The sequence below is a fragment of the Lactuca virosa genome, chromosome 6 (genome assembly GCF_052849685.1).
Source record: "Lactuca virosa cultivar CGN04683 chromosome 6, Lactuca_virosa_CGN04683_v6, whole genome shotgun sequence".
NCBI lineage: Eukaryota > Viridiplantae > Streptophyta > Magnoliopsida > Asterales > Asteraceae > Lactuca > Lactuca virosa.
This window is the reverse complement of record NC_136431.1, coordinates 201,102,941-201,175,029: the sequence shown is the minus strand read 5'-3', so window position 1 is coordinate 201,175,029 and position 72,089 is coordinate 201,102,941. Positions and strand designations below refer to the sequence as shown.

General features: G+C 37.1%; 2 protein-coding genes and 1 pseudogene across 5 annotated transcripts; 1 reads left to right on the top strand and 2 right to left on the bottom strand.

Annotated features, from left to right (window-relative positions):
* Nucleotides 1-20,043: 20,043 nt before the first annotated feature.
* Nucleotides 20,044-26,822, bottom strand: LOC145120701 (uncharacterized). Of its 4 annotated transcripts, none has more exons than XM_079056500.1 (21): nt 26,644-26,822; nt 26,423-26,489; nt 26,235-26,298; nt 25,234-25,491; nt 25,054-25,161; nt 24,800-24,949; nt 24,692-24,710; nt 24,389-24,550; nt 24,209-24,316; nt 23,953-24,103; nt 23,845-23,863; nt 22,843-23,023; nt 22,184-22,384; nt 21,985-22,081; nt 21,779-21,909; nt 21,616-21,700; nt 21,351-21,453; nt 21,063-21,232; nt 20,840-20,960; nt 20,523-20,749; nt 20,044-20,370 (listed from the first exon to the last, which is right to left on the bottom strand). In XM_079056500.1, exons 14-20 carry the CDS (start codon nt 22,008-22,010, stop codon nt 20,624-20,626), a joined length of 762 nt encoding a protein of 253 aa, XP_078912626.1. In that variant the 5' UTR covers nt 22,011-22,081; nt 22,184-22,384; nt 22,843-23,023; nt 23,845-23,863; nt 23,953-24,103; nt 24,209-24,316; nt 24,389-24,550; nt 24,692-24,710; nt 24,800-24,949; nt 25,054-25,161; nt 25,234-25,491; nt 26,235-26,298; nt 26,423-26,489; nt 26,644-26,822; the 3' UTR covers nt 20,044-20,370; nt 20,523-20,623. The 4 variants fall into 4 exon arrangements, with proteins under 4 accessions (XP_078912626.1, XP_078912628.1, XP_078912627.1 ...); XM_079056502.1 differs by having other exon boundaries at nt 22,184-22,222; XM_079056501.1 differs by having other exon boundaries at nt 25,054-25,145.
* A 15,443-nt stretch (nt 26,823-42,265) lies between these two features.
* Nucleotides 42,266-44,533, top strand: LOC145120956 (PLAC8 family protein). The gene is made up of 7 exons (XM_079056742.1): nt 42,266-42,483; nt 42,588-42,609; nt 43,310-43,448; nt 43,526-43,621; nt 43,814-43,938; nt 44,030-44,048; nt 44,129-44,533. Exons 1-7 carry the CDS (start codon nt 42,381-42,383, stop codon nt 44,354-44,356), a joined length of 732 nt encoding a protein of 243 aa, XP_078912868.1. The 5' UTR covers nt 42,266-42,380; the 3' UTR covers nt 44,357-44,533.
* Nucleotides 44,534-59,752: 15,219 nt separating this feature from the next.
* On the bottom strand, nt 59,753-60,559 carry LOC145120624 (brassinosteroid-responsive RING protein 1 pseudogene; annotated as a pseudogene).
* Between the last annotated feature and the right edge of the window lie 11,530 nt (nt 60,560-72,089).

Sequence of the window (72,089 nt, the reverse complement as noted above, 5' to 3'; positions counted from 1 at the left end):
TCAATGGTTAGCTATTAATTATGACAATTCCAGTTGGTTACCAAATATTATATTATTAGCAATTCAAGTCCAGATATACTAATGTTGAGTTAATTCATGTAGAGCTATGCATGATCACACATAATTTAACACATAATCAATTATTAATTGTTATTGGAGCTATGTAAGATTGATTAGGCAAACACAATATTATAGTCACAATATATGTTCTCTAGCACAGCCAAAACTAATACTTTAATCACTTAACTAAGATTGGTTGGATCCTAGCTCTAGCAATTCAATAGTCACTAAACTACTAGGTGTCAAGTTCATGCAATTCAATATTCACTAAACTACACATAACATGAGTTTAAGCAATCTAAGTGTTAAATTCTAACATGCTAGGTATAAACAATCAAACACAAGCAATTAACCAACTAGAAAAATCCATATTATCATAATTAAACCATGAGTTACAACTTCATCTAGCTAACAGAAGCAACTAGATTCAGCTACTCATAATAACAACCAAACACATAATTCTCATAATTAAAAACATACTAATGTACCAAAGTTGAATAGAGTATGATATCCTTCTTCTTCTTTGGGTGTTATTACCAGGTTTCTGCCTTCTTTTCTTCTGAAAAACGACTTATGGAATCTCTCTTCTATCCAGCCAACCTCTCAAATCCGTAATCATCAAGGGTATTTATATTTTTTCAAATTCACTTTCCTCACGTCGTGAGAAAGGCCTCTCACGTCGTGAGCTCAATATTAATCTGTATCGAACACGAATTCTTGCTTCCGGATGCTTATCTTCTAGAATCTTCATGCTCACGTCGTGAGACACTAATACCCACGTCGTGAGAGCGACTTTTGCTGAATTCTTCATCTTTTAAGCTTTTAACCTCTAAATTTCCGATCTTGTCGCTTTTAGTCCTTATTCTTCAAAATGTCTTCTTTTGGCTACAAAACATAATTTAATCTTATAAGTATCATTTATCTATGAAAATAATCAAAATATGTATAAAAATGTATTCAAATATTGCCTAAAAAATATGTATAAATATGGCAATATCAAAGGTGCAAACTTTATGGTTTTGGTGGTCTCATGCATGCATTAAGTCAACTGTTACACTCTTTTGAGCCATAGATCCCCATTAAGCCATGCATGCACATAAAGTTGGTAAATTTATGTGATTAACTAACCACCTTAAGGAAGTCAAATTTAAACCCGGGTCGTGGTCTTAATCGATTAAGAGCTAAGATTGGAAAGTTGTCCAAGTTGGTGAGTACGTGGGAAGTACAAGCCTGTAGGCTGCGCGTATAAGCCTTTTAGCAGTACGTTGAGCGTACCAACTGAGTACGCCCCGCGTACTCAACAGATTGGGTTTCGTTGTGTTGGGCTAAGGATGGCTTGGTTGTCTTGGGTCATGTTGGGCCATCAGAATTCCATGGTTGGGCTATTGAGATTTTGTTGGACTCTCCTGGGAGAAGGCCCGTGAAAGGAATTGGGCCCAATTTGGAAAATTTGGTCATATTTGGGCCTTGGGTGTTTAATTAGAATTTGGGCCTTTGGATTGTTGGATTGGGCCTTGGCCTTGGGCGAAGTAATGGAAAGGGTAAAAAGGTCTTTTACCCTAGTTTGGACACTTAGCGTGGGTCAGGATCTGATTATTGATTGGATGATTATTTTGTGATTGATAGCGCGGGGATTTTAGCGGGCCAGCAGCCATATATTTTTTCTATGAGATTCGGAAGTGCGAGGTGAGTTTCCTCACTGTGTTTAGTGGGTCGAAGGCACCAATGTCGGCCCATGATTATGCTATGTTAGGTTGCTAGATGTCTGTGTGACTCTTGCATGTGTTATGTACTTGGATGCTTACCGGGCGGGGCCCGATGCCACACTAACTCACAATATGAGATGGAATGAAGATTAGGGTTCACAAAGACGATAATAGGGTTTGGAGGCTGATAAAAGATCATCCTTAAAGACTTAAGGAGTTTATATAGGGTGCAAACCCTAAAATTTAGGGTTTTTCATCCAGCTGCCAACTCGTCGAGTTTTCCTCACCAACTCGTCGAGTTGGTCCAAAAAGATGTGCGACCCAAAACCTTCCAACACGTCGAGTTGAGGCCATCAACTCGCAGAGTTCCAAGGGAAACTTGCCTTTTAAAGAATAAATCTCATACTTGGAAATCGGGATGTTACATTGAAGTCCATGATAAGAAGATTCAAGTTGATTCTCATGAAGATTTTTTTTTTTGCTCGATTGGAGTTCAAACTGATGATATTTTGTGTTCTTGTGATTCGTTTGAAGGGATGATTCCTTATCGAAAGCCGTTAATCCAAGAAATTCACAAATATCAAACTCCAAAAGATATGATCCAAACTTGTCAATTTGAAGTTGTAGGAAGTGGTTTTGTTCATGAATTCAAATCTTCAAGTTCCAAGAATATGAAAAGGAAAAAGAAGAAGAAGATTAAATGGAAGAACAAGAGGGTTTATTCACAAAAATCATCAAATGTTGTTGTGAATCCGAAATCCATGAAGCAAATTTTGGTTCCAAAGCAACAATCTCCAAGTGTTGCATTGAATTTGAAGTCAAAACCCAAAAGTGTTGACGGTTCTTATGAAGATGTTCTTAGATCGTTGAAGAACATGAAGAACCAGTTGTACAACACGCATCGTGGGTGGTATAATGTTCAAATTGGAGATTTTCTCGTTCCAACAAAAGAACCAAGATCTTCTAAATTTAATTCGTTCATTGCAAATGGAACTCGGATCGTCAAAAAGGTATCTCAAATTCTCAAATGGATTCAAAAAATTCCATGATTTCGATTCGTATTTTGTATTTTTCATTTTTGATCGATTTGTCTCATTGGATCTAATCCGTTTCAACCCCATTGATTGATCTAATTATTTTTTTAGATCAATCCAAATGAATTGTTTTCGAAGCCCAAAACATTTCCAATCCAATATGGTTTATTTTCTTATATTCAGCCCAACATCAAATTTCTTTACTGTTCACTCAAGCCCAAATGTTCTTCAAAATTCTTAGTCTATCGATTCGTATATCTTCAATTCTAGATATCAGTCAATTTTATTCATATGACTTGATTTGAAGCAAAAATCAATTGAATTCACCTTTGTGTTTGATATTACATTCATTCTCGATGATTGTATTCACATCGTTTTCTATTTCATTGTTTTGTTTGATAATCATCAAGTTCGTGTTCTGGATCTCGATTTGTGAATTGATTTCTCGATTTCAATAACATTCGATTATTGATTGATTGTTGAAAAACAAACAACACTCATGAACCAATCTTGCAACTGATCTTGACTTCACAAATTGATATGGTTGATTATATGATTCGTGGTCTAAAAAGTCAAAGATTGTGGTTTTGAATGTTGATAACGAAACATATGGATATCTATTTTTCGACATTGATGCTATAGTTGAATTCGAAGTCTAAGTTAGTAGTTGATGTTGTGATTTCGAAACTGTTGGATTTCATGATATCGAAATTCAAAGTGTCGATTTTGAAAAATTGAGAACTAATATCGAATGGTAAAAGGTCAAGTCAATATAGGATAAATGATAGCTATGGGTCAACAACATGTATGAATGATTTCACAAGCTTCGCTATTTGGCTAATTGTTTTGGAAGTCAAATTCACTTCACTATTAGATGACTGGATTTAAAGGCTTCGCTATGTGATTTCGATTTGGATTGAACACTAAAAGTGAAAGCAGTGTAGTTGAAGAATTCAATTTTGAGAAATGAGGTCGATGGCAATTTGTTAAAAGCGAAGTCATGGGTCGATTAATTTTGAAGCGACGGGATCGATGTCGAGAGGGTCCTTTGTTGAGCATCGATGTCAAGGAACGAAGGCTTGGAGGCATCAAGTCCTTTACCGCGATTTGTTATCGATGCCAAACACGGTTCGTTAGGGTGTTCCTCATACGCATCTGTGAAACAAATTGGGAAGATATCGATGTCAAGTATTGATCTTAAGTCGAATGCCTTGGGGACAAAGGGACTTATTGGAATCGAATGTTTTGATGTTGATTTTGGTTCGTTAACGAAGGGCTGATATATATATATGTTGGGTAGACTAGTAGAATGAAATCAGTATGTTGAAATCGAATGGTTGAAAACGGGAATCAAATTGGGTGATTTTGATTTTGAAGACTTGAGAATCAATAGTCGACATTGGTTGATTAAAATCAAAGTGTGATGATTTTAAGTTTGATATCGAAGGGGTTTACAGTCGATAGTTTGATGTTGATGCATTTTGATTAAAAGCGAAGTGGATGTATGAGTTCGTTATTGGTGTTTTGGGTTGGAGTCACGAATCGAACAACCTAAAAATGAAGGCAGTGGATTTGCTGTAGGAAAAATTAGGGTTTGTGGTGGAGATCTGGATACCGACTTGGATCGTGATATCACTTTCCGAACTGATATTTCTACCCTGTGCCTAGGTTACAAGAAATTCAGCCTAGGATAATCCAAGTGGACACTTACGATTCTAGGCACAAAAATCGTAAGCCAAAATGCTAGAGGATTCTGTGAAAGTGTGATGAAAAACGAGAGCTTAAGATCGTCACCCTCTTCTGAAAAGAAGAGTCGTTTATATAATAAACGATATTAGGGTTTCATTAGGTTGGGCCGTCATTAGTTGCTTTAGAAGCAAGTAATATTAATCCCGATTTAATGAGGATTTAGGGTTACCAAAACTAACGAGTTTCGTTAGTTTTACCATAAACACCCTCAAGAAATTGAATTTTCCACTATGGTCCCATATGTAAAATTCGGTGAGGTTTTGGGGCGCTGCCCCTCGACCCCGCCCGCTGACCTGGCAGCGGGACCCCAGTCAGGGGCTCTGCCCCTTGGACCCCGCTAGAGGCACTGCCCCTAAACCCCGCCAAAGGGGCGCTGCCCCTCTGGAAACCCCGGACCTGGGGGCGCTGCCCCCGGACCCCCGACTAGTCACCAACAGCTTCGTTGTCGTGGTGAGACTAAAATCACCAACAGCTTCGTTGTCGTGGTCCATTCATGCTTCGTTAACAAAGAATTTAGATGAAAAGCGAATAGCGAATACCTTATGTCAATGGCAGGTTATGAAAGCGAAGGGTGTTTCAATTTTGACTTTTCTTAGTCAAAACATCCCATTTGTTCTCTGTGTAACGGAGTGAAGAAGAAACGGACAAGTTTCGAATCTCACCCCTGATCTTTTAACAAAATGGCAATTTTCACCCAGATTCGAAATGGAGCAAAAAGTTTGTGAAGAACGCAGAAGTTCTCCTTTAGCCCCTGCAATTTTGAAATGTTGGCAGAAATTGCCCACCTTCGGAATTGGGCTAATAATTCTGAGAAATGAAGATTTTACAAGTTCAGTCCATACAGTTTATGCGAATTAACACTTTATACCCAGTTTCGCACTTGGGGGAGTGTTTCACACTTTAGACCGTTTTTGGCGCAACGGGTCCCTGCAGAATTCTGAAAGTGGCAGTTTTTACCCGATTTTTAGAAATTCTTGCAACTCTCACCCAAAAGTCGAAAATTTTCACAAATTGGAAAATTTTCAAGACTTTTTCGTGATTATTTTTCCTTGCAAGTTTTTCGAGGTTTCATTTTCGGCACACATCAAGGGGGAGTTTTGTGAAGATTATTCCTCGGACGCTTCTCACCCTTAATGGGTTTTATAATCATTTTTTTGATTATAAAAAGGGGGAGAATGAAGAGTGGGTATTCGAAGCTTCTCAGGTATTTATTTGCGGATTTGAAGACCGGTATTACTTCGAGGGGGAGTTGGTCTTGATCGCGCGAGGTCGTTGGATATTGAAGATGGGACATCCAATCCTAAATTTGAGGAGGATAAGGTTAGGGTGCAAAGTCACGCTTGGATGTAGTTTGTGCTTACCCTCTTGTATTGTGTAATGAGTTGTCTTTCCTATAAATAGGAAGTGAGTGACACTCATTTATGTAATGATCATTTTGGAGTGTTAGTTTTAGAGAGAGAAATATCAAGAACCATTTGTACTCTTTCTATCAAAAACTAATGAGAGCTTAAACCAAATTTATTTACTCCATGTGTTCATGATTTGTATGAAGATTCACTAGATCTTTCATATTCCACATTTGTCATCATAATCAACACCACTACAGTTGCATTATAAACCTGTTTACTCGCAAGCTGTTATGAGGGGTTGCTTATCAAGGTTGGGAATCAATTATGAACTCTCACATCAAAAGTTCTTCGTTAGCATATCAGGTGTTTTGCTAGATGGGGGTACATCGGAGTTGTTAAGGATTGGAGGTAAAATATGGAATTCTTGGAATTCTCATCCTTGTTCATAGGAGCAGTGGTTAGAATGGTGTGTCAGGGAGTCACGGGTTAATTAAAGGCTTTTGGTGCATCTCATGGGTTTGGGATTAATGGAAATTCGTGATTGATATGTTTGGGTTCTTTTCCCGCTTGGTTGGCAGTGATCATACTCTCAGGCAAGGGACAGATTCAATGAAAGGATATATGTCAGTCCTGGATTATGGGTTTTCGGTCTTGGGAAGCATATTGATAGAGTCAATTTGGTGTTGTAGTATTGAGATTCCACAAGTTCTGTGGATGTCTCTCTCTCTCTCTCTCTCTCTCTCTCTCTCTCTCGACATTCGGTCTTAGACAAGAAGTTGTGGAAATGCTAACATTACTTGTGTCTCTCTGCAGTGGTTATCTAACTAAGACTCGTGTTTGGATCCGCCTTGTGTACAGATGAAGGGTCATCAATAATGATTGGACAGAAGTCCTGATTCCCCAGTGGAATCCGCAAGATAAGTCAAGGTCGGAAGGGTGCCGTATGGTTCGGATTGTGAGAGATATCGTATCACTTGCATTCCGAGATGGTGGTGCTTGCTTAAGAATCAGTTGAGGGAGTGAATGTTCGAATTTTTGAGAGGGTGGTGATGGTTTCTCCAGTAATGAAAGTTAGCAAGTCAAGAATGGTATGGGTAGACAATCGCCTGAATGATTTGACCTTTAGTTCAGATCGGGTCCTGGGGGAGGATCATCTGAGTGACCCGAGGTAGAGATGTGGAAACACTACCCTGGGCTAGTTACTGCAGCAGACTTCGAGGACAAATTCTAATTCAAGTGAGGGAGAATTGTAACATCTGGTTTTGAAGCACTTCCATTGTTAATCCTTATATTGAGATGTATTGCATTTTTGGTCCCTAAGTTATGAAAGAATGGAAAAAGAAGCCCTGGTGGCATTTTTGTAATTTTGTCCCTAAGTCATGCGTACATGGTGTACGCTGAGCGTACTAGGGCGCGCCGTAGTACACGGGGCATACATCAGTGAACGTTGGGCGTACTTACCATATATGGAAACCCTAATTTTTAGGGTGTGGCTCGTATTTAAGCACTCTCATGGCCTCGTTTCATCCACCCTATCTGCCTCCATCCCTCTCATGTGACCTTACAACCCTAGTTTCACCTTGAGGAGCCTTATCAAGCATAGAATATGTATTTTGGTGCCTTAGAAGAGGAAGGAAGGAAGGAAGCCAAGCTCATCATGAAGGAGGGAAACACTTGGATCTAGGATTTCTACATCATTTGCAACAATCCGAAGGTATAAAGCTTGCAACTTTATCCCTCTAGCATATAGATTTAGTTTTGGATATCTTTATGGAGCTTTTTGGTCCCAAAAGGTTAAATCTTGAACATGGCATGTTCTTGACCTTTGATTTGGCCTTTCAGGCCCTAGGAGGGGTCTTAAGTCATAAAAATGGGTTCTAAATGGTTAGTTTTGCTTCATGCATCATTTAGAAGGTCTTAATGGAATAAGACCTTGAGTTAAGCACTTATTGGTCATGCTAAGTCATAAAGTTGGAGACTTTATGACTCCTAAGGGTATATTAGCCATGGATCTGAATTATGGACGTAAGAGCTTAAGCCATTAAGCTCTTAACGGATTTTGGACTTCCGAGGAGTACGCCCCGCGTACTCGGAGTACGCCCCGTGTACTCGAAGTACGCCCTGCGTACGAGGTCAACCACCCCGATGGTGGTCAACCTACGAGGCTTCGTGTACGCCCAACGTACCTCCAGAATATGCCCTGTGTATGCACCCTGAGTCGATTCGGTCGAGTTGACTCGGTTGGGTTGACTCAATTGACTGAGTGGGTTCGACCAGTTGACTTTGACTTTGACCAAGTTTGACTTAAGGGTATTTTGGGATTTTGATGAATATCGGTCATTCGGTTGGAGTAGGTGTTGGTTTGAGAACTGAGATTCAGATTCGGGACCTCATCAGCTTTTGTCCAGTTTGCAAGGTGAGTTTTCCTCATTGTACTTTCAGGTCGAAGGCACCAAGGCCGACCCATTGGATTTTTATCCTGGTTTATCGTATGTTGGTATGCTGTAGTGATCTGTTAGATCTGTATCCTGGTATATAGGATGATGTTATGCTTAGTGATCGGTAGATTCTGTATGTTATCTGTTTTCTGGATATATGTTTATCTGTTGTATATATCGTCGTGGTGTGGGTGGGTTGAGACTGTACTGCTTTGTGCTGTCAGTCAACAAACCCAATAATGTTTAAATCGATATGCTATTTGTTGGATAAGGTGTCTAAGTCCATAAATTATTTGGTATATACTTGACCCGACCCGGCATGGTCCATTTGGGTTGCACTTCACCCGAACTATTTATATGGATAACATTATGAGAAGAGTATATTTGCGGCCTACTAATATATTATAAGTTATAATATATTAATATGAAATTGTATTATTTAATTAGTATTGATCTTAAATTAATTATGAATTAATTTAGTGATCATAAGGTGACTAATTAAATAATGGGCTATTGTACTTATATAGTGTGGGCTAACACTCATTAGGAAATGGGCTAAGCTTAAATGGGAGTCCATGGATGATCCATGGAGCTTTTAACCCATGGATCCTTGGAATAGGAAAAGACATGGGTTATTAGGGTTTGCATGGTTCATAACCCTAATCATCTACACTATATAAAGAGGCTTATGGTGCTTGAAAAGACACTATGTGTGTGTGCATAAGAATGGTCGAATTTCTAGAGTGATTGGATACTCTCTCATAAGTTTTCCAAGTTTGTGGTGATTTGTGATTTCCATTTGAGGCATTCACATTATTGGTGCTTGGCTCTCAAACTCTCAAGGAATCAACTCACTAACAAAGGTATGTAATTCTTCTAGTATCTTTTATGTTTAAAAGTACCCCATGTATGCTAGATAGGTTATGAACCTTGGAAAATTATTTTGCATGTATTTTAGACAAACATAGATCCAAGGTTTCTAGGGTTGCATGAACACCTTAGGAGTGTTAGTTTGCTCAAAACCCAACAGTGGTATCAGAGCCTAGGCTTGTTTGTTTGATACTTGTTGCAAACTTGTTGAAAAACTCAAGTTTTCTGCATTCTGCAGCATGAACTCGCCGAGTCCATGGGGGGACTCGCCGAGTCCATGAGTAAATTCATCCTACTCGTCGAGTAGGTTCGTGCACTCGACGAGTAGAAGCCTCAGAATGCAGATTTTCGAGTTTTGCTGCTGGAAATGGACTAGAAACATTACCCTAAACTGTTTTGGTGTTATAAAACCTGTTTTAGATGGTGTAATGTTTATGCTAATCCATTTACAATGGCTTATATCAAAATTGCATGATAATATGTGTTCATATGTTCTTGGAATTTTTGATATGATGTTCATGTTCTTATGAATTATTGTTAGATCATAGGAATTATTTGCTAAATTGTTTATTGATAATTCTTGATCATTTATGTGTTTTAATGGAGTCCATAATTTGTCCTCAAGTTATGGATTTCCAAAGGTCACTTTCATTTATGCACACTTAAAACACATAAGTTACATGAAAATGAAGAGTCTTCATTTTATGAACCTTTAATTCATAGGTTATGAAATGAAAAGTTTTGAATAGTTTCAAAACTTGTCCTCAAGTTTTGGAATTTGTAAAGTTACACACACTTTAATATACTTTAATTCCAAACCCTTAGAGTTTTAAAAGTTAAAATTCCACCCTTATACTATTTATAACATTAATGGTTAATTATTATATATATGTATAAGATTAAGTCGTTTTACCGTTAGTAGGCCTCATTCACGAAGCCGGTCTATAAGGGGGGTATAAGGTTGTTGCCTATAAAATGGCAACTTAATGGGTGTCCATTCTCACCCACTGCTTCCTTGATCGGTGGAGGGTCGTTAGCCGAACGGGTAGGACAATGACTTTAATTCTCATTAAAAGTATGATGAATATTATAAAGTAACTAAACCTTTAATAAATTCCCAATCTTAGTTACTTTAGGAAAATGTGAATATGGTGCTAACCCATGAAATTCACACTTTGTACCTTACCAAGTCGTTGGTGGAGCGTGTGTGGTTAACCGGCACACTAACTTGGACTAGTAAGGATCACGAAGGGTGACTTAATGTTTATCATAGATCGGTGGAGCGTGTGTGGTTAACCGGCACATTGATTGGGTGATAATATTAAGGGTACCAAGTGAATTTGCATGGTTATTCACACCTTGTTTTGTGATCCTCGGCATCCCAGTCACAAAACTTGAAGGGCACAATCGAGATTGAAACATGTCGTTGAAAAGTTCAATGAATCTCAAAAGAATCTAGGAATTTCAAAACCAATTAAACCTAATAATTCATTTCGTTTTCATGGTGGAAATTGGTGAATCGTCATTCACCTACCTTCAAATATGTTATAGCTTAGATTACGGCATCCCTCTTCTAAGTTATAATATATTGTGTTGGATTCTAGCCTTAATATTACATTTGGGTGTATTATTAAGGATTTGATATATCTAATCTAAACTTGTTTTCTTCTTTTTAGATGTCTTCCAACAACAATGCTTCGGGCTCTAACCCTACTGGCTCCTATTCCCTCATGAACCTGTGTGGGAGGGTCATCTTTGATGGTTCCAACTTCATGGATTGGATCCGGAACATCAGGATGGTCACTCGTTACGAGGACAAGGAATATGTCCTCGATAAGGAGCTAAAGGAGCTTGATGAGTCCACTGCTACTCCTTAGGAGGTCGTTGAGTATCAGGCACATGAAAGAGATGCCACCAAGGTGGCATGCATCATGATGGCCACCATGACAGCTGAACTCCAAAAGTCCTATGAGGACTATTACCCTTTTGATATGCATCAGGATCTGATGGAAAGGTACCATCAGAGTGCTCGTCAAGAGCGGTATGAAATAATCTCCTCCATGATCACTACTTGTATGAAGGATAGCGGACCAATCACGAGCCACATGCAGAAAATGCAAATGTATGTGGACCGTCTAATGAAACTGAATGTGAACTTCCCTGAGGAGTTGGCAATTGATATCATTTTGCACTCCTTGCCCTCGTGTTATGATCAATTTCGTATGACATACCACATGAACAAGGAGGAAGTCACACTCAGTAAGCTTCAAGGACTTCTGAAGACTGCCGAAAGTGGTCTTAAGAGTAAGTCGGTTACTACTCCTACTCCTACTACTACCCCTATTTTGGCTATCGGGCAAGGCAAAGGGAAGAAGAGGAAGCACCCTTCGAAGGGTACCAAGGGAAAGTCCCTTGAAGGCTCCTCATCTGGAACCAAAGGTGGTTCTATCACTCCTTCTGCCATCCCTAAGGATGCTGAATGCTTCTACTGTCAAAATAAGGGGCACTGGAAGCGAAATTACCCAAAGTACTTGCAGGATGTCAAGGATGGGAAAGTGAAACCATCCCATGCAGGTATTTACACTATATTGTCTAATAACTCACCATATTCTCATTCTTGGGTTCTTGATACAGGTTGTGGTATTCACGTCTGTTGTGACTTGTAGGGCCTAAGAAGAAGTGAGGATGTGGAGCACGGAAAGATAAACTTAATCATGGGGAACAAGAAGGTTGCACCTGTTGCCAAGATTGGAGTTTATACTTTGTTGCTAGATAGTGGGTTAAAGTTAGATTTGAATAAATGTGTGTACTCGTCTGAAATGGCGAGGAATATTATTTCCTTTCATGCTTTGTACAAACAAGGTTTTACCTTTTCTTTTGATAATGAAGTTGGTAGTATTAATGTTTTCTTTAATAATGTTCTTTATTTTAAAGTATTACCTTGTGATGGTGTGTATGAAGCTATATCGGTTGTAGATAATTTAGGAAATAATGTATTATGTATTGATTCTTCTACTAGCTTGGATAAAGCATCTTTGTGGCATTGTCGTCTTGGACATGTAAGCAAGAAACGCATAGGCCAGCTCCAAAAGGATGGAGTCTTGGAGTCGTTCGAATTCATGTCGGATGATAGTTGTGAGTATTGTCTACTTGGAAAAATGACAAAATCACCCTTCACTGGTACTTGTGCAAGGGGTGAGGGTTTGTTGGACCTTATACATACTGATGTATGTGGACCATTCAAAACCACCACAAGGGATGCTAATCGCTATTATGTGACTTTTATTGATGATTTTAGTAGATATGGTTATGTCTACTTAATCAAACATAATTCAGAAACTTTTGAAAGGTTTAAAGAGTTTAAACTGGAAGTAGAAAATCAATTGGGCAGGAACATTAAGATGCTTTGATCCAATCGAGTTGGTGAGTATCTTAGTACTGAGTTCCTCGACTATCTTAAGGAGTGTGGGATTGTCTCACAATTGACACCTCCCAGGACACCACAGCTGAATGGTGTAGCTGAGAGGCGTAATCGAACTTTGTTGGACATGGTTCGCTCTATGATGAGTCGAGATTCGCTACCAATCTCTTTTTGGGGGTATGCCTTAGAGACTGCCGCCCACATCCTTAATCTAGTCCCTACAAAGAAGGTTGCCAAAACACCTCATGAAATGTGGACTGGGAAAGTTCCCAATTTGGACCATATCAAGATTTGGGGTTGCGAGGCTTTCGTGAGGCGCGAGACTCATGACAAGCTCGAACCTCGAAGTGAAAGGTGTATTTTCATCGGCTACCCACAAAAATCCTTTGGTTACCTCTTCTACAGACCCAGTGAGAATGTGGTCTTTGTGGCAAGGAGAGGGGTCTTTCGAGAGAGAGAATTTATAAACCAAGGAGACAGTGGGAGGCAAATTGACCTTGAAGAAATTCAAGACTCAATTGGTGAAGGAACCTCAGACACTAGCAATCAACTTGAGGAAGAAATTCCTATTGATCCAGCTGACGAATCTATACTTCCGATGCGTTCCACAAGGGTTAGGAACACAGCTGAGTTTTATTATGGATTTCATATTACTACGGTGATACATTTATCAGTGACAGTACACTGGTAAATCTGGATGAACCTAACAGTGTTAAGGAAGCCATGGCAGGCCCAGAGTCTGCTAAATGGAAGGAGGCTATGGACAGCGAGATACAGTCCATGTATGACAATCAAGTTTGGAACTTGGTTGACAATGTACCAGGCCGTAAGACAGTCGGGTGCAAATGGATCTTCAAGAAGAAGATCGACATGGATGGGAAGGTGCACACTTATAAGGCTCGACTGGTTGCGAAGGGTTTTACTCAGACTCAGGGTATTGATTATGATGAAACCTTTTCACCAGTAGCAAAGATTAAGTCTATTAGGGTTATGCTAGCCATTGCTGCATTTCATGATTATGAAATATGGCAAATGGATGTCAAAACCGCTTTCCTTAACGGAAAGTTGGCCGAGGATGTTTACATGAATCAGCCAGAAGGTTTTGTCAGTGTAGAGTACCCCAATAGAGTGTGCAAGCTTGAGAAATCCATTTATGGATTGAAACAAGCATCTCAAAGTTGGAATCTTTGTTTCGATGAGAAGGTCAAAGAGTTTGGTTTCTCAAGAAGTGAAGATGAGTCCTACGTGTATGTCAGAGCTAGTGGGAGTATAGTTAGCCTTTTGGTACTGTATGTGGATGACATACTACTCATAGGAAATGACATCCCAACCTTACAGGAGGTTAAGTCCTGGCTTGGGAAGTGCTTTGCTATGAAGGACCTTGGAGAAGCTGCCTATATCCTAGGGATAAGGATATTAAGAGAAAGGAGTAAAAGACTAATTGGACTTAGTCAGAGTATCTACTTGGATAAGGTGTTGAAAAGGTTCAACATGCAGAATTCCAAGAAAGGAGAATTACCGATCCAAAGCAATGCCAAACTGAGCAAGGCTCAGAGCCCGAGTACAAAAGATGAGATAGCTGAGATGAGTCGGTTACCTTATGCTTCCGCTGTTGGCTCGATCATGTATGCTATGACTTGTACCCGTCCTGATGTGGCCTTCGCTTTGAGCATGGTCAGCAGATATCAGGGGAACCCTGGCAAGGCCCATTGGACTGCGGTAAAGAATATTCTCAAGTACCTGCGGAGGACTAAGGATTGGATCCTTACCCTTGGTGGGAGTGATGACTTGAGAGTAGTAGGGTATAGTGATGCTAGCTTTCAGACTGATAGGGATAACTTCCGCTCTCAGTCGGGCTGGGTCTTTACCTTAAATGGAGGGGCAATCACTTGGAAGAGTTCCAAACAGGAGACTGCAGCTGATTCGACTTGTGAATCAGAGTACATAGCAGCGAGTGAACCGGCAAAGGAGGCGATCTGGCTGAGGAACTTCATCGGAGACCTTGGAGTTGTACCAGCTATTAAGGAGCCTATGGAGATTTTCTGTGACAGCAATAGTGCGGTTGCCTTAGCGAAGGAACCAAGAGATCATGGCAGATCCCGACACATTGACAGAAAATATCACTTCATAAGACACAAGATAGAAGAGGGACTCCTCGTGGCAAAGAGGGTATCGTCAGATGAGAACCCTGCGGATCCCCTTACGAAGGGACTGACGAGGGTGAAGCATTTGCAGCATGCGAGACGCATCGGGATGAGGGACGATATTAGTTTTACATATTAGATAATTATTACTGAAACTTGTAAAATGTAATCGACGTTTGATGATGAATAAAAGTTGTGATTTATTCATGAGTAAGGTGTTGTTATCATTGTCAATTATTTACTATTGTTTCAGCTTTGCATGTTTTGACTTCCAGAATAATAAATTTATTCAAACTCTCCACAGTCGGTCATATGTAGGAAGTAGGTATGAATCAAGACTGTCATGAATTGGGATTGTAGATGACTAAAGGTGTTTAGCCATAGCAATGGTTGCTACAACATTCATGAGTACTCATAAGTTATGAGTATTGGAATAAACCCACGCTCACTTGTATCACTTCATGGAATTTATCTCGAGTGATCGTGAGACGGTAATATCATATAAGTCTTCAAACCTAGAGATATGAGTTGTTACCTATGAGTTGGTTGTGCATTGATTGCACGTAAACGCATCAGTAACTTGATGTTATAAAACGTGCCTTTGTGTGCAATTCAATAAGTAGTAGAACAAGCATATGAGTCGAAGTTTATCTGTTCCTTCTAGAAATAGAAGCGATATCTGGGCCCCTCGATGATTTTGTTTTGACCTATGTACCGGGCCCGGTCAGAACTAAATTGATGTGTTCGATTAAGTTCTTTGTCAAACAAATCGGGAAACAAACTACTGGACAATAAGTAAGACATTGTTCCATGTATTTGTCCGGCTGATATCATGAGAGCAGAGGATTATGTGATCACTTATCTAAAATGGCGCTTCATAGTTCAACAGAGTTTTTGAGACCTACGATTGCCGGTTGGTTCCTGAAGCTATATAGGCAAATACAGTTATCAGACTTATCCAAGTGGGAGACTGTTGGATAAGGTGTCTAAGTCCATAACTTATTTGGTATATACTTGACCCGACCCGGCATGGTCCATTTGGGTTGCACTTCACCCGAACTATTTATATGGATAACATTATGAGAAGAGTATATTTGCGGCCTACTAATATATTATAAGTTATAATATATTAATATGAAATTGTATTATTTAATTAGTATTGATCTTAAATTAATTATGAATTAATTTAGTGATCATAAGGTGACTAATTAAATAATGGGCTATTGTACTTATATAGTGTGGGCTAACACTCATTAGGAAATGGGCTAAGCTTAAATGGGAGTCCATGGATGAACCATGGAGCTTTTAACCCATGGATCCTTGGAATAGGAAAAGACATGGGTTATTAGGGTTTGCATGGTTCATAACCCTAATCATCTACACTATATAAAGAGGCTTATGGTGCTTGAAAAGACACTATGTGTGTGTGCATAAGAATGGTCGAATTTCTAGAGTGATTGGATACTCTCTCATAAGTTTTCCAAGTTTGTGGTGATTTGTGATTTCCATTTGAGGCATTCACATTATTGGTGCTTGGCTCTCAAACTCTCAAGGAATCAACTCACTAACAAAGGTATGTAATTCTTCTAGTATCTTTTATGTTTAAAAGTACCCCATGTATGCTAGATAGGTTATGAACCTTGGAAAATTATTTTGCATGTATTTTAGACAAACATAGATCCAAGGTTTCTAGGGTTGCATGAACACCTTAGGAGTGTTAGTTTGCTCAAAACCCAACACTATTATGGTTTACTGGGTCATATGTTTATCGGTTATGTATATGTTGACATGTTGTGTGTGGTTGGGTTGAGGCAGACCATAGTAGACTGAAGGCCAAGAGACCCAGGGCATCTCGGATAGAATGCAGGCCTAAGAGGCGTACCAGTCAGCCAAAGGCCCGGAGAACGTTCCAGATAGGCTGAAGGTCCGGTGAGGTGTTCCAGTTATGCTAAAGGTTCTGTGAGCGTTCCAGATAGTCTGTAGGACCGGTGAGGCGTTCCAGTCATGATGAAGGCTCTCTGAGCATCCCAAATAGTTTGTAGGCCGGTGCGGCGTTCCAGACAGGCTGAAGGCTTTGTATGCATGTTGTTTGTTATTATGTCTATGTGGTGGTATTTTGGGGGAACTCACTAAGCTTCGTGCTTACAGTGTTGGTTTATGGTTTCAGGTATTTCGGTGGACTGTGGCAAGGTGAAGGTGTGACCGTACACATCCTTGGTTTTACAACTCATTGGATCTTGGAAGACTCTGATTTTAAATAATGTTTTGGAAATAATAGTTTGTAAACACTTTTATTAATAAATAGGTCGCTTTTGAAATGTTTAAATTTGTTGATATTTTTGGGATGTTTCACTTCTGCTTGCCAAATTTTCTAGTTTATGAAACTAATTTTGAAATAAAACCCAACAACCGCACACAAGACATGAAATAGCAAACAAGTTAGTCGCGTCCTGCGGTTTCAATGACTATTTTTTACTAGTGGCTATTTTTTGCAAAGTTATTAAGGAAAAGGACTTGATTTATAATTTTCTGATAAAAACACCATTTTAGTGTTTACTCTAAAAGGTAAAATCAAATTTTGGAACAAAACTGTAAACTTTAACAAACCAAAGGACCATTTTTATAGTTTACAGTAAAAATCTAGAAAAGATATCGATAGTTATTTATCTAAATATATACTAATACTAGATTATAACCCGCGTTAAACGCGGGGAAAGTATTAAAAAAATTACCAAAACATTTACTGCAAATAAAATAATAAGACAAAGATTAAGGAAATTACCTTTAAACTTAAAACAAATTGACAATAGGCTTGGTCAACATAGTTTGTTATTTAAACTTAAAACAACTTCACAATAATAGACTTAGATCAATTTAGTCCATAATCGGTTGTAAGTCAACATTGTATTAGAAGATATCTAAAACTATTCAATTTATGTTTTTGTGTGTGAAAAATATGCTTGAACACATAACAATGACCAAATACTTGAATTTTATCTGAATTATTATAATTTTGTATTGTACATAGAAAATAAAACATGAGTTTATGATTAAAAGAATAAATAAAAAAGTAATAAATCATAGAGTAATATAAAATATTTAAATAGTTCATTACAAAAAACAACTATGTTCGAATGCAAATTAAAATATATATAATCACTAATATCTACTTGGCATAGTCAGTGTATCAAAATCAGAACGGATTGAAAAAACTTGTTGAGAAGGATGTGCCGGAACCACATACTCAATCGTATTTCCTTTAAAGAAATATAGGGTATTGTTTCTATAATCCCACCATTCGTGTGCACCTTCATTGTAAGTACTAACATTTACTTTAACCCGCCGATTGTGACCAAAGGGCTTCTAGTCTAGCGGTACCGGGTGTTGCCCTCCCTTCTAGAGGTTGAGGGTTCAAGTCTCATTGGAGACATAGGTGGTATTAGGAGTAGTTTAGGAGTAGTGTAGATTTGCCGTTCTAAAAAAAACCCACCGATTGTGAATGAAAACCCAAATAGCCCACAAACGATCTCCACTTACAGAGAAATATCCCAATTTTCTGTGAAACTTGATCAATCTTGATGCATACGGTTTGAAGTCATTAATAGTAGAAGGTGCAAATATGATTATATGTTTTTCTGAATAAATATCAAATCACAATATGGTATCATTAGATAATAAGAAGTAAACGACACCACCACTTGTAACTGCCTCATCAGAATCAGGATAAACAGATGATGGTAACTGGATATTTTGAAACTCCCTCCATTGCCATGTAGTAGATGAAAACAATTCTATGTTCTAGTAATCGCAGTCCACTTTTTCCTTAAGATGTGGATGTAAGTATAATATTATTGTGGTTATATGATTTAAGATGTGGATGTAAATATAATATTAAAGAACTTAATAATAATTTACCTTGACCGGTGATTTTTGAAGGTAATTCGGTAAACTTTCGAGCAACTCGACAATTAGTGGGTATGAAGAAATTATTTTCTGAAAATGAAAATTTGTATGACAAAGAAGTGAAATATATAAATAAAATATACAAATTTAATACACATAAGCAAATAAAAAAAACAAAAAATGCAATACAAAAGAGACATAACATATAACAAAATGTACCTTTGTGGGAATTTCTTTGTATTGTTTGATGTGATGGTGTTTTTAGAGCATTTGATGAAGAGGGTGAATGAACTAAAGAGGAGAAGTATATATAAAACATTAAATTAAATAATATATTAAAGGAAAAAAAATTAGTTATACAAAATAAATATTATAGACATATATGTATTAAAAATTAAATGATAAAAGTTTATATATTGGGAAGTTAAAATTGATGTTATATGATTTAAGAAGTAGATGTAAATATAATATAAAAGAAATTAAGAATACTTTACCTTGACTTAGGTAATTCGGTAAGGTTTCGAGTAAGGTTTCGAGCAACTCGACAATTAGGTAATTCGGTAAGGTTTCGAGTAACTCGACAATTAGGTGGTAAAATTGATGTTATATGATTTAAGAAGTGGATTGAACATTCGGCTGTATGATGTTATGAGACGGGGTAGCCTTAGGTAATTCGGTAAGGTTTCGAGTAACTCGACAATTAGGTGGTATGAAAAAATTATTTTCTGAAATGAAAATTCGTATCATAAACGGGGGAGAAATATTAAAAAATATTAATAGTACAATAGATAAGCAAATATAAAAACAAAAGTGTATATATATATAAATAAATAAATATATATATATATATATATATATATATATATATATATATATATATACACACACACTGATGATTTCCTAACACTTTAAATTAAAGAATTGAATATTAGAAGGGTTTAAATTAGGTAAAAAGTAAAGTATGCATATAATTATGGTAGCAATAAATACAATATAGAAAAATATATTTTGAATACTTATACTATGATTTTATTCTATTACCATATGAAAACAATGTATATTTATGTAAATAAAATTTAAATTCCATTTAGACAAATAAAGTAGGTGAATTAGCATATATAAAAAAAATTATTAATTTTCGTGTGTGTGTGTGTGTGTGTGTGTGTGTGTGTGTGTGTGTGTATATATATATATATATATATATATATATATGATATGCTTCATTTAGAATAATAAGGTACATATAATAAATTTATAAAATCAAATGATGAACGAAAGAAAAAGAAACAAAATATGCATTAAATCAAAACAGTTCAATAACTTGAAATTGTCATAAATAACACGAATATCATCGTGTTCACACCAAATAACAACCCAATAAAATTTTAAAAACAACCAAAAGATCCATAAACAGACAATTAAAAGTGCGACACACAAAAGATTAAAAAGGAAATGTCTCTAAACATATTGAAGATGAAATGTAAAATGTTGCTGGGTGGCTTTATAATTAGTCCAACTTTTTCAACTTTGGGATCTTCAAGGTAGAAGGAACAACACCAGTTTTTGAAGAAGACCACTCCAAAGAGTCAGTGTTGGCATCAATCTCAATAGGGCGCTTCCCCGTACTGGATGATGGTGTTAAAGTTTCAAGGTCAACAACATCAAGATTGTCATCATGCACAGAATCAATATTTTCCTGTAGAAAACACAAAATAATAAAAATCCGATAAGAGTAAAATATAAAAAAACATAACATATTTGCACAAATTCATGAAAAATGAAAGAAAAATATATTGAAAAGAGGGCATAGGGTTTGACTTTGGAAATATATATGAGACAATTTCCCACCTTATTTGGCTTGTTAATAGGAGTACCATTATCATTTATAATACGGTGTTCCTGATTTGGTGACCGTTTAAAAACCTCAGCAAGAACCCTTTCATCATCAGTCAACTTCTGCACAGTGTAAGCACGATAGTTTTTCTACAGATTGAACATGGATATCTGAACTTGAAGACAAACTTCTTATTTAGAAGGATTTTGAACTCATCAGGTATCTGTTGGCGTCCTTGATCCTAATTTACATTACAACGAAATAGTTGAAAAGTTAAAGAAGAAAAATCATATATGTCAATTATTTAAATAATGGAGATATATTATCAAACCTTAGCTATTTTTTCCATCAACCATTGGTTTCCACGATGAATAAGATCTTTTACATGACGCTCAAACAATATGAACGAAGAAGACCCACTTTCATCTTGCACACGAACTACTATCCTAATCCTAATAATTATAACACAATACTTATATTTAGCTTGACATACACAATGAAATATATGAAAAAAGTAAAATACATGCATAGTCGAAGAGCTAATAATTACTTACTTTCCATATACATCCGAGACTAATCCACAACCATCACAGTGAAAAGGGCCAGCATCAACATCATCATCATTTTTAGTAACTTTTTTAGAACAATCACGACAATAAAATGAATACCATCCTTCATCCATATCAAAACCGATGATAGTAGCGATGATGGTTAAACCAACTTCCTGTTTCATACATTGTTTGAAAGGAATCATATTAAAATCTTATTTCATATGAATTGTACATAGAAAATCAAAACAATAATAGAATACATAAACTCTTATATAAAAAGGTTAACTAAACCTCGTTCAAATCAGGAATCTCATCAATGTTTTTTATTTGAAAACGGAGGTAGTAATCCTCTGGATTAGCCACAACAGTATCTGAGTTGAGCTGCGATGTACGGCTAGAAGACTCAACATTCATATCCAAAGCATTAAGAAAAGTAATGATTTAGTAAGCTAAATGTCTTAAGTATGGTAAATAACTAATTTAAGGTAATAATTACAGTTGTTATCATATAAAAACATAAAACATTACATGATCCATAATTATTAGAAAAACATACTTTGATTTGAACTCTAAAATGTGAGGCATATCATCATTTATATGCAATCTAGACCCAAACAAACAATTACTAACTTGAGGTTGACCTGGAAATAAAAAGTAAAATAATATTGTCAGTAATTACTTTGAAGTTGAAATGATAATTTGTTGAAAAAAATCCTTACCACCCGAAATTTTGAGTTTGGCCAAACGTAGCAGGATGATAACCGGAGCAGTTTCATTATGATGTTGTGAAATGTAAGTATTCAGCTTCAGTGCAAAACTGTCCCACAAAGCGACTGCAATTTTCGTACCACTAAAAATGCATGGTGGTTATTAATGAAAGATAAATATAAAAGTGGGAATGTGTAATAATAATACGAATATGTACCTTAAATCTTGAGCAACCAGATTCATTAACCTTTTTTCTCATCCATACTCAACAATGACTCGCATGGGATCAGTTGACACAACTTCACCAAGAAAATCTATGTGACAAAATGTAATAAATTAGTAATAACAATCCAAATATGTATTACATTAAAAACTGAAGTATAGAAATAAGTTAAACTAATAACATAACAACATACCAAATTCAACACGAGTGTTAAAGTTCCTGGCTAGCAAATCTGGGAAAGAGATAAAATGATAAGGATCTACCATATCAACAAAATCAGTGGATACACGAACTTTTGTGGTTTTGTAGAAATTGATTTTATGTTTACGAGGAACAAGCATGTATTCGCCTTCATTGCTAGCCATAGCAAAGTTACTGATCTCCCTGACAGCTCCTTCATCGAATAGGGATTCAAATACAGGAATAAGATTTTTTTTAATTGTTGCGTGTATTCTAATTCCTTGTAGGTGACAATGAAAGATAAAAAAGTGTAAACAAAAAAAGTAATAAAAATACATCAAAATAATATTGTTTATTAAAATTTAATAAAGTGGAAATAATATTTAAAGAAAAAGTATCAAAAAATTTAATAACATAGAAATAAAACAGAAAAACTGAAATCGATTAGTGTTCATATTTTTATGCCACATATAAAAAGCAATTAGAATACATTTTTTATGAAAAAAATACATAAAATTTGAAGTAATAACATAAAAAGTTGACAATCTAAATTATAAAGTTTGTAGAAACATGACACAATTAATACATTTTTCATGAAAAAAAATACACAAAATTTGAAGTAATAGCATAATAATTTGACAATCTAAAAAATAAAGTTTGTAGAAACATTACATGCTGGTCAATTAAAATCATGTCTAGGCTCCCGACCATATTAGGATTGTTTTTATAGGTCTGGTTCCAAATCAAGACGACTTTAACACGTATGTTCCAAGACTCTTTCGATGCATCCATTTCAGCAACCTTATCAAACACAACCTGGTCTGCATTGTTAGTTGTCATGGAATACTACTATCTGCAATGAAAGGAGATAATTAGTTAGAGAGAAAATTGATTTGGAATGAAAAATGATAGACACTATATAAGAAGAAACGATAGAAACATAACCAGTAACCATGCATAAATGTTTTGGTTGAAGAAAGGTTAATGGTATCACCTGATTTTCCGTTTTCTGCTTTGTAGTAGCGAATTCTAAAGCAAAACGGAGGATTGGATTGAGAAGCAAGAGATGTAAAGGATTAAGAAACTACAAAAGGTTTATGTAAATATATATATATATATATATATATATATATATATATATATATATATATATACACACACACACGCAAAGAGCAATTATATGGTAAGTTTTAATTGGATTAAAAATCTTATTTAGAAATAGAACATATCAATTTTCAAATATTAATTTTTTTGTATAATATATAGACGCATATTAGACTTATATGGTAAGTTTTAATTGGATCAAAATCTTATTTATAAATAGAACATATCAATATTCAATTTTTTTTATATATTATCTTATTTTTCCTTAAAATATGTTAGATTTATGGTATGATATCGAAAATAAGATCAATATAACATGTCAAATATAATTACAAAAATAGATAAAATCATACCTAATTTAAGATGATAATTACCATATACAAAACTGTAAATTTGAAAAGTTTGTAGAATATAAATTTGAAGAGTATACATGTATTATTATAGGAAATTATATTGTATGAATGTATATCTGTATAATAAAAAAAGACTTAATAAACAAAGAATATTAAATATTTTTTTAAAAATGATTTTTTTTTTCAAAATTCGTAGCAAATTACAAAATTTGATTACCTGCATGCACGCGCAAACCCTGAAAAAAGGTGAAATATAATAAATATATTAGAATATTTAACTTTTTGTAATGTTAAATAATTAAATGTATAAAGAAAAATAGCTTACGTGCAATAGACCAAATCAACATTTTCTTGATAGCATTTGTAAAACTTGTTAGTTCTGAACTATGTTGAAGGTGATTCCACAGCATCCATCACAATAAACCACTTACTACCCTTGATATTTCGTGTGAATTCTCTAAACTTTTATGTAGTCCCTACACAATTAAAAAACAAAATATGAGATATACACTATGAAAAGAGTAATACGAGAATTTTAAAATTTAAGAGTAAAAATATGAACACCCTTGTTGTGTTTGTACCACTTCATGTTGTTGAACAGATAAAGCCAACATTTGTTTCTGATCGGCTATAGAGTTCTGAATATCAAATGTGACATTTTTAGCCTCCATGACTGCATTCTTAAAGATCTGCTTAAAATAATGTTTCACATCATTGACCTGTTACTATTAAAACTTAAATTCAATTTAATGATTTCTTACATTTTTGATTGCCAATGTTTGATCTGATATTTTGGACTTTATATGAACCAAATCAGAAGAAGCTTCTGTTTGCAGTGTGTCAACAAGCTCCTTTAATATTATCTGGCCTGAAGTGTATGTCTCTGTTATGTTCTTGATCCTTGATTCCAAAACCTCAGTTTTCTGGTTAATAAATAAATGCAGTAAAACAGAAATTGTAAAATGCAAAAATGATTTGAAGAAAAGATAAACGAATATTAAATATTTTTTTAAAAATGAAATTTTTTTTTTCAAAACTCGTAGCAAATTACAAAATTTGATTACCTGCATGCACGCACAAACCCTGAAAAAAGGTGAAATATAATAAATATATTAGAATATTTATTTTTTTGTGTTGTTAAATAATTAAATGTATAAAGAAAAATAGCTTACGTGCAATAGACCAAATCAACAATTTCTTGATAGCATTTGTAAAACTGTTAGTTCTGAAATATGTTGAAGGTGATTTCACAGCATCAATCACAAGAAACAAATTACTGCCCTTGATATTTTGTGTGAGTTGTCTAAACTTTTATGTAGTCCCTACACAATTAAAAAACAAAATATCCGATATAAACTATGAAAAGAGTATTAAGAGAATTTTAAAATTTATGAGTAAAATATAAACACCCTTGTTGTGTTTGTACCACTTCATGTTGTTGAACAGATAAAGCCAACATCTGCTTCTGATCGGCTATAGAGTTCTGAATATCACATGTGACATTTTTAGCCTCCATGACTGCATTCTTAAAGATCTGCTTAAAATAATGTTTCACATCATTGACTTGTTACTATTAAAACTTAAATTCAATTTAATGATTTCTTACATTTTCGATTGCCAATGTTTGATCTGCAGATCTTTTAGACTGTGATCAAACTTTCTGCAGATCTTTTAGACTGAACTCAAAGTTAGAGATTTGATAGGGGCCTGATTTATCTAAGTGAGGAGAAGATCTTCTGGTTTCAAAGCATATGTGTTAATAAGTGAGAATTTGATGTCCAGTAATGCCCTTCTCTCCTATTCTATGCAACCCCCTTCAGTTGGTGTGAACATCGGAATAGCAACCATCATCAACAACCACCAACTACACAATGGCCAACACTTCATTTTAACACTAATGGTTTCTTAGATTCTCAAATAATGAATCATTTTTTTACAGAAGCAAATAATGCATTTCATAATTGGAATCACCACATATTTGGGTACATATATAGTGAGGCATACAAGCCACTAATGATGGAGTTAGGCAGACACAGTCCAAGTCAGCTACAACATTATTTTATGTTGAACAAGTCTTAATGTTAGAAAGTCATTAGCATAAGTCATGAGTCATAGGTTATAAGTCATAAGAGTAGGTAGGAATGACACTCTCTTGAATACTTATTATAACTTACAAATTCTTGACTTTTAGATAATTTCTCAGTTTCTGTTTTTTACAATATGTTTACTGCTTATGTAGATAAAAATTATTAACCGGATCTTTTTTAATTCTGTACTAATTACTAATAGAAATTAGGGTACAATGTCACTGAATAGTAATCATGTTTGACATTCATCTACGTATCTCAAACTCTTTTTGATGAGGTTTAACCACTCAAGTTTCATATTTGTGAAATCAGGTAACTTGTATCTTGTTACCTGTTGCTGGACTGATGACATGGCAGTGACATGGTCAATACTTTTGATGATGTGGCAACATGTTTGAAGCAATTTCATTAAATAATAACCAAGTCTAATTGTTTCCGTTGTTGTGAAATTTGTCCCATTGTATAATGTTGTACCATTTGCATACTGTATCCGCTTGAAAGAAAGATTAAGAAAACATACCGTTCAGTAGGCCTTTTCATACCACTAACACAGTTAGTTTCTTCCTTGCATCCGTTGTTCTTCACTGTAAAACAATTCAGCGAATTGGTTGTTAAAGAATACGTGTAACCTAAATTATGAAAACCAAACAATTCTAATCAATGCAAATGTTATATCCTTAAACATAAATAGGATGAGAGTTGAATCACCTTGGGAAAGCCACTGTTCATGACGAACATCAAGTTTGATCTGCTTCAATTTGGCCGTTCTATTCACCTTCAAAACCGAACAAAAATTCACAATTACTCAAACGAATATGCAAAAAACACTTTTCAAGATGACAATCGCCGGTCAATTTTAAGTCGACAGTTGAAAACGGAAGATGGAAGTGAAAGCCCTAAAATCAGAAAGAGAAAGCCCTGAAATCTACCTGTTGATTGAATAGTGTGGGGTATTCTGTCATCTTCTTGTAGGCGGTGGAGAGGGAAGCACCAGTGAGATTAGAAGAGGTGTACAAAGGCGGTGGAGATCAGAAGATGTGTCATCTTGGCCGATTGAAGTAGAAGCGAATGGTTTACCTGTTTCTTAACGTTAGATCGGAAGAAGAGACATATAGAGTAAATGACGAACGAAAGGCAACATTAGGCAACGGGTTTTTGGGTTTAAGGATGATGTCAGCAAATGATCTAAGGATCTAGAATATAGGATTGAAATGCAATGAATGGCCCTGATTTCTTAAGTGGAGAATTTAAGGTTCTCTTTTAATAATATTTAAAGATAGTGGGGATGCTAATATATTGTGGTAGATTTGTTAATCGTATATTTTCAACACCATTAATGCTTTCTTACATAGAAACTATTTCTATAATTTTGTTTGACCCATTAATGTAATTTCTCTTACATATTGATCATTTATACAATTCATGGACCATTTCTTTAATATCTCTATGTAATTGGGGACCATTCTTGTAATAGGGACCAAAACTAACTAATGCATATTAGACTACTTAGTACGGGCCTATGGAGGAGCGTTTTTACCTGTGTGGATGCTCCTTAAAGCTATTACCACAGCTGGAACACCGCCCCCGCCTCTAGTTACGAGATGTGACGTTATGAAATGTGGTAACAAGCACGAGAGGCAACATCCAAGCAAATCATTTCTTTCTCTTTTCTCTCTTTCTCTCTCCTCTTAACACCATGTTATAACATGGGAACACTACCCCCACTTCATGTTATAACATATTAAAATGTGAGGTGGCAATATTTGGCATCATAACCCCGTTGCCCACACCCAATAGTCTTATAAATTACATGGGTAAAAGTTGTCGTTATTGAAATTAAAACTACTAAGACTAAAATGTGTAATCAAATAAATCAAGGTTCTAAATGACATGATACGTGATGTGATGATAATGTCAAGTCTAAAGCTTTATGAGTCATGGCGAGCCATAACGTTTGTTAAGGCGAGACTTAAGACGAAAATTTTGTATATAATTATCAATTACATATATATATATATATATATATATATATATATATATATATATATATATCTTACTATATTATTATACAAACCTTACTATTTCTAAAAATAGATTTAAGACGTCCAAACCATTAAGCTTATAGTACAAATAACCAAGCCAGTCTTATCTCATTCCTTAATTCCCGTTTCATTCAAAATTTCAAAAAATTACAAAAATGGAAATCGTCCACTTTCCCCCCATGGTATTATCTCAAGCTAAACCAACATTTCTCAAAAATGGAATTCTTTCCTTGTCCTTCGTATCTTCCCCTATTATGTAGCTTATATTGACCTAGTATTCTTCAAAACTGAACTACTTCCCATTTAGTTCGCCCAAATTCAGGTTCAAAAAGCTCACTCGCATCCTCCCTTCCCATATATCTCCCCTACACTTATCTGATCTCCATCTCCACCCGGTTTCTACACTCACACCACTTCTCTAGAGAAGAACCCCACCATAATATGTCTCTATTCATATCTAAACCCTTATCCTATAACCACTCTCTGCCTAATCGTTACCATCCACCCAATTTCCTCTCTCCGGAATTAATGACCTAGCCTCATCTCTCCACCTTCAACCACTACTACAATTACCAGACATCAATAGCGATCTGTTTCTTGGGGATTCGGATCTAAATCTCAGCTGGCGATATGTTTTTTGGGTTTTCTTCTCAAGAATCTTCAAAGAAACAGACCAGGTAATTTGTGTTGTTCTTTTCATTTCCTCTGTATAAAATACTTAAAAGACCCCATTGTGTGGCGATTGTCGGTGCCAATTACTGTGTGATTACAGCCGATACTTGAATGTCCATTGGCTATAGAATGAGTTGTTTAAACCGATTCCATTTCTATTTCTCTTTATTTATGTTTATGTTTGCAAAAAACAGAATCAAACGTGTAACGCCCCGTTTCTCAGGTATTGATTTAATGTGTGAGTTTCTTGATTTCAAGGGCTACTCGACGAGTTGATTTCCCTACTCGTCGAGTAGCAGCGGGTTGGTCCACGTATTTTAATGACCTACTCGCCGAGTCCAAGAAGGGACCCGACGAGTAGGAGCTGGCAGATGAAACCCTAAATCTCGGGGTTTTGCACCCTATTTAAAGGATCATTGGCCTCCCCCAGCCTCCCCTTTACTGTTTCTTGTCCTTCTCAAACCCTAATCGAGTGTGTGTTTTCCATTTGTGTATTTTTGAGCTTGGAAGAGGATTTTGTGGAGAAAGGAGCTTGGAGAGCAAGTATTCAGAAGCAAGGAGTTTGTGGGATCTGAAATCTACCCTTTTGGGCATCTTCTGGAAGGTATAAATCGTTACCCTGACCTCATTTCATTCTAGATCCCCTCTTTGGACAAATCTTAGGGTTTTCATGGTATGATTAGAAGCTATTCTTGAGTGCAAGCTAAGATCTGAAGTTGTAACTTCAGAACTGAGCTCCCTTGGGCTTCTTAGTCCATAAAATTTCCAGCTTGTGCAAGGATGAGATTCTCCCAAGGTGTAAAGCTCCATTGGAAGCTTAGATTGGTCATTTAGGGCCTTTAGAGCCTTGCATGTGCGTAAAGCTTGCAACTTTACGTGATAAACGTGCCTTAGAAGCATGGATCTGTAATCTGGAACCTTGCCATGGCTTAAAAAGCGTCTGCATGGATAAAGGTCTGCAAGGACTCAGCGAGTTGATGAACAACTCGGCGAGCCCGTTGAAGATGGTCATGAACTCGACGAGTTGATGAACAACTCGGCGAGTCCGTTGAAGATTGCCTTGAACTCGGCGAGTCGTTCGAAGACTTGGCGAGTCGTTCGAAGACTCGGCGAGTCGGCTAGGGTTTCTCCCAATTCTGGAACACGTATGAACTCGGCGAGTTAAAGGGGAACTCGACGAGCCAATCAAGGATTTCACGACTTCTCGAGTTCAGGAAGGACTCGACGAGTCGGTGAGCTGCACTCGACGAGTCGAGTCAACATGGACTGTTGACTTTGACTGTGGACTTTGACTTGGACCAAGGGTTGACCAGTTGACTTCTGAGGGCATTCTGGTAATTCGGAGATTTATGAAAAATGGTTTTACGGTAACTATAGGTGGTGGAGTTCATGTTGGTGATCCGGGAGTTGAGCTTTCTAGTTTCAGACGTCAGTTGCAAGGTGAGTTATCCTCACTATATCAACAGGGTCTAAGGCACCAAGGCCGGCCCTTATGGATTGTATTTAGATTATTACATGATATGTGCATTGTTTCGCATCCTGTTAGTTAGGATGGTGATATGCTTATGCTTAGTGCTTCGGGTTCGGTCGATATCCTAATTACAGGATTATGTTATGACCTGGGTAGGTCGGTGTCCTGGTTTAGGACGTTGCTATGCTATTTGATCTGTTAGATCGGTTTGTCTTTTATTACGATAGCTTATGAATGTATATGCACATGTTGTTTGATTTGGGTGTTGGGTTGAGGCGGTCCTGCTTTTTGCTGAAGGCCAACATACCCAGGGCGGTCCGGATAGACTACAAAACCCAAGAGGGAATGATAGTCAGACCGAAGGCCCGGCGAGCGGTCCGGATAGGCTGATGGCCCGCGAGGCGGTCCAGACGTGCCGAAGGCTCGGAGAGCGGTTCAGATAGACTGAAGGCCTGCGAGGCGGTCCAGTCAGGCCGAAGGCTCATTATGCTTGCTGTTTGGTTATATGTTTATATTGCATGGTTATGTGGTTGGTATTTTGGGGGATAGCTCACTAAGCTTTCAGGCTTACAGTTTCAGTTGTTGTTTCAGGTACCTCTGGTGATCACGGGAAGGCGAAGGCATGATCGTACCGCTCCTCTCGCTGTTATGACTTTTATGATTTGATATTGGGATACTCTGATAACTGTATTTTGAAAATAAACTATGTAATGTCTTAATGGATTAAACTGTTTTTAAAAGTTTAAATTGGCTTAAATTTTTGGGTGTTACAAGTTGGTATCAGAGCCTTGGTTTGAGTGAATTGGAGGAACACTCGTGTAACTCCAGTCTCAAATCAAGGAAAGGATTTTCAAAAAGGATTTTTCAATAGGTTTTCAAAATAAGTAAAGGAGGATGCAGGGTGTACGATCAGCCGGAGCCAGTAAATAGACCCCAAAATACCATACAAGTTATTTGATATTATGTGATATGTTAGAACAGCATGCTAGTAATAAGATAGGGATCCTCAGGACTCGTATGACAGAATTGCCTGATCTTTGATGCCTTATCTTATGTAGAGTACCTTAATTGATTGTTTGTGACTCTTTCGCGTGTGAACTAACTATTGGGTGAATACTCTAAGTCACATGCTACATGGGTTAAATGGTCTTAGGGTAAGGGATTTGGTCCTGCTGCGCAGCTCTTGTCTGAGTCCAACCGTTGTGGGGTTAAATCTTTTAGTCTAAGATTGTTTAAGTATTGTGGTATGTGATTGTATTCATGCAATAGTTAACTGGCACCAATGGAGGGTCGTGTGGCAGTTGGTGGATGGGTGGATAGTGAGAGGTCGGGAGGCCAGCTATGAGATATTTAGCATTCCTCTAGGAGTGAGGATTTATCGCTCGCTATGTATATGTATATTATAGGGTGCTGTGGTGATACTTGAGACAAATATGGGTAGGTGTGGAAGGTAGTATGGGCCCGTACTACTGAAAGCACAGGACCCATACGCGTATCAAGGAAGTCACAACCCCTAGGGTTTGGTTGGGAGTAGGTTCCCCGTCGTGTATGCGGATTATCTGATATCTTTCTGGTATATGTTTAGTATGGTGATGACGAATCGATTTGAGGCGGGATCAGGATCGGGAGCCAGTGACCAGGATAGGCCGGTATTGTCCGTCGATCAGATACGGGAGATGATTTCCGTGGAGGTTTCTTAGATTTTGCGAGAAGAATTGTTCGGTGTCGTGGACCGGGTCACCGCCAGGGTGATCGCCAAGTTCGAGGAGCATGTTGCAGCGTTGCAATCTGTGAGAGATGTTGCTACCGGGATGGCTACTGGGGGAGTACCGGTGGTGGGGTCACAACTAGGAAAGAGGAGGAGGGACTTTTCAGCAGAGGACGAAGAGTTGGAGACAGCTAACCTAAGTACTGGAAGTTAGGAGGGTCAGGAGGTGTGTGGCAAGTGTGGGGGAACCCACGGATTTGCTTGTCACAAATTCAGGTGCTACAAGTACGGGGAGAGAGGTCATGTGCAACGGGATTGCAAGAAGGATCATATATGCTTTCACTGTCACCAGCCAGGTCATTTCAGGTCCAGCTGTCCTGCGTTGAGGATGGAAGGAATTCAGATTCCAGCAGTCATCGTTCCTCAGGAGGTCAAGGTCGAGCCTCAAGAAGTCTCTGGTATGTAATTGGAAAACCCCCATTCTGTAATAATATTGTAGTCAATCGTCCATGATTAGTATTTATTTTTGTCTGGTAATATTGTTGAATATGGATAAGCAGTAATTTCGGGTTAGTTGCCTGTCATTTCTGATCTATGTGTTGCGGAGTTTCATGAGTTGTTAGGACATTGGAGGTGTCGGGATAAATTTTATTATCAAAGAATTGTAGGTGATTAGAGTTCAGGGATTCATTAGAAGAGGGGAGGTAGAGTGATTGATTAGAATTTTATCATCTATGGCAAGGGTTGTGCTCTTTCAGTTTTTCGAGTTCGAAGGAGTGAGCAGGCTTGTGATCCCAGGATCAGACTGTATTCCAGCTCGGGTCAGTTCGTTGCAGGGAATGACGATATTATTTCAGCGCCGGTGAGCGCAGGTGGGTCTATGTGACATAAGTATTTTGTGAGGTTCGGTTTGCCTTGGATCTCTGTTAGTAGGTAGTAAGGATTGATTGTGCGGTCTATTGCACTTTTGGGATTACAGACTCTGTTTTGGGAGTGGGTTATAGCCTGGTTTAGGGCAAAGGTTGTTTCGGCTGCTGCAGTTCAGTTGTGGATGTTTAAGCTGGTAAGTGAGTCAGGGTGCGAACCCTGAAGAGAATGATTCTAGAGCCCGAGAACGGGAAACTTGTTTGGAGCATCTTGGGAAGAAGAGTATTATGTGGGAGGTCTACGGACAGGATTCCACAGGATGGTTATACAGCTTTGTCAGGATTCAGTGGTTCTAGCAGCCGTCGGTGGTTGTCGGACTAAGGCGCCAAGGGAAGTAACCCGTCGACGAGGTATTAGTTGGAGCATCTATCTTTTGGTCTCCAGGACTTGAACGTGGGGTCATCCAAGCATTAGGGACTGTCGGTTTCACTGGGATTCAAGAAGTGTTCATCTGGTTATTAGAAGCGTGTGATCATTTGGGGCAGCTAGTAAGGAGTACTAGTGGGTGGGGTCTGATTGTCATCAGATCGATCGTTGGAAGTAAGAAGGATTGGGAATTCTCAAATTTCCATGTATTGTGAAGACTTAGTTGAATCTAAGTGGGGGAGAATCGAACCGGAATGCCGAAGCAGGATCGGTTTTGAAAATGGGATAAGTTTCGCATCGTTGTCAGGAAGGAAGACAACCCAAGTGGCTGCTTGGTTTCAGTGTTGTGTGAGTTGGGAGTTCGGTAAAGCTCCCCAGCATGTGAATCGAGTCTTCTCGGCGCTTGATAGCAGAACTTGCGGAAAAACAGGATGGGATTCTAGCCATGAATTAAGTTCAGTTGTGTGTTAGGCCGAGCGCGTGTTCAACCGGTATGGAAGTGTTGTAAGACTGCGGGGGTAGCCGTAGAATTCACTAGCAGCAAATAGTGCTAGAGTGATGTAAGTCTGTGGGTGTAGCCTCAACATTCGCTAGGTTGGTGGATAGTATGAGCGCGTTGCTAGGACGCGGAGGGAACAATAGTATCCACCAGTTCGGGTGTAGCAGTGAGGATATGGAAATCCACAGATTGGTTATGGGTTTCCCCAGAGGGATTAGACCTGGTTAAGCCAGCGATAAGACTGTAGGAATGCGACTACAGTTAAGAGATCAAGGGAGCAAGGAATTGCTTGAGGTCGTTGTGGTATAAGTCTACCGTTGGTCAGGTAGCAATCACTTTTAGCCCTGGATTTGGTGACGTCAGGATTTGATGCATGGATCCGATCGGTTGGATCAGGAGGTTGTTAGAGTCGCAGAGGCATGATATCTAGTGCCAACTAGTTCTAGGGAAGGATTTCGTTCGGAAGTCATGTGAGGCAACTATGTGGGAATCCTTTAGCTCCGCGACCGGGCCGGAACCCGGTATTTCAGATGAGTGTTACTCAGTTGTGACGAATCAGAGGATTTTGGATGAGATACAAGGATAGGTCCTTGGATTTCAAGTTATGGGTTAGACCCGAGTTACGTATAAAGTGGTATTTCAATCTAGGGTATTCCATCGTGAGGATGACCAGACCCTACGATTGAGTGGAACTGACGGGTTTGTTATTCCAACCCGAGGGTTGATTGGACCAAACATGTGCGTGATACGAGGGTATTCCATCCTAGGGATGATTGGACCCGTCGTAGGCATGCCTGGTATTCCAGCCCGAGGCTGATTGGGCCAGGTATGAGTATTTGTGCTTATGAGCCGATTATTATATGTATGAGGATAGCGGTGGATTCTCCACTTGTGAGTCTGATCAGAGACGCCCAGGTTGAGGGCATGCGACCAGAAAATTGGAAGCTGGAGAGGATCAATGGTGAGAACACTCGGTTTGTGCATGATAGCCGGGGATTATTGACCCGATGCGGTCGGGTTTTCGGTTCCGATGTCTGGTGGGGACAGACAGACAGTCATGGAGGAGGCTCATAAGTCTCATTTTTCTATTCAACTGGGGGCCACCAAGATGTATAGAGACCTGAGTTGAGTTGCTGGTGGCCATGTATGAAGCAAGAAATCGCTAGTTATGTCGAGAGGTGCTTGACCTATAGGATGGTCAAGGTCGAGTATCAGAGGCCGCATGACAAGCTGCAGCCCCTAGAGAATTCCCATGTGGAAATGGGAACAGATCACGATGGATTTTGTTACCAAGTTGCCTACAACAACAGCTATCATTCCAGCATTTGCGCTCCGCCTTTCGAGCTGTTGTATGGGAGGAGATGTCGCACCCAATTTGTTGGGTTGAGGTTGGACACAGGGTGATGGGACGGACGGAAGTAGTCTTGCAGACTACCGAGAAGATTCAGTAGATTAGGCAGCGACTGCAGACCGCTCACAGTCGGTAGAAGAGTTACGCCGACCGGCGCCGCTCCGAGTTAGATTTTCAGGTCGGTGGCATGGTACTCCTGAAGGTCTCGCCCTTGAAGGGTGTGATCCGCTTCAGGAAGAGGGGAAAATTGGGTCCCCGTTATATTGGGCCGTTCAGGATCATTGCCAGGGTTGGCAGGGTAGCTTACAGGCTAGAGCTGCCGAAGGAGCTTAGTCGGATACACAGCACTTTCCACGTTTCGCACCTGCGAAAGTGCATTATGGATCAAGAGGAGGTGGTGCCGCTGGATGATATTCAGGTTGATGAACGCATGAATTACATAGAGAGGCCTGTGGCCATTCTGGAGAAAAAGATGAAGATTCTGAGAAATAAGGAGATACCTTTGGTGAAGGTACAGTGGGAGCATCGGAGGGGGTCCGAGTCGACGTGGGAGACGGAGGCTGAAATGCGGGAGCATTACCCGGAGTTATTCGCTATAGCAGACTTCGAGGATGAAGTCTAGTTCAAGTGGGGGAGAATTGTAACGCCCCGTTTCTCAGGTATTGATTTAATATGTGAGTTTCTTGATTTCAAGGGCTACTCGACGAGTTGATTGCCCTACTCGTCGAGTAGCAGCGGGTTGGTCCACGTACTTTAATGACCTACTCGCCAAGTCCAAGAAGGGACTCGACGAGTAGGAGCTGGTAGATGAAACCCTAAATCTCGGGGTTTTGCACCCTATTTAAAGGATCATTGGCCTCCCCCAGCCTCCCCTTTACTGTTTCTTGTCCTTCTCAAACCCTAATCGAGTGTGTGTGTTCCATTTGTGTATTTTTGAGCTTGGAAGAGGATTTTGTGGAGAAAGGAGCTTGGAGAGCAAGTATTCAGAAGCAAGGAGTTTGTGGGATCTGAAATCTACCCTTTTGGGCATCTTCTGGAAGGTATAAATCGTTACCCTGACCTCATTTCATTCTAGATCCCCTCTTTGGACAAATCGTAGGGTTTTCATGGTATGATTGGAAGCTATTCTTGAGTGCAAGCTAAGATCTGAAGTTGTAACTTCAGAACTGAGCTCCCTTGGGCTTCTTAGTCCATAAATTTTCCAGCTTGTGCAAGGATGAGATTCTCCCAAGGTGTAAAGCTCCATTGGAAGCTTAGATTGGTCATTTAGGGCCTTTAGAGCCTTTCATGTGCGTAAAGTTTGCAACTTTACGTGATAAACGTGCCTTAGAAGCTTGGATCTGTAATCTGGAACCTTGCCATGGCTTAAAAAGCGTCTGCATGGATAACGGTCTGCGAGGACTCGGCGAGTTGATGAACAACTCGGCGAGCCCGTTGAAGATGGTCATGAACTCGACGAGTTGATGAACAACTCGGCGAGTCCGTTGAAGATTTCCTTAAACTCGGCGAGTCGTTCGAAGACTCGGCGAGTCGGCTAGGGTTTCTCCCAATTCTGGAACACGTATGAACTCGACGAGTTAAAGGGGAACTCGACTAGCCAATCAAGGATTTCACGACTTCTCGAGTTCAGGAAGGACTCGACGAGTCGGTGAGCTGCACTCGACGAGTCGAGTCAACATGGACTGTGGACTTTGACTTGGACCAAGGGTTGACCAGTTGACTTCTGAGGGCATTCTGGTAATTCGGAGATTTATGAAAAATGGTTTTACGGTAACTATAGGTGGTGGAGTTCATGTTGGTGATCCGGGAGTTGAGCTTTCTAGTTTCAGACGTCAGTTGCAAGGTGAGTTATCCTCACTATATCAACAGGGTCTAAGGCACCAAGGCCGGCCCTTATGGATTGTATTTAGATTATTACATGATATGTGCATTGTTTCGCATCCTGTTAGTTAGGATGGTGATATGCTTATGCTTAGTGCTTCGGGTTCGGTCGATATCCTAATTACAGGATTATGCTATGACCTGGGTAGGTCGGTGTCCTGGTTTAGGACGTTGCTATGCTATTTGATATGTTAGATCGGTTTTTCTGTTATTACGATAGCTTATGAATGTATATGCACATGTTGCTTGATTTGGGTGTTGGGTTGAGGCGGTCCTGCTTTGTGCTGAAAGCCAACATACCCAGGGCGGTCCGGATAGACTACAAAACCCAAGAGGGAATGATAGTCAGACCGAAGGCCCGGCGAGCGGTCCGGATAGGCTGAAGGCCCGCGAGGCGGTCCAGACGTGCCGAAGGCTTGGAGAGCGGTTCAGATAGACTGAAGGCCTGCGAGGCGGTCCAGTCAGGCCGAAGGCTCATTATGCTTGCTGTTTGGTTATATGTTTATATGGCATGGTTATGTGGTTGGTATTTTAGGGGATAGCTCACTAAGCTTTCAGGCTTACAGTTTCAGTTGTTGTTTCAGGTACCTCTGGTGATCGCGGGAAGGCGAAGGCATGATCGTACCGCTCCTCTCGCTGTTATGACTTTTATGATTTGATACTGGGATACTCTGATAACTGTATTTTGAAAACAAACTATGTAATGTCTTAATGGATTAAACTGTTTTTAAAAGTTTAAATTGGCTTAAATTTTTAGGTGTTACAAAACGTATTTGATTTCTGATTTCACGAGCACACCACTACAACCATCAGCGACATTCACCACCGCCGTTTACTGCCTTCCTTCTCTCTTTATCTCAGTATTCGATCAAGAAACCCTAAATATTTGTAAATTTTTAGATTCATCCTCATTTTTTGTCTTGTCTCTATTTAACCACACTCCTAGCATCGATTGTGTGGTGACTTTTTTTGTAGGAACAACACCAATAGCTAGCTAAAGACTGTAGGAGCTGTTGGTTTTGGATCCACAATGTTACAAAATTAACATCATGTTTTTCATTCAGCTAAAGTTGGATACAGGATGCTAGGAACAGAGGGTCCAATGTTATGGGTGGTTTACCTGGGTTTGGTTTCTTTATTTCTTTTTATATGTGGGTTCTTATTTTTTTTCTTTGATTTTACCCAATATTTTTCTAATATATGTTGTTATTTTATCTTTAAAATGTTAGTTGACCAGGTGATTCAAAGCTTTCTTTGGTTGTCTCATTTTTGTTAAACCAATGGACAAAGCCAGATTTTAGATTTCTTCAAGCAAGCAAAAAAAAAAAAACAAAGGCTGAAATATGGTATTAATTATGTGATTCAAGCATTTGTTGGTTCTTTCATGATTTTTTACTAACAAATCTGCATAAGGTCATAAGGTCATTATTTCCATCCTAATTTTCCCCTTTCATAAAAATCTTTATTATTTCACTATTTCAAGCTAAAAAGGTGATTTTTATTGTTCTCTTCTGTTATTTGTTTAGTAGTTGAGAAAATATTGCTGACACGGAAGATGAGGAAGAGATTGTGAGACACAAGGTGATGTTATTGAGGACTTGCTCTTGAAGTATATATTATAATTTTTAGTAATAATGTTCTAAAATCGATTCATATTTATAGGAACAAAGGAATGACACATATACAAAGGAAGCTCTTGTTCATGCTTCAAAACTTTTACAGCTTATGTTTCTTCTCTTTTCCTTACTTCAGCTTGAACAAAGATAAAACTAAAGATGGTGATATAATCATTCCTCAAAAGATTACCAAAAAAATATGAAATATGAAAAGATTACCATTTCTTTGTCCACTCTCTTCCAAAGGACCAAAATATCCCTTGCCAGTTTCCTTACCCTTCATAAATTTAAGTGATTTGCTAACCTTCATTTTTACTTACGTAGACAGCTTTCTGAGAATCTCTTGGCATCTGTTAGTTTCTTTCTATGGAAATTGATACAAACTCTTTGACATATGTTGCTATTTCTTGCATTTAACCCTTTTAAGTTTTGGGCTAAATGCAGGAAATAGAAACATACTTTCATTTAACCTAATAAGTATCATTTTTTTGTAATAAGTTAAGACATGTTGTCAAATAATAACATGTCAATATTTTTTTTAACCCTTCTTCATTTCAGGATGGTACACTACTTTCCATTCTTAAATATCATGTATTTAGGTTAAATAATAGGTTGTTCCAACACTCAACTGGTTTTGCTCCTACAGAGCATGCATCATCCATCTTACCAACAACTAAGATATATCACTGCAGTAAGACACTCAGTAGGTTGTTCCAGATGGATGCATTTAGACCTGGACAATTTTTAATGTATTTGTTTAGTACTTTACTGCTACTGGTAAGTTCTAATTTTTTTTAAAGATTATTAATAGCGACTTTGATGATCAGGTGGTGCTGATTCGTCTTTTCAATAAACAAAAGGGTGCTTTACTCCTCCTATTGCTATCGTGTTTATTAAAACACAATTGGTGATGATGCTTTCCAACATGTGTGCTTCTAATTAAACCAAACGATGGTGCTGGTGTGGTGCTGATGAGATGATTTTAATGCAATTTTTAATACTTATTACTTATTTCAAAATGAAAAATTTAATGTTTAGCTACGGTTTTTTTTAATTATTAGTATTTTATCCTTTGTAATGGTTAATTAGACAGATCTTTTATTTTGTACCTATGAAAAGCGGTTAGTTATTATATTTGAATTTATGTTTATCCTTTGTAACGGTCAATAAAAATGGATTGATAGATAATATATTATGTGTTTTTATTCTTAATACATGATGCATTTATGTTTACTTAAGGAATGCGTTAATTTTTTTTAAGAAGAAATAATTTGAAATAGTATTTTAGTTATATAATTTCAACTTTATATAGAAATGATATGCCATCGAATAAAGAAAACAAATACCAGTGAAGGTATATGCCTATGTAAATGAGATTTTGTAGTAACCAAAATTGTATAATTGTTATAATACGTAAATGTTTTGTTTTGATTGGAATACAACATGATTATTATAGTGTTTTGTTGAATACTCCCTTATGCTTATTATCTTTTTTATAACTTAATTAGTTTATGTCTACTATCAATAGTTATTTGACCAATTTTTGAATTTTTGTTTTTATCTCTCAACTTTCACAGTTGATTAAAATTATAACATAGTTTCATGATTTTTATTTCTCAACTTTCAGAATTGAATAAAATTATAACCTCCGTTTCGTGATTTTATCTCTCAACTTTCAGACAAGTTTTGCGGTTTGTCGTGGAACACGGGCATAGACTGTGGATAGTAGCATACGAATGTTGCCTCCTTCATCTTCGATTATCAAGTTGCGGTTAACTATAAATATGAGAGCACTAACCGATCAATGATTCTCAGAATTTCTATTACGTGTCGGTGATGGAGTTGACGAAACGGTGCACGGAAACTTTACTTTCATCCCAGATGATATGGTAAATCCCTTCACTGAAAAAAGAAAAGTCATTGAATGCTTTGATTGATGCAATATTTCCATCCTTGGAAAGTAATAAATGTGAATCAAATTATATTATTTTGCATGCAGTACTATCCACAAGAAAAGATTATATTATTTTGCATGCAATACTATCCACAAGAAATGATAGTGTCGATGAGATTAATGATTATTTGATCTGCCGATTTCATGGAAAAGAGAGAATTTACTATAGTTTTGATGAGGTCATAGACCATATAAATAACTTCTATCTCATGGAATTATTGAACACGATCAGTGTTAGTCATTTGCCCCCTCATTACATAAGACTGAAAGTTGGATGCCTGATAATATTGTTACGAAATATCGACCCATCAAATGGCTTGTGTAACGACACCCGATTGATATGTAAAAGATTTCAGCACAATTTCATTGATCTCGAAATAGCTATTGGTCAACATGCTATAAAGAAAGTATTTTTTCCAAGGATTCTTCTAAGTCCATATGAAGATGACATGTTTCAATTCAAGCTGAAGAGGAAACAATTTCCTATTCAATTATGCTTTGCGATGACAATCAATAAAGCTCAGGGATAAAGATATTTTGAATGTAGGCATGTATATTCCAGACCCAGTATCCGCACATGGCCAGCTTTATGTTGCATTCTCCAGAGGGGTCTCACGTGGCAATACCAAAATGTTAGTGAAGCCCAACGAAAATTTCAAAGGTTACAGAGTCTATACAATAAATGTGGTATATAAAGAAGTGTTGCGAGATTAATAATGTATTAGCAGTTATGTGTTTTTACACATTTCCATATTTGGTGTATTCATATGTAATTCTATTATTATTGTTTGAACGACTTACACGATTTATATTTTGTGCCGGCTTGAAATGTTTATTTTTACCGGTTATTTGATGTATCATGCCAAAAATAACGCCAAAGCTAGATTCTATTGTCTTGGACATTTAGTTTCTTTTGGAACGTAACATTTTTATAAAAGAAACATATCGCCTAAAAAACTATTTGCAGCCGCCGCTTTGCGCGGGTAACGGCTAGTATATATATATATATATATATATATATATATATATATATATATATATATATATATATATATATATATATATATATATATATGACTTAAGGCATAGCGTCAGATACAAACTTTAGAGTCACGACGTTCCATGAAGACGACAAGTTTTTTTAGAACCATGAACACGATGTTCCATGAAAACAACAAGTTTTTTAGAACCATGATATATATACTACAAACCAAAACTATAAATATCTTAAATTAAAAATAGAGATCGAAATTATAATTAATTTATAGCAAAAAAGTATAAGAAAATTAAAATTACCCCATTTAAAAGTACAACCCAAGGTTGTCAAGATCGGGATCCTTCGTAGGATCGTTTTTGGATTTGCAAAATCGGGATCGGAATCCTAAGATCCCACAAAATAAAATATAATTTTAATCTATAATTTTTAATCATGAAAAATATTTCAAACATTCAATTTTTCGTTCAAAAGTTTTAAAAACTTCAAAATATTAGTCATAAGTCACAACACAAAATGATAAATGATAAATTGATAAAGGGTAAAAGACATAAAATGATAAAAAAAGTTTCATTTGCAAAAAAATTAAAAAAAAAAATTCAAGGGAAGGTAGGATCGAATTGGATCTCGATACTACGATCCTACCTACGATCTTACGATCCTACCTGCGATCCTACCCCAAATACGATCTGTATCGTTTTTCATACCTAGGATTGTACGATCCTACGATCAGGATCGCGATTTGACAACCATGGTACAACCTTATAATATATAATGTTTAGCGAGAGTCGATGGTAGTTATTATTATTATTTTTTGAACGACATATCTAATATATTTTTAAACTACTCATGAATCCACTTATATTATAGACGAAACTTGAACTTTCAATCTCAATAAAAGAAGACAACACCTAATATTGTTGGTTTAGAAACCGTTTATTCCACCTATAATTGTCTAAATATACAAGAACCAACTACAACTAAAAAATCTAAATATACAAGAACCGATTACAAATTGTATAAAACTACAGGGGGTTTAGCGTAATATATGATGGCCAATTTCTGGCGATGCTTCCTTGAGAAGTCCACTTCTAAAGGGTCAAACACTGGTATACTCCAGGGCATCTTCAATTCCATAACATTCTTCTTTGATTCGAAGCTCGATCTCCTGTATCCAGATCGAAAATGGCGGCATCTCAAGAGCATTTGGACAAGATGCAGCTCCGTCAAAACTACCGGAATCTATGGCACACCAATCTCATGAACACCATCACTGCTGATACTCCTTGTAATCAAATCTTAACTTTATCCTCAAAATCAACTTATTTTATTTAGTTCTGTTACTTGATTCTAATTCGTTTGCTGTTCTTCTTCCTATGCGTGTTGATGAAGACTGCTGCTTTTCGTTATTCTGGTAAGAGACCTCGCGTTCAATGTATTTTCTAGATCTTCGATCTGTTATGTGGATTTTAAGTTTGTGCTTATCTAATTTCGGAAGTTTTGACTCTTCGAACTTGATCTACAATGTACTATATCCGTAGCATATTATGCCTTTTTCAAAATTCATGTTCTCTCGCTATTTTTTATTGATCTATGTTTGATTATTTGAAATTTGAATAAACTTTTTCAATATTAGGCTTTTTAATTTGATTAGTATGTTTATGTGTTACTGATCCCTATTCTATAACGATCATGCAAGAAAACTCCTAAATTTTACAACATCAGGCTAACAGGATAACTGAAGTCCATCATTAAAACATGGCACATCTTTCATCAGTCATAACAATTGTCTGCAAACTTTTCATCCTTGAGCAGATGATAAATTCTATATAACTATATTCATTACTCATTAGATCTTGTAAATTGTGGTATACGCTGTGAAATAATCCTCTCCATATATCTCAACAGAGGCCATGGATGTTGCTTATTGGAAGATGATTATAGAAAAATGCCTATGTTCATGAGTTCAACCTGTGATGATTATAATCTTTTCAAACTTACTGACATTAGTTTTCTTTTTCTCACTTGCAATTACTTCTGTCCTTGAAAAATAATATCCTTCATATTTTTTTCACTAATTTCACATTTCCTGTAACTCTTTACATAAATGACAGTGGTCCATGTGTATCATACTTGCTTCGTAAGCGAGCTCTGTATAATGATATGTCAAGATATACATGCTGTGCTGGATATATGCCATGTAGTGGAAGATGTGGAGAAAGTAAATGCCCTGAGTTATGTCTTTGCACTGAGGTATGCCTGTTTTTAAAATCTTATAATGTAATGGGAACAGATTATATATAATCATCTTATTTTTTTGCAATTCACAGGTGTTTTTGTGCTTTGGGAACTCAGTGGCATCTACTCGGTTTCTGTTGCAAGATGAGTTCAACATACAAACAACTAAATGCGATAATTGCATCATTGTAATCTCTTCATCAAACTCTTTTATTCTTTATTCATCAGTTTAATTTCATCTTGTAAACAACAAACACCATATCTGAACAACTCATTTCATTCCTTCATACCACTCAAACATACTGACCCTTGTGATTCCATTCCATACCTTTCTGATTCCATTCCATTGATTAAATTTTTGTTTTCTGATCATAATCTAGGGTTTCATGTTTTGTCTCCAACAACTTGCATGCATATTCTCCATTGTTGCTTGCCTTGTTGGAAGTGAAGAACTCAGTGAAGCATCTCAGTTGCTCAATTGCTTAGCTGATTTGGTTTATTGCACGTAAGCTATTTTTCTTTATACATTTAATTATTTAACATTACAAAAAAATAAATATATTCTAACATATTTATTATATTTCACCTTTTTTCAGGGTTTGCGCGTGCATGCAGGTAATCAAATTTTGTAATTTGCTACAAATTTTGAAAAAAAAATTGTTTTTTTATTTAATTTTCCTTTATTTTTTTTTCAGACGCAACACAAGGTTGAAATGGACAAAAGAGATGGAAAATTTGGACCACAACCAATGGCGGTCCCACCAATGCAGAATATGTCAAGGATTGATCAGCCATATCCGCCTAATGTCGGATATGGCCAACAACCCTATGGGTATCCGCCAGCACCACCACCACAAGCAGGCGGATACCCGCCTGCTGGATATCCTCCACAGGGATATCCAGCTCCGGGTTACCAGAGGTAATTTTTTTTTTTTTTTTTTTATAAATGTTTTGCAAGTAAAATGGGAGGGACTTGTTTTGTGAATTTATGTATTTTATTTACTCCATTTAAGTTTTTAAGTAATTATTGTGTTTGAGAAAATATTTTGTACATGGCATATTGACGTCTATTTGGTTGATATTTGATTTGAGGTTTTCTATTTCTTTTTATCTTTATTAATATTGATGTCGTTTATTTGGTCTAGTTATTAGATAACACAATGAATTTTAACAACAAACCCAAAACCATTCGTGTCAGTTTGCAAGACATCCAAATTATTTTCACAAATTCATATTTCCCTTCAATTTATACATGTATGAATTTGATCCAAACATGAAATCCTCTAATTTATACATCAATATTTTCATATAATTGTGTCAAGATGAGGGTAACTTATTAAATTTTCAAGAATATAATTCTTAAATAACCAAACAAGAAATAGAAATTCATGGACATGATCCATGATTGATACATTATTTTTTATTGAAAATTCTAAGAATGTAAACGTTATGAACTTAAATGCATCTTTCTTCTGTTGTTGAGAGTGCTCATGATTTCATTATCATCAAGTTCACATTGATGGAATGAAGCTAAGATACACTCAAGACCTCCTTGAGTTTAGAGATGTAGACAACAATCCTACATTCTCTTATCATGAACGAAGTTTGGAACATTCTTGTGAGAAAATTAGCAAGATTAAAAAATTGTGATTAGCCAAAAACTGAAAGGCAAAACGTATACTTATATTCCTAAAATTTTCAGAAGTTTCATTATGTTGGTGCATTTCGTGCTTGTGACTTGCACTTAATGTCAAGTTCATTTGTTTATATGATAGCAAACATTAAACACAAATCATCCTATATTGCTAATCATTTTAATTAGTGTGAAGGTTTTTAGCAATGCTTGTTATGATGATAGATCGAAAAAATAACGCACCAATTATACAATTAGATGGTGGAGTCGTTTCAATTCAAAGTGACAGCCAGACAGACTATAATTTTTCTAAAAACTCTCACAGAGTTAGCCTCAATATTCCCTCGAAATTAACATTCAAACATTTGAAATATGTCTCTTGTACCCACTTATAACCTGATCTTATTTCCTACACTCCTAAATGAGACTTAACTCATAGTAATAAACATGACCACTTCAACTCAACCGATAGAGACTACTTCAACATTCTCAACATCATCTTTCTAACCAAGTTATTGACGTTTTTTTTTCTCGGATATAATATTATTTTCTACAACCTAATAAATACATCATTGCTAGCATTCTTGTAGTATAATCAAAGTTGAATTCTATGAAGTTGGCAATTGTAACAACTGTCAACTTATAGAGAAATCGAGTAATTATGTGTGTATTCCATTTACAGTACATCAATATATACAGAGATATGAACTGAAATATGAGAGATATTCTCCTATTCTAAAGGGAAGTCTATACTGACTTTGACTATTCTCCTATTCTAAAGGGAAGTCTATACTGACTTTGACTATTCTACTAATCCAATAATACACGTTTACAATATTTGTTAATACAACTTAGGTGCAAGTTGGGTGTAGGAGATTTGAGATATGATTGTGAGTGGTGAGTTTTGACTTAAAAGAACTCATTTTGTGAAAGAGTTCAATGATTTGTGAATTTATTTATGTTCCCATGTGATGTATAATAGCATTATTGTAATGGAGTTTCGATAAGGTCAATTGATCTTAAGAGTTATGATGAATGATTTTAATGCAAGTGCATGCAATATCATGCCACCTGCCCCAAGATAAAGAGGTTTATATTGTTATATTAAAATCTGCAAGAGAATATACATCATTTCTAAGTCTATAGGGGTAATTATAATGGAAACAAAATGTATAATATACATGTAATGGAATCCATACACTCATGCTTAGCTAGTCCGCTCATGTCTAGGGAACCTTTAGAATGATTAACGACTGTCACCATCTTCTGATAATGACTCTTCGAAGCATTGCAATGCATCAACAATATGGTCTATCAGTTATCAACAAGTCAATTCGTGTCAATTAATATAGCATGGAAAATCAAAATAGTATAAAATTACATATATTTGTCGAGCTTTTTCATGATGTGTTGGAATCTACATGGGAACATGACAAATGGTTATGTCTTGCACGTAACCATATTAGACCAAATTATTTAACATTTCAATGCATACTATTATATATATATATATATATATATATATATATATATATATATATATATATATATATATATATATATATATATATATATATATATATGTTTGTATTCTAGTGGCCAACCAAATGAGATACATGGGAAGAAAAGAGTACCCACCATTAATGTATTGACCATATGTGATTTTGACGTGTTTTACCTTCACATATGTTGAGTGGGAATGATTGGTGCATGATACTGGAGTTTTCCTTCATGTAATTGCAACATCTTCTATGAAATCGTAATCAGGAAGGTATAACTTATTTGACATTCCTTCAAATTTGTGTGCTAACCGTATTCATAACATTAGTTTGTTTCATTTTTTTATAAGAAAATATTACATAGTAGACAAATAATATCATTGTATTCTCTGTTTTATAGGAAAATATTACATTGTAGACAAAGGATATCTCGACTACAAAGAATATCTAGTACCATACTCACATATTTGATATCATTGATCACAATTTTTGCATGTTTTCCCAACTAATGTTCAATGGGCTTTTAATCGTGTACATTCAGCTCTTCGAAGTTGCATCAATCGTTCATTTTGAGTATTAAAGAAGAGGTGGAAAATATTGAACGAAATAACAAGTTTTACTGTTTTAGTGATGAGACACACATAAATGTGATAATGTAATTATTTACTTTTCATGATTATATTTGAATGAATGACTCGAATTTCAATATTTTTGAACAAATTTGTCAATTTATATACTAAAAATTAGAAGAAGAATCAAGATTTACTCATGTTAACACTCAAAAGTCAAATTATAAGAAACGAAGAACTTGTAAAAACATTGCGGAGATGATATGAAATGCAAGAAGTGTTTTTTTAAAACTAAAAATGATTGGAAAACTCTATGTAATTAATTAGTTCAATATGTTGAAATTTGTGATTTATTTTAATAATGTTTCATAAAATATATTTTTTTTAATTATGTCTATATATTTTTTATGTCATTTTATATTATCCATCTAACTTATTAGTTAGTTTTACCCAAGGTTCTAAATAACGTAAGGCGTGGCTTGGCGGCAATGTAAAAGTTAAGCCATGACAAGCCTTGGCGAGTCATGGCGTTTTTCAAGGCGTGACTATATTATATACATTATAAGATATAAATCATATAATTATTGAATTTTATCAAATATATGAAGTTTTTAGAAGTGTTATATTAATATCTAATAGAAAAAAGTTAACAAAAAGTCAATTATTTTAGGCCCGATAAAAAACAAACAAAACAAAAAAAACAAAAAAACCCGCGCCTTGAAAAAAACTCGCGTCATAACGCGATAAGGCGCGCCTTGACACGTTATTTGGACGCCACGCTTTACAAACCCGTCTTGGACGTTTTCGTAACGGTTACACCACGCCCCGCGCCATGGCACGCCTTGAGGCGCGCCATGGCGCGCTTTTTAGAACCATGGTTTTACCAAACATTATTACTTTATCATCTATCAGCTAGATAATTAAGCAAAATCTAGATTTTTTAGTCTAATAAACACAACCTTAATAAGCAATAAAAAAATTAGTAAAAAAAAATATTTATATTTCATAAAGGTAAAACAATGATTTTACGTGGTTCGGTCAAACACATGAACCAAGACTGAAACATATACAAACTAGGGATGTAATTATAACGAAAAAACTACGATTTAAATAATTTTTTTTTGTCAACCATAAATCCCATTTATACGGTTTACTTTATATGTTAAAATGGTAAACCGTAAATGACCCATGTTAATATATCCTAAGTCCACTTGAAAAATCAATTTACTATATATTTATTTTTTGCTTATTTTTACATAATGGCGGACGCAAAACAAAATTTTAAGGGTAACACATATGTGCTAAAAGTTTTGAGGGGTTGCACTGGCCATCTCAGAAACCCTTCATGTCCGCCGTTGATATAGAGCTTTTAAAAACAACAAATAAAATATATATTTTTTTTCTATTATTAAAATATTAAAGTCAATTTGGTAAATTCTATATTTTCTTGTTTTGTGTTAGTCTTAACAAATATTATACATTTAGTCTAGTAAAATCACGTCCAATATCGTTCTATTTATCAAATGCCACCTTGGTCCTCATTAACTATAAATGAATAAGACAAAAGAAAACTATAAAGTTGTTACTAATAAAAAAAAGGTTAGCAGATTGAAAAAGAAATTGCATTTTAATATTTTAAATTTATCTATTTCTTAATGGTTTGCCGCCGGACTTGGTCGTGGCTATTTAGCCTGTTTTACTACCTCTTTTTTTTTCATAGAAGACAAACACACAAAAGACGTCATTCGACAGGCTTTCAATTTTTATATAATTGCACACGCTTTGCTTTAACATTGACCTACTCAACTTAACCACCATATCATGGGAAAATACCGCTAATAGACAAAAAAAGGGGGCCAATTTCAATATTTAGTCATAAAAAATGACTTTTCTACTTATAGACACGCATTCCGCGGAGGGCCCTCTGCGGACCTCCGCGGATCGATATTACCTCCGCAGAGAGGGGTATTTTTGTCATTTGTCCGTCTTCTTTTTGACAAAATCGGACCCTCCTCTTTGGTCCCCCCACTGGTCCCCCGATTCCTCTTTGACAAAGACGGTTCTCCGCATCGACTTACCACCGAAGATTCCGGCGACACCGAAGATTCCGGCGACCACGATAGCAAACGACGTCATTTTCCGACGTCCAAACCGGCGACCAGGACTTCGATTACGACGTCATTCCGGCAGTAATGGAGGACAATCTCCCCAATATTTTGAGCGACGGTTTAGGATCTCGGGTATTTCTCACATTCCTTTCTTTGGATTAATGTTGTATATGTATGAAATTTGTTGAAAACCGATTATATTAAACTGAATAAATAGGCAAAATTAAAAAATTTAGATAGCAAAAAATGGAGTTCGACAGGAGGGTTCCGGAATGGTGATGATCCATTCCGCGGAGGTGTATGTCTCTCCGCGGAGGGTTATATCAGTCCGTAGAGCACCCTCCGCGGAGTGAAGTATGCTGTTTAAAAAAACGGATTTGGTCTATCCGCGGAGGTGTTGGTCTATCCGCAGAGCCTTCTCCGCGGAATGACATAAAGCCTCCGCGGAATGACCTTAAACATAATTTCCTAATTTTTTTTCATGTCCTTTTATATTAAATTAAATCTTATGTTTTGCAGCATTTAGATCTCAATCAAAAAGCGGATTTAACTGTAAAAGGTGTGGTGGGTACTATCATTAAAGATTATTTTCCGCGGCTAACACAATCACAACGACAATTATTCGAAGCTTCGCAGTTTGGAATATTCTTAGGAATGCATATCCCACATGGTGATCTGTTACTTGTGCATTTGATGATGTTGCACGAAGTAAGGTCTCAAGAAGTATTTGAAATGGGGAGGGTTTTTTTTGATATACAAGGGACGCATTTGGATTTTGGTGAAACGGAATATATTCTCATTTGTGGTTTAAAAGTTGGTCCTTATGTGGATTTACTCCACGATGAAAAAGGCCGGTCAAATTCAAGTCTTCGTGCTCGGTTGTTCCCAGACATTTCTGATGCGCGTATGCGGTTGAAAGATTTGGAAGACTTCATTATGTCTCCAAAATATTTGGCAGTTCAAGATGAAGATGTTGTGATGCTTATCCAGCTTGTTTTTGTGTTGAAGGGACTCCACGGACGGGACGTTAAAACATGCATTCCCGCTGCAATATACAAGCTTGCTGATAATAGAGATGATTGGAACAGGTATTACATTTAAATATTGTGTAAAAATAGAATACAATAATAATAACTATAATATACAATATGAAAATTGCAGGTTTGCATGGGGTACGTATTTTTGGAGGTATACTTCGCAGATGATGCGTGAAATGTTTAAGAAAATAGTAGAATTTAGACAATTCAAGGAGGCCAATCCCGAATCCAAGAAAATACACAAGTATACCGTTCCTGGTTTTATGCTGCCGTTTAAGGTTATTTTCTAATAAATTTAATTACTTATCATTGTTTTGTTTTTATACGTTAATAACATTGAACTTCGGTTTGTAGTATAAAATATAATAGCATGATACTTAAATTTTCTTTCTATAGATCTGGATTTTGGAGACGTTCCCCGAGGCAACCAAATTTTATGTACGCATCCCGACAGAATTGTCGCGGATGAGGTCGTGGAGAAGTAAAACACCGTTATCTTGGGATAACTGTCGTCGAATAATCAACGTGCTTGTGGTATGCTTTTTATATTAAGGATTATTTATACTTACAAATTCCAACGTATTTTCATTTTAAACTAACAATTTGATTTTAATTTTTGTAGCCTAAAACGTACCTATTCCAGTCGTGGCAAATGGGACGGAGCTGATGTTGCCGTTTTATGTTCGCTATGTCAATTGGACTCTTAACCATGAAGAGTCTCCTCCACCGCAACATAGTCCGGTCCGAAATAGTCCACCTGTTGTTGCCTCGCCTCCTCGAAGAACTATGTACAAGTCGGATACATGTTCGACTGAATCTGCCACAAATGCTTCTTCCTCGCAACATCCTGAAAAAGAAACAACTTATACGTCAAGCGACACATCAACGAGGGTCGTAAAGAAGAAGAAGAGTAGCACAAAGGCATTAGTGAAGCGTCTACTAGGCGTTGTGGCTGAGTTATCATCTAAAGTAGATCGTGTATTACATGAAAAAGATGAGCCAAACAAACGGTTTGTAGAGGAGGAGGAGGAGGAGATGATAAATGAAGAGGATGAAGAACCATATTACCATGATACACAGTTCGACTATGGTGGTTTGGAGGAGAAAGTTGCGCCTACACCTACGCATGGTGAGCCGTCACAAGACGTGGGTGAACATGACACAAAAATAGTGACTCCTATTGGTAGGCCGCAACGAAAGAGGGATGTTGCATGGTATCAGCGGACTCCGTTCACAGTGGTAAAAAACTCATATTTTAAATTTGGTATATTTCTAAAATATTACATTATTGACATGTTGATTTTTTAGATGCAATCGACAGCAAAATTGAAGAAAATCAGCAAGACAAGGAAGAAAAAAATAAAGGAGAGTCCTAAAAAAACAAATGAGGACATTGTCAATGCAGAGAGTAGTGACGTTTCAAACCATCTCTTGTTGGACAGTATTTATAGTAATAGTCCGATGAGTTTTTGGAAAGAATGGAGTGTGCTCTCTTCCAAACTCATCACTAAACATAGGCTGCATATTCTCCCACTAGATATGGATTTTTGGTCGAGGTTACTTTCTGTTACTGACAAAGGGTGGTTACTTTCTTCGGTAACATTCCTTTAATTAAAATTTTAACTATTTTTTTAGACTAGAATTTATATAAATAATTCTAACGTTTTTATCTTAAAATATACAACATATTGCGATATGGAGTTCCTTGTTGATGGAAGGCGGCCGGCGAACGCTAAGTGGACGATATTTCCACAAGAAATCAATTTGGAACCCGGAAAATCATTATTTTTAAGGAATGTAGCAAATGGTTTTGGAGGTTTTCCTAAATGGAAGGATGTGGATATGGTTAGTTAACTTTAATAATTATTATTTTATAAATATAATATTACTGAAATTACGAGTATTTAATTTATATTATTTTTTGCAGGTTCTATTCGTAATAAATGTTATTAGTGCCCATTGGTTTATGGCGGTGCTACATTTAGATACCTGGAAAGTAGAAATTTATGATTCAACACGAATTGCGGGTTACTTCTCAAAGTACTTAACTGGTGGAGAATTCACAAGTTTTGGAGATAGTATTATCTCAGAGTTAGATGTCATTGAGTACTGGAACCATTTCCCCGTTTGACACAAAGACAAAGCAAAGCTGGAGTTTGTTGATGTTGTAGACGTGCCACAACAAGAATATAGTCTTGACAGAGGGGATTGTGGAGTATTTGTATGCATGTTTATAGAAATGATTGTTTCGGGGGTACCAGTGAAGATTTCTACGGCACGTAGAGATGCGGGATTTCTCTACAGAAATAAGATGGCAAATGTTATTTGGGATACTATATAGGCCTAACTATATAAGTTGATATTAGGAACTTTGTATATATATATATAATAATATTAAATACTTGTTTCTAGTATGTAATTCAGCAACAAATGTTACGAAACCATACAATGAAACACAATAAACATTACAAATAACATAAAAACATTACAAAAGAGTCGTCTACATGAAAAAGGTTTCTTACGACTAACAAACATTATATAAAACATTGGAAATAAAACAGTCGTCTACATGAAAAAAGGTTTATCTTTTACCAGATTCCAAACGTCCGTATACTCGAAATCAGTTCCATCAAACTCGCACAAGTAATATCCATTCACGTCTTGAAGAAGTTCTTCATCATCTGCTTGAGAGCGTCGCATTTTCTCATGATTGTAGCATCGATTGAACCATGTGACTTTAAACTTTAAATCCATCCATTTACTAACAATATCAGGTTTTAGTCGTTCTTGTCCTTATCCGACCTGATAGTTGAACAAAGCTATTAGGCGGGACCATTCATCACCTACAAGGCAATGAGGGAGAGCCACTACTGGTAGACCCTCGTAAATGGTAATCCAGCATTGTGTTAGGACCAACAACTCTGTTGTCGTCCATGGAGATGTACCATTTGTTGGAGAGGCTGCATTAGATGGATTTGCTGCATTCAAAGAACTTGGTACATTGGACGCCATTTTGTAAATTGATCTCTATTATCAATTAAAGATTTGAATTTCGTATAGATACTACGTTTAATATATATAAAAAGTTTCTCTACGCGGACTGACAAGTCAGTAACGCGGACTGACAGTTCAGTAACGCGGACTGACAAGTCAGTAACGCGGACTGACAAGGTTTACCGTGTATAAAAAGTTTCTCTACGCGGACTGACAAGTCAGTAACGCGGACTGACAAGTCAGTAACGACTAGACAAACAACTCTGCGGACTGACAAACATTATTGCGAACTGACAAACACCTCTCTGCGGATGACAACGACTAGACAAACAGCTCTGCGGACTTACAAACACCTCTCTGTGGAGTTGAAGGGACTATATATAGTCATGGATGGTCGTTGGATTTTTGGTATAGAGTTATAAATATTTTATAAATTTACAAATGAGTTCATCTTCAAGTTTGTATATTTGCTCGTGCAACGAAGTTGATTGTTTCTATTGTGATCCGATCGACCCTTTTCTTGCCCCATCACCAAATTTAAGAGACGGGTATATGTCTGAGGATACTTTGCAACAACTACAACGGGCTGAAGAACAAAAAAAAAAGATAAAGCGTCATCTCGAGCTCTCACTGAACGTCGTGACCTCATTGCGGCGGAGTGCAAAGAGGTTGAGGAAAGGATGGCGAATACTAAACAAGAAATCAAAGATCATGAGGATTGAATAAAAACAGCTAAGAAGAATATCAAACTGTCTGAAAAATGGCTAGCTGGCAAGGATGCGGAAATGATAGAACTTGGGAGGCAAAAGGACCGTATGGAAGATAAAATACGAATTAGGGACGACTACATAACAATGGAGAAAGCAAAGTATCCTTTGCAATTCCCTTAAGTTAATTACTGTTGTTGTACGTGTGCAATTCCCTTAAGTTAATTACTGTTGTTGTACGTTTGCTATATATGTTTCTGGTTTGTTGAATGTATTATCTTCGTTTTTAGTTAGTATTCTAAAACAAAACATAAATTGATATCCTCTAAAACAAAACATAAATTGATAATCATAATATTATCAATCATCTTTAAAATAAACAAACCATTTCAAAGTACACAAATTAATATCCTCTAAAACAAAACATAATTAATAATAAATACACCATCAATCATTCAAATCAAACGTTGAACAATAGTCTTCTCTCTGCGTCCCAGTCGTCCAGCGCGTCTCATGTGTCCTGTGCGTCTCTACCGTCTCTTGCGTCATTTGTGTCCCTTTCCCTTTCCCTTTCCCTTTTGTGTTACTACATGATGGCGTACTATTTGTTCTAGCCTTTTTTGGTTTCATTGGGACCAATGTCGGACAAGTCGCTGCATTATGTGTTGTACTATCACATCTACTACACCTTCTTACTGTAGGTTCCTCACCTTGTGACGGGATACAATTTCTGTTTCTTGGTCTACCAGCTTGACGTGTATCCATTATCGGGGGTTTAACAACCATCATCTCAGAAGGAATCTCCCAATCACACGGTTCTGGAAGGGGGTAAACCGGCTCCTCATACGTACTCCGGTACGTTTCCATTTTGTAAGTATCTATAGCCAAATGTCCGAAGTTAGTTTTTTTCAAGTGCTTTAAGACCATTATGACATGACCACAAGGCAACCCAGTTCCTTCCCAATATTTGCATGTACAAGTCTCTTGCCTCAGATCAACTATGCCACCATGTTTGAAATCATGCACTTGATATATTGCATCTGAAACACCAGAAACGGACCATCCTGTCGTACGCTCTTCATTTTTACTAACTACTTTTTCAGCCCACTCGGTTAGCACTGTTGAACGTTTCCCTGTAAAGAATATATATATAATTAAATTATTATTAGAGATAATTAAAGTCTAAATTAATTTCATACCTCCATCGATGCGACGCTTGTTACACCATTCCTGAGAAAGACGACGGAAGAACTCAAGAAGGGGTATTATAGGCATCTTCCTTGCATCTACAGATAAAGCGTTCATGGACTCTGCACTGTTGGAGGTCATGTAATCGTACCGTTTCGACGGGGAATATGCTCTAGTCCATTTAGCACGCGGAATTTCACTTAGATACGCCGCTACTTGCGGCCTAGTAGAAATAAATCTAGACCACAATTCTTCAAAAACATTTCTTTTGTAAGCTTTCACAAGCCTCCAAAACAACACTTTTGTTTTGTCATTTTTCCCAAACTTGTGTACTATGTTTCCTAGTAGATGAAAAGCACACACGCCATGATGAGCTTGAGGGAAGACATTTTCAATACTAACCCGAATTGCATCGGCCCGATCAGTTACAAAAGTCAATTCTTGACAATCACCAACACATTCATACAACTTTTCAAGAAACCATGTCCAAGTAAGACCACTCTCTTTTTTGCATATTCCGTACGCAAGGGGCACTATCTGGTTGTTCCCATCCATAGCTACTGCATGCAATATGGTTCCCTTAAAATCACCCTTCAAATGCGCATCATCCATAATTATAACTTTACGACAAAAACGTTTGAACGCTCGTATCTGCAATATATTAAAATGGAACACATAAACACTCTACAATTTTTTTACAAATAATTATATATTAAATAACAAGTTTTTGTATTTACCGTGCTCCCAATGGCATAAAAACAACACTCGAAACAATCTTCAGAATCTGTTTGTATATACGCTACTGTACCGGGATTATGCCTCTTCAAATTGTGAAAATAGATAGGAAGTTTGGAAAAACATTCTTCAGAGGATCCCAACAACAATTCCATAGCATATTGTTTTGCACGCCAAGCTTGTTTGTAATTTACATTAATTTCCAGCAAAGCATTCAAATCCCTTGATATTTCATTAGGCCTCCAAACCTTGGAACGAGTTTTTCCCATAATCTCATGCAATATAGTACCCATGACTTTTTTATTAGCATGCTTATGATTAGGGTGTATCTGTAATGACGAACATGTGTGCACATTGTTGAAACTCCTGATTTCAAATTCATCAGTGGGACACAATGCGTTTTGCATATAAACGCCAACTACAGTTCTCAATTTCACAATATACCTCATAACGATTTTTGTTAGAATGTTTGGTCTTAAACTGAAACTTTTCTCTGGTAGCTTTAAGACTCAAAGCAAATATTAGTTGTTGTTTGTTATCATACGTTTGACGAACAAACATATCATCATTTGGACCTAAACTATGAAATGGTCCGGGTTCAACAATAGGATCAGGACAATCAGGTATGGGAGGCATACCATAAAATATGTCTGAAGCTTTTTTCCCGTGTGTGAACTCATCTTCTGACCAGCCTTCATTTGACTCTTCACCATCTGACAAAGTTTTGTCACCCAGTCTTCCAAACTCATATAAATTTTCTTCTTCCACTGTATTCACTGCAACAGTTTCTTGTTCTGGACACTCTTCAACATTATCAGATACAATGTTTTCAACATTATCAGATACAATGTTTTCAACATTGTATGGTACAATCTTCTCAACCGCTTCTGTCGGTTCAACCCATCCCTCAAACACCTCCAAATACAAATGCACAATCTCCTTCATTTCAGAAATTACATTTCTGAGTTGATGAACATCTGCTTCGTCTACAATATTTATAACATACCCATAAACCGGGTGTTGAAATGACAATGATATATTACTATGGAACAAATTAGCCTTACTTTTGACCAAATCAAACAATATTCGACGATCAAAGTTTGGCGGAAGCAGTATACCCAAGTTGTTAAACTTAGGTCTAACGTAGGTGTTAACCCCATTACTTATCTGCCAAAAACCCCCGGTACATAGAATAACAAAACTCATCTTTCTTTTGGAAAATAAATTAGTAACACTAGACAAATTTGATCGCAAATGGAGATAAGAAAATGAAAAAACAACATTTGTATCAAAAAATCCGTCAAAAAACGTTCCAACCATTCATTCCGCGGAGTCATTAATCTCTCCGCGGAGCTCCTCGCCACTGGCTCTACGGAGGGATTAAAACCCCAGCCAACCATCCCCTCCGCGGAGGGGCTAATGTCTCCGCAGAGGACCCCGCGGAGCAATTTTGTAAACAATAAAAAATTGTCACTTTATTAGGTTCCGCGGTGGAAACAAAGCTCCGCGGAGGTCCGCAAAGGGCCCTCCGCGGAATGCGTGTCTATAAGTGGAAAAGTCATTTTTTATGACTAAATTTTGAAATTGACCCCCTTTTTTTGTCTATTAGCGGTATTTTCCCCCATATCATTCCTTAGTCCTACATGATAAGGCCAAACGGTATGCCAGTGGCAAGAGTGGCAAGACTACTAGGCTAGAAGGTGTAGTGCATGATATGTTATATTGTCATGTCAGTTTTTTTCTTTTTTGCAGCTATCTTATCGTCATGTCATTTTTACCATAAAAAATTATGACATGTTATTTTGAGGGTGGATCAAATTGGCAGAACTAAAAAAATAAAATAAAAAAAGAAATAGCCTAACCCTCACACTCTCTCTCTTATCTCTTATCTCTCACCTCGACAATCAAATGTGGTTTGATCAACTCGGCATGCCACCGTCGGGGGGGGGGGGGGGGGGCGGTGTATGCCATGGACGTTGAGTTGCTGCCGAGGAGAATGCCGAGTCACTCCTCCTGGTCTTATAATCATGGATACTATCCCCACAGTCATGATCGTTTCCCTAATGCTTACCACAACTTGCATTGAGACAATGACATTAAATGGGTATATTTTCAAGGGGTTAATGGCTACATATTCAACATTTTAACTATAAATATAACCATTTTACTAGAATCTATTTCACATCATTTTTTCTTTCTTTACTATACAAACCAAAATACTCACACAAAAAAATTATTATACTCCCTACCATCGAAGAATTTCCACAACCATCAAAATTTCAAACCCAACAAAATTGGGAGGAAAAGGAAGAAACCACTTTAGCTAGTGCTTTGATTTCGGTGTCTGAAAACCTCTTAAAAGGAAGAGAAAGCTTTTGACAATCTATTCGAAACCACTTCCACAACATGTGTTTATCAACATCTAGACGAACTTTTGTCAAAATGGCACGATATGAGATTAAAAATAACTGAATTCAACGACATCTTTGACCTAAAACACACATCCAAAAAGGAGTAACGACTCCGAAATCATCAATGTGACGCTAGAACAATACCAATAATCCCAATTTAACCGTAAACATTTTCCCTATATTAATGTTTATGAGTTGCCTAATTCACCGAAATTATTTTGGTGGGCACATGTAAATGTTGAAGATTGTGATTAAATTTCGTACCAAATAATTTTCATTTTATTTAAATTAATGTAATATTTTTTTTCTATTATGTAATTTTACTTATTATTTAAACTAATGTAATGTTTTAATTTTAATTGAAATTTAATATTTTAATTTCCTTAATTATTATTTTTATTTAAAATAATGATGTGATGTGGTTTGTATGTCAAGTTCAATATGGTATATTTATGATGATAAGATGGTGATGACATGAAAATACTTTTCATATGACCATGTAAGTATACACATGATCAAATAGAAGAAAGTTATACAAAAAAAGACAAATAGGATATACATGTAAGTATACACATGAGCTTAAGATTAGACTTGTTTCTTAAACGAGCTTGAGCTCGAGCTTGTGTTGCTAAGCCCGATTAGGCTCGCGAGCTTAAGTGAGCCTACATATATATAATATAATTTTTTTGAATTTTATTTTTATATATTAAAATAAATAAATATTTAATAAACATTATTTTAAAGAATTAGAATATACCATATAGGAGCTAAGCCAAAGTCGAGCCCAAGCCTATATAATTCTAAATGAATCGATCTCGAGCTTCATCTCATGAGACTTGAAATGATCTGAACTCGGGCTCAAGCCCAAGAAAATATAAATGAGCTAAGCACGAGCCTAATCATACTCAGTCTCAACTTGTTTGTATCCCTAATCACAAGTTATAAAGATAATTTATTTTTGATTATCTTTAATTTCATATCATACGATTACTTTTGTTTTTTTTAGACCAATCAAATGATTTGAAAGAAGATTCATAAGAGAATACCATAAATATCGTCAAATCAATCCCATAAAATAAAGATACGTAAGTTTTGACACATACATCCAAACCCCTCAAAAGACCATTTCACAATATTCCAAATAAAGTTACACGTATGATTAGACCAAGCTTTAATGTTTTATATAAGAAACTTTGATCGATATAGAAAAAATTATGTTTTAAAATATTCTAACTAACAATCGTATAAAACATAAAATTTTGTATATCTTTTATTAAATTAAAAACAAAGTCTCGCCTACAAATCATATTTCTAACACACTTAACCAAAAGTTCGATGGCTATACTTACATGCTGTTTCAAATTATAGAAAGTGAAGTTAATCATCAATTTATGTTATACAATTTTCAGTCAATCACAAAATTTACCAATCATAAACAGGCACAAAATTCACTTTACATAAATTGATAAAAATAAAAATAAAAAACTACATAAACCAATAAAACATTCAACTCATAACTCATCGGGGTTACCAAAACGAAATTCTAACTACAAAGTAGCAGCCATTGATGAATCGCCATAGTAATCGGCGATACCAGAAGCAGCCCATAAACGTTCATTGAACGAATCCTGGAAATCATCAGATATAAACGGCGTCCGGCAAAGCGGGCAAGTTTTCCGATCATGGTCCATCCACCGGCCGAGACAGCACCGGTGGAATACGTGTCTGCAGTTATTTAACACACGGATCTCGTCGTAGGCATCAAACTCATACAAACAGACTACACAGCTCTCCGGCGGGTCTACGAGCTCTGAGAACTTGACGACGGGGAGGAGTTCACGGAGGAGGACGGCGGATAACGAGTGAAATTGAGTTGACGGCTCAGGTTGAGGTTGAGGCGTGTTGGATTCAGATATTGGTTGAAGTAGATCTTCCAGGCCGATAAAGAAGAGAATGGAGGAAGTGAGGCTACGGATGAAAACTAGAAGGATTAAGATATGGAGGATGAGTTTTGGGAGGAAGAGATCTGTGTAACCCACCGGAAAACCCATGATTTGCAAGGTGGCCTTTCTTTTTCTGTGAAATGTGGTTTGAATTTCGAAAATTTCAGGTGGGTGAGATGAAAATTTGATAGAAACTGATCATTCGGATGAGAGACTGACTGTACGTCAGAATTTGGTGAAAACAGTCGATTAGTTTTGATGATGACGACGGTGAATATGGAGGAGAGGGTGGCGTGGAAGTATGGATATATTTGTGGAGGGATAGCGGTACTTAAATACTTGAATGCATATATTATTTTTTTTGTTGCAAATCTAATATGTGGTTGTTAAAAGAAATTAAAAATTGGGAAATCAAGTAATTTAACAGATATAATATAAATATATATATAAACGAGTATTTTAATAATAAACGAATATTTTAATAATTATTATTATTTTATAATAATAATTATTTTATAATTTTTTTAAAAAAAAATGATCATTTACTCCGAAAGATCGTATTCCAGAGTAGTTTCGTTCATTCCGGAGTTGGATGATTGGTAGGTATCGGGTCCGGAATCTAACAATCGTACGTTCCAGACTAACAAAATGAATTTCGGACTATGTTTTTTGGAATACGATATTCTGGAGTATTTATATTCATTCCGGAGTTGGTGGTGGCTGGTAGGATTCGGGACCGGAATTTGACACTCGTACATTCCGGACTGTAAAAGTGTATCATGGAATGTACAACGATTCTAGAGTGGTAAAAATAGAGAATTTTTGTTCTTTGTTCATCAACAAGCTACATGTAGTATATTTGTGTCTTTGTTCCCTAATATGTCCACAAGCAATTATTGTTTGATGGTTTTCGTAATCTAAAAGAATGAGCATGTATACGATTTTGTTTCTCGAGTGTCAGTTTCTAGTGGAGGCAATGACATCGTATCGATGGATCTATGCAATATGTTGCTCCAGACTACACATGCTTTGGTGTAGATATACACAATGATATCAACTTCATTGGGTTAATCGTGTTGGTTGCTTTCAAGTTCAGGTTACACACTAATCAAATACATCTATCTTTTCAATGTCTTGGATCAAATATAGTTATGCAAATTCTTGACAATAGTGATGTCATATATTTTCTTAGTTTTGTTAGTAGTATGCCTCCTAACACAATACAAATGTTTGTTGTTAATAATGTTATGGAAAGTGGTATTCAACGATTTCCTGGGGAAAATCGTTATGGTGGCAATGGGTTTTCCAGTGCTGGAAGTAACAAATTTGTAATTTATTACCTGTGACAATCAACCATGTTCCTTTTTACAATAGCCCTATATATGGGGTGATTTTAGGTATAAAGGTAAGGCTGATAATGATGCTTCTCCAACAGTTGATGTTGATGAATATGCAAATGATGAGACAAAACTAATGTTGTTGGTTGATGATGGCAATAGAGAGCCAGTTGAACATTTCCAGAGTTTCATTGAATTTGATGGGGACGATACTGAACATGAAGATGAGGAATCTGATCCCGAAAATCCCGAAAACTACATGAGGAAAAGTTTCCTTATTAATCATCCGATTCTGAAGAAACACAAACCACTCATTGGGGTATACCTAGACCTTTACTATTGCTTGAATTAGGTCAACAAAAACGTAAAGGTGCCACATCCCATAATTATACTTCCTATGTAAAGAAGTATAAACTCTTCAAAAGCATAGAAATTTTATCTTAAATTAGGATTCAAATGTGTTACTGAAGGCTTCTAATATAAAGTGACAAACTCTATAAAAGACATGCATGAAGTTGTCTGCTATGTGGAAAATTGTAAATGGAAGATACGGGCTACAAAAGCTAAAGATATTTATACATTTCAAGTTGTTAAACTATCGGAGAGCCACACTTGCTCAAACACACAACTCCTTCCCCATCATCGACAAGCCAACAAAAAGATATTAGGTCACTTCTTGAAAGACACATTAGCTGACAATACAAATAAAATGTTGTGGGGGAAACAAATACAAAAAATTTTAAATGACCATCTTAGTGTACATATTTCATTATGGCAAGCATGGAGTGGTAAAATGTATGCTCTAAATCTGTTGAGGGGACCCTTGAAGAAAGCTTCGAAAGACTTCCTTTATATTTTTATAATTTGGAGAGGAAGAATCGAAGGACCGTTACACATATAAAGACAGGTTATGACAACAATTTTGAATAAGTTTTCATGGCTATCGGCTACGAAGTAATATTTATTATATAACAAGTTATTTTAATTGTTGTTACACGTCTGTTCGATTTAATGACTAATCTATTAATAATTATTATGTAGGTACAGGCGTTTCAAACATGTTTGCGTCCTATTATTATCATTGATGGAGCACATCTTAAAGGGAAATACTTGGACACGATGTTCCTAGCAGCAAGCATGGGCGACAATAACCAAATACTACCTATTGCATTTGGTTTTGGAAAAATAGAAAGTGGGGATTAGGGTTTGTTTCTGGACGTGAAGGTGGTAAGGGAGGCTGGAGGGAGGACTTAAGGTCCTTTAAATATGGTGAAAACCCTAAAAATTAGGGTTTTCAAGCACAGCCTCAACTCGTCGAGTTGGTCCTCCAACTCGTCGAGTAGGTCCTAAAGTTCACGCGGCCTGATCAGTTTCTACATGACGAGTTGGGGCAGCCAACTCGTCGAGTAGGTCTACAAATATGAATATAAAGATTTAAATTTTTATACCTGGGAGTCGGGATGTTACAAGGCATGGCCTGAATGTAAGAAATTTGATTGATTTCGAAGAACTTGGAAATAATCCCGGGAAAGGGATATTTCAAACCTAAGTCAAAGGGATATCCAGGAAAGCAGACCCCAGACGAAGAAGCTTAATCAGGTTGGAGTTTCGGATCGAAGGGTTTGAAGACAACTTCCTTTGAAAAAGCGCCAACTGTTTTCAACGACTTGATATCATTGTCATTGAAAGAACAGATCTCATCGTAGGATAAGATCCTCTGGTCGATGAAATCATCCCCAGAGGACGCGAGGATGTCCTTGCGAGATACAATCATTTTCTTGCCCATCGTTAGTGGAAAAGAAAAGTAAGGAGAAAAGGAGAGAAATCTACCTTCAAAAGTGATTAAATAAGAGCTTAAAGATGCACGGAGGAGTAGCGCTAATCGATTGCCTCTATTTAAGCTAACGGCTGAAGAAAGAGAAAGATTGATTAGACCGACTATGATGACTCTCGAATGGATAAATCCTATCCGTTAGGGATTAAATTCAAAATTTACCATTCTCTCTCTCTCTCTCTCTCTCTCTCTCTTATTTTAGTTATTCACTTTAAGTTATTCCTTTATTATTATCGAAACTAACTCACTTATTTTCAGGAATAACTTGGGGGCAATTGTTAGGGCTAGGATCCTGAAACCGTTATAGGATCCTCAAGTCTAAGGATCCTCAAAAGCCCATGATCCCGAATATACTCCAGGATCTTGACTAATATTTTTATTATTATTTATAACGAACATATATTCTTTTTTCTTTCTCACATGTGCAGAAATAACTAGTCAAAGTCATATACTCAACGGATAGTCACCACAACTATGCAAAAGACCCGGAGGACTAAGTCAAGCAAACGGATATAAGTAATCTCGGTGGATCCAGGAATTCTTGGAGTTCTAGTTGTTGGGGTTTGACTATATAAAACACTTGTAATCATCACACTACACACGATTTTCTGGCAGAATACTATCACTTTTACTCATACTCATTCCATTTTCTCTGTAATTTTCATTTCGATTAATAAAAACATCAAGGCAGGTGATCATTATCACCTCCCAAGGTTTTATGCCGGAGATCCTAACAAGGATCAAGGGCTTCCCTTGTAAACGATTTGTGTTGCTTTGATTCATTTTACTTATTTGCTTTACATTGAACATCACAGCCTCTCATACGCTTTGGTCCATTTTAGTTCAATTATTTTTGACCAAAAAAGATATCTATATAGATTATGCTAGAGGTTTTCTTTATCCATGTTATCCTAACAAAATGTGTAAAGCTTGAGATTCACTTGTGGATATAAAGCAAACATCTCAATGTTGTGATCATCATTTTAATATGAAACCACAAGGTATGCTTTTATATCAAAATGAATAGAACATGTATGTTTACTAAGAACTAGTGGGAGCATAGTGACATTCCTAATGTTGTATGAGTGAGACATGTTGAATCATGAGAAATTACATTCTGACCATGTCATGCCTTTTCATCTTGACTCAGAATGTGTTTCTAAAATGAAAGACTTAAGAAGGACAAGATACATTCTTGGAATGTAAAATCTATAGAGATAGATAAAATGAATATTAAGAGTTTTATATCTTTATGCATATATGGACAATGTCTTAAAAGGAATCAAGATACAAAATACCTTTGGAGGAATCTTGGTATTGTCACATGGCACTATGTTTGAGCCAGCCTCAAAAGAACCTAACGCATAGGTTTGAACTAGCTGAAATGATTTATATTCGATTTGTTTGGCAAATGAATCCATCATTTATGTCATATTATGCATAAGACCTGGTATATGATCATGCTATGAGCATATCATAATATACCAATTGAATACATGGTTAAGTCACTGGATGACTATAGGAACATTCTAAGATTACTTTAGAAGAACTAAGAGAATATATACCAGACAATTAGTTTAAAATAAAATATTCATGTAAAGAGCTACATAAGATTCTGATTTCTAAGAAAATATAGATAAGTATGAATTATAATTGGATTATGGCTTCGTTATGGGATGAAGAGTAAGTTTAGTTGGAATAAGGTCCAAGCAAAACAAAATGACACAATCTACTACAAAATAAGAATACACTACTTTAGAATTCCACTAGATGAAGGTAGGCAATGGGTTGTAACCAAGTTTCATAGGTACTTGTCAGAGAACTAGTATTGAACTAACCCGCATCAAGATCATCTCATGGTTCGCTATCATGAATGATACTTGATTAAAAGGTACCATCTTTGTATACTTAACACCTGAGATACATAGTAGGACTTAAGTATAGGGAGTATTGTGCTTTGATGTGGTCAAATGCTGGTCCTTAATCGGGCATTTATAAAAGCCAATTTTCAGGTATGATGTGAACTATATGAGAGGCTTATGTAGTTAAGATGGCATTTGTTCCTCTTATGAGTTGAGAGTTAGACATTTAAGGCACCTTACCAAAAGTTGAACACTAGATGGGATTGATTGTGATCCGTATCTCATGTTCAACATGATGTTTGTGACAAAGGGATAACTGATAAACTTACCTTATACACCAATTGTAGCTTTGCGCATTTTGGAAATTGGGCGTAGATAGAATGACACAAAGTCATATGTTGTTGGGGGTAGTGAAATGTTGCTAGACGTTCACGATTGTCTATATCAATCTAATATGAGTCTTGTGCAAGTGGGAGATTAAAGGATCTTATATGCTCAAGAATCATATTAAAGTGATATTGCTAATTAACATATGATACTAATGGGTCACACTAACAACAACTTGATATAATTGATTATTGATTAGAAATTAATTTTAATAAATATTTAATAAACTCTTATAATTAAATTTCATTAAAATATTAATTTTCATTAGCAAGTAACATAATATATATCATATGATATGATTTATTAAGTCATGTACACCATTTTGGACTAGATAAATCATTTTGTTTTTTACCAAAAAGTTAAAGTTTATATTTTATAAACTAGTTTATAAAATTTATAAAAATTTTGACTTTTTTTTATAAATCATCTAACTAGTTAGACTAGAAATGGCTTTTTTTTATTATTTTATGCAAAAGAAATAAACATGGCTAATAACTTATTTTAATGTAGGGAACATGTCTTGAAAACATGAGATTAAAATACTATAAAATGGTATGGGTTGTCTAAAAGGCAAAAGGCCTTATGGGTAAAGAACTAGCTTTAAAAAAGGGCTTGGAACTCTTTCATTTGGCTAGAAGAAGAAAAACATAACATGCATTTGCATGCATACTCTCTCCACTTTTGTTCATCTTTTGAAGATTAACTCACTTGCTTTTTCTCTCTTGTAGTTCGTATTGGTTTTGAACTTCAAGTTTAAGAGTTTTAAGAGTTTTACAAGACTAGCATCTTAAATCAAGTTGGTAACTTGTTGGTGTCTCAAAACTTCCACATTCTCCATTAACTTCTAAGCCTCCCAAGAGGACTCACAAAACTACAAAGGTTGTTATTTCTTCATATTTTTCTTTGGTGCTTGTTTTCTTTCCAAACTTTGGAAGAAGATCCTTGGTGGGTGTAACATCCTGAAATGAGGTATAAATTATCTTTCCTTAACTTTTCTTTAGTGTGTCAAAGTTAGTCCTTAATTTGTGAGAGGTAGCGATTCAATACGCGGGGCGTACGCATGAGTATGTGCAGCGTACTCATGCACTAAGCAGGATCGTGGAGGCCACCTAGTACATTGGTCGTACCCCGTAGTACGCTGGGCGTACTAGGCTCAATTGAAAACCCTAATAATTTTAATGTCCCTATTTAAGGAACATGATGGCCTCATTTCTAGCCACCTTTATCAGCCTCCAACCTTTCCTAAACCCTAAATCTCGAGTGTGTGCTTGTGGGTGTGATTTTACAAGCTTAATGTGATTCTTTGCTCTTGTAGTTAAAGAAGGAAGTTAGAAGAGTTTAGAGATCCAAAAACCACCCATCCTTGTGCATCATTTTCAGGTATAAAGTTTATACCTTGGCTATTGTTCTTCAAGATCTTTGTAGTGTTAGGTTTATGAGCTTAAGTCCCTAAAGTTTGGATCTTTTCTAGTTAAGACTATTCAGAGAGTTTAGGCTGTCCTTTTATGCATTTTTGGGCATCTAGATCAATAAAAATGGTTGCTTGATCCTTCCTTTGAATCCATGCATGAGTAAAGTACCTTGGAATGGATGAAATGTTGTTCTAGCCTCTCCTAGCCATGCAAAAGCATAAATCCCACAACTTTATGGACTAAGAGACCTTGATTAACTCAGATCTATAGTTGGAGTGTTTGTCTTAATGGATTAAGACCAAAAAAAGTTAGAAATGGGAGTCCGAGGAGTACGTCAACGTAGGTCTGAAATCCCCCGTCGCATGCATAGCCATCAGTACGCCCAACGTAGGGCGTTGTATGCCCAGCGTACTCGCTGGTGTTGACTTCGGTTGACTTTTTTTTTTTACTTTTGCTGATTTTGACTTTTAGGTCAAATTTTAGGGTTTGGACCTAGGGAGGGGCAAAATGGCCCTTTTTCCCTTAGTGGGCTTAGCTGTGGACTTGGACTTGTTGGGTGGTCATGGGCCTTAATTATTGATTGAGGGTAATTTATTTGGTTGAATAGGAGAAGTCTAGATCCGGCAGTTCGGGTGCTAGGTTTTCATGTCATCATTATCAGGTGAGTCTCCTCACTTACTCTTACCTGTGTGGTAGGATAGCTGTAATATTATGACCAGTTGGGTCTTGCTATTATGTTATGTTATGTATGCTATGTTATGTGCTGATATGATAATCGATTAGTTGGGGTTGTTGTTAGCCAACCGAGGGTTGTAGATAACCTCCCGAGCATGCTGTTAGCTCAACAGGATTGCTGATAGTCCCAGGGTTGCAGATAACCCATAGCTGTTTATTTATGCTGAGTTATATGTGGTATCTTGGGGAACTCACTAAGATTTGCGCTTACAGTTGTTGATTTATATGTGGCAGGTACTTCGCAGGGCTGCGGGAAGGTGAAGGTCTGATTGTACACATGCACTGGGAATTTACTACTGGGACATGATCTTTTATGTACTCTGATAATTATGGCACTTGTGGTTTTGGAATGACTTGTACTTGAGATTTGGTTGTGAACTATGTTTTTGGAAGTTTTAAAAATGAAAAATTTTGGTCTAAAAGTTGAGGTGTTATAGTTTGGTATCAGAGCCCTGGTTTGAGGGATTTGGATGAGCCACTGGGTGATTCCAAACTCAAACTGAGGGTTTGAACATTTTTAAGAACATAACAAGAAATGAAGACTTTTTACAGAAGGGAAAACCCAGAGAAGTAGTGTGTACAATCGACCAGCGCTCGAGCAGCAGTTTCCCAAAATACCTCATTGTTATTTTTAGTATTTTAGAGCAGAAGTGTTGTATTATAAGCAGTTAGAATTGCATGCTAGCTAGGTGTAGGCTAACGAATCTTGCCGAGACGGTATGAATGTTTCCTGATTAATGATGCCTTAGCCTAGGAATTCATTCCTTATGAGATCGAATCTGCCTTAATTATTTGTTTGGCGTATGCCTTATAGTTGTACATAGTTAGGATTATATAACCTTCAAATGCATGATTTGGCCTTTCTTCATGTTCCTTGTTCGGTTGTGGATTTGAGGTAGGATCATTTATTCGAATGTCTATCGAGTCTCGTACTATGTACAATTGGCATACGCGAGGAAAATGACGAGGGCAGCGGAAATCCCGTGAGGTAGAGCGGTGTTGGGAGTGGTCTAGAACTAGTATCTAGACGTATGTTGAGGTTCTCAGGAACCAGTAGGACGAGTCCATAGCTGTTATGAGGAGGTAGAGTTCTTGGGGTCTCGAGGGTGCGACCCGAGACGGATACAGATTGGTGTGGAAGGTAGTATTGGGCTCGTACTGCTGAAAACATCGGATCCGTATGCGGCTCGGGAAATAACCTCAAGGGACTAGGGAGCCTGTAGGGGTGTAAGAGTTGATATATGTGTTTAGCTTGTGCTGATGATTTTATTATGCTTTTCAGTATGGTGATTACCCGAGGTTCAGGCTCCAACGACCCTGGGATGGCAAATGCGAGTGATGATGAGATTCGCAGGATGATTGCTGCAAAAGTGGCCGCAGAAATCCGAGAGGCTATTCCAGATATGTTTGGGTCTATCAAGACCACGCTAATTGAGACCTTTGATGAGCACTATGCCACTGTCTCTGAGGCTGCTACTGCCACATCCACCACATCTCTCGCTGCTGCGAGGCTACAGGGGGGTGATTCACTGTGGTACAGGGAGTTCACCAACACGAAGCCACTCGAGTTTGATGGGTCCTAGGATCCGATTGTTGCTATGAGATGGATCTCTAATGTCGAGGGATGTTTCTATACCTGCTCCTGTTCAGAGAATTTGAGGGTTCAGTTCTCTTTGAACCTGCTTCACTTGGGAGCGAAGGACTGGTGGAAGTTTGTGACCGCTGACTACACGCCTGCAGAGCATGTCGCGATGACTTGGGAGAGGTTTACTGCAATGTTCAGGGATAATTTGTGCCTGCGGTTGAGCGGGAAAGGCTAGCCCAGGAGTTCCTGTTTCTCAAGCAGAAGACAGAGACGGTGACTGAGATCACCAGGATGTTCCATGAGAGGGATCTGTTTCACCCCGAGCAGGTATCGAAAGAGCAGGACCGTGTGGCCCGGTATTTGAGTGTTCTGAGGAGGGATATCAGGGAGTTTGTGGCGAACACCAAGTATAGGACATTGGCTGAGCTTCAGAACAATGCCAGGAGGAGAGAGATTGAGTTGGAGACTCAAGCGAGGGAGGAGAGGGAGGCCCAGGGTAGGGATAGGAGACCAGTGCAGTCGCAACCGATGACTAAGCGGGATAAGCCTGTTGATCAGAGATCTATAGGCCAGAAGGGTCACACTTGCGAGAAGTGCGACAAGATTCATGAGGAGCCATGTCGGTCCAGGTCGGCTTGCTACCTGTGTGGCAAGGAGGGGCATTTGGCTAGGGAATTCCCCAAGGGGTTTCAAGTTTGTTTCAGCTGCAATCAGACAGGCCACGTGAAGGCCAATTGTCCACAGCTTGCATCCAGGGCGGTTCAGACTCCCGCCCCAGCGACATTGCGTATCACTGATGGCCGACAGGGGAAGGCCGAGGCACCGAGGGCTCGGGGAGAGCCTTTCAATTGACATCAGAGGAGGCTCGTGCAGCTCTAGATGACATGGATGGTATATATTCCTTATATTATGTTTATTTATTTATGCTGCTTATATTGTAAATTGTGTAGGTACGTTCCGTGTGAATTCTATGCTTGCGCTTGTGATATTTGACTCGGGTGCGAGTCGGTATTTTGTGTCATCATCCTTTAGTCGTAGTTTTAACATTCCGCGTGAGGCCTTGAGCAGGCCCTTGAGGGTCTCGATACCGGATGAGCATCCTGTCTCAGCTATGGATGTCTACCTGGGTTGTTTGCTGGAGATTTTCGGTATAGGATATCCGATTGATCTCATTCCTATCCCAATAGGGGATGTTTGTGTGATCGTGGGTATGGACTGGTTGAGCCGATTTGAGGCTCTTATTGACTGTGAGGGACAGATAGTGACAATTCGGGATCCTAGTGGGGGAGTGATGACTATCTATGGCACGGGTACTAGATTGGGACCAACCTTCTGTTTTGCCGCCAGGGCAAGGCAAAGTTTGCAGCATGAGTGTATGAGTTTTCTGGCATATGTAGCGGATACTCGGGGTTAAGGATAAGGGGTTGACTTATATTTCTGATGTTTCGGTGCTATGCGATTTTCCTGATGTTTTTCCCAAGGAATTACCAGGTGTGCCTCCTGAGAGGCGGTTGGAGTTCCGGATTGATCTGATTCCGGGTGCGGTGCCGATCGCCAAGGCACCGTACCGTCTTGCACCTCCTGAGATGCAGGAGTTATCCTCTCAGCTGCAGGAGCTGTTGGGGGAAAGGGTTCCTTAGATTGAGCAGTTCTCCGTGGGGAGCTCCGATCCTTTTCGTCAGGAAGAAGGATGGTTCGTACCGTATGTGTATTGATTATCAAGAATTAAACAAGTTGACGGTGAAAAACTGTTACCCTTTGTCGAGGATTGATGATCTATTTGACCAGCTGTAGGGGGCTTCTTGGTTTTCCAAGGTTGATTTGAGGTCTAACTATCATCAGATGAGGGTTCGGAAGGAGGATATTCAGAAGACGACCTTTCGAACTCGTTATGGGCATTACAAGTTTGTGGTGATGCCTTTTGGGCTCACCAACGCACCGACGATGTTCATGGACCTCATGAACCGGGTGTGTAGGCCCATGTTGGATCGATCAGTGATCATTTTTATCGATGACATTTTGGTATATTCGAAGACTCATGAACAACATGAGGAGCACTTGCGAGAGATTCTTAGGGTTTTGGGATGGAGAGGCTTTATGCCATATTCTCCAAGTGTGATTTCTGGTTGAGAGAGGTACAGTGTTTGGGGAACCTCGTCAATCAGAATGGTATTTTGGTCGACCCAGCCAAAATTGAGGCGGTGATGCAGTGGGAAGTGCCGAGATCTCCATCCAAGATTCGGGGTTTCCTTGGTCTGGCAGGCTATTATCGGAGGTTTATCAGAGATTTCTCCAAGGTTGTTGTTCCTTTCACCAAGTTGACCAGGAAGGATGTTGCCTTTAGTTAGGGGCCTGAGCAGCAGGCATCATTTGAGACCCTTCGCCAGAGGTTGTGCGAGGCTCCAGTACTTTCCCTCGCAGAGGGAGTGGAAGACTTCGTAGTTTATCGTGATGCATCCATTGCGGGATCGGGTGTTTTGTTGATGCAGATTGGGCATGTGATAGCATACGCGTCGAGGCAACTGAAGCCTCACAAGACGAGATATCCCACCCATGATTTGGAGCTGGGGGCGGTGGTTTCCGCCCTCAAGATTTGGCATCATTATCTCTATGGTGTCCGGTGTACCATTTACAAGGACCATAAGAGCCTGAGGTACCTTATGGATCAGCCCAATCTAAA

What these genes read in the sequence shown, in the direction of transcription:
- LOC145120701 (XM_079056500.1), bottom strand. Translation starts at nt 22,010, where the DNA reads ATGAATCTGGTTGCTCAAGATTTAAG. An exon ending in CAAACTCAAAATTTCGGGTG is followed by an intron (nt 21,701 to 21,778) that starts GTAAGGATTTTT and finishes TTTTATTTCCAG; the next exon opens with GTCAACCTCAAGTTAGTAAT. An exon ending in TGATGGAAAAAATAGCTAAG is followed by an intron (nt 20,750 to 20,839) that starts GTTTGATAATAT and finishes AATGTAAATTAG; the next exon opens with GATCAAGGACGCCAACAGAT.
- LOC145120956 (XM_079056742.1), top strand. Translation starts at nt 42,381, where the DNA reads ATGGCGGCATCTCAAGAGCATTTGGACAAGATGCAGCTCCGTCAAAAC. An exon ending in TGCTGCTTTTCGTTATTCTG is followed by an intron (nt 42,610 to 43,309) that starts GTAAGAGACCTC and finishes CATAAATGACAG; the next exon opens with TGGTCCATGTGTATCATACT. An exon ending in AGTTATGTCTTTGCACTGAG is followed by an intron (nt 43,449 to 43,525) that starts GTATGCCTGTTT and finishes TGCAATTCACAG; the next exon opens with GTGTTTTTGTGCTTTGGGAA.